Source organism: Vicia villosa, linkage group LG2, assembly GCF_029867415.1.
Source record: "Vicia villosa cultivar HV-30 ecotype Madison, WI linkage group LG2, Vvil1.0, whole genome shotgun sequence".
In the NCBI taxonomy this organism is placed as follows: domain Eukaryota; kingdom Viridiplantae; phylum Streptophyta; class Magnoliopsida; order Fabales; family Fabaceae; genus Vicia; species Vicia villosa.
This window is the reverse complement of record NC_081181.1, coordinates 97,926,858-97,998,946: the sequence shown is the minus strand read 5'-3', so window position 1 is coordinate 97,998,946 and position 72,089 is coordinate 97,926,858. Positions and strand designations below refer to the sequence as shown.

The 72,089-nt window shown below is 35.1% G+C and overlaps 5 protein-coding genes and 1 non-coding gene across 6 annotated transcripts; 4 read left to right on the top strand and 2 right to left on the bottom strand.

Moving 5' to 3' along the window:
- The first annotated feature begins 10,703 nt into the window (after nt 1–10,703).
- On the top strand, nt 10,704–15,420 carry LOC131651679 (vesicle transport v-SNARE 12-like). The gene is made up of 6 exons (XM_058921351.1): nt 10,704–10,915; nt 10,997–11,105; nt 12,644–12,702; nt 12,796–12,984; nt 14,724–14,894; nt 15,112–15,420. The coding sequence occupies exons 2-6, from the start codon at nt 11,009–11,011 to the stop codon at nt 15,262–15,264; spliced, it is 669 nt and encodes a 222-aa protein (XP_058777334.1). The 5' UTR covers nt 10,704–10,915; nt 10,997–11,008; the 3' UTR covers nt 15,265–15,420.
- A 10,811-nt stretch (nt 15,421–26,231) lies between these two features.
- Nucleotides 26,232–29,691, top strand: LOC131651677 (uncharacterized). The gene is made up of 5 exons (XM_058921349.1): nt 26,232–26,657; nt 28,644–28,743; nt 28,820–28,955; nt 29,218–29,304; nt 29,392–29,691. The coding sequence occupies exons 1-5, from the start codon at nt 26,330–26,332 to the stop codon at nt 29,527–29,529; spliced, it is 789 nt and encodes a 262-aa protein (XP_058777332.1). The 5' UTR covers nt 26,232–26,329; the 3' UTR covers nt 29,530–29,691.
- Nucleotides 29,692–30,122: 431 nt separating this feature from the next.
- On the bottom strand, nt 30,123–30,194 carry TRNAG-UCC (transfer RNA glycine (anticodon UCC)). The gene has a single exon. It is a non-coding gene; the product is annotated as a tRNA-Gly (tRNA).
- A 192-nt stretch (nt 30,195–30,386) lies between these two features.
- Nucleotides 30,387–31,752, bottom strand: LOC131651678 (transmembrane emp24 domain-containing protein p24delta7-like). The gene is made up of 3 exons (XM_058921350.1): nt 31,221–31,752; nt 30,853–30,929; nt 30,387–30,768 (listed from the first exon to the last, which is right to left on the bottom strand). Exons 1-3 carry the CDS (start codon nt 31,671–31,673, stop codon nt 30,624–30,626), a joined length of 675 nt encoding a protein of 224 aa, XP_058777333.1. The 5' UTR covers nt 31,674–31,752; the 3' UTR covers nt 30,387–30,623.
- Nucleotides 31,753–47,377: 15,625 nt separating this feature from the next.
- On the top strand, nt 47,378–48,385 carry LOC131649643 (uncharacterized). The gene has a single exon (XM_058919395.1). The coding sequence runs from the start codon at nt 47,378–47,380 to the stop codon at nt 48,383–48,385; it is 1,008 nt and encodes a 335-aa protein (XP_058775378.1).
- A 12,583-nt stretch (nt 48,386–60,968) lies between these two features.
- On the top strand, nt 60,969–62,188 carry LOC131646504 (transmembrane emp24 domain-containing protein p24delta8-like). The gene is made up of 4 exons (XM_058916529.1): nt 60,969–61,230; nt 61,338–61,553; nt 61,774–61,850; nt 61,942–62,188. The coding sequence occupies exons 1-4, from the start codon at nt 60,988–60,990 to the stop codon at nt 62,084–62,086; spliced, it is 681 nt and encodes a 226-aa protein (XP_058772512.1). The 5' UTR covers nt 60,969–60,987; the 3' UTR covers nt 62,087–62,188.
- The last annotated feature ends 9,901 nt before the right edge of the window (nt 62,189–72,089 follow it).

The following is a 72,089-nucleotide window of genomic DNA, read 5'->3' as shown; positions in this document are numbered from 1 at the left end:
ATATTTTTATGGGGATTTGAGTAGAATTCTAGAAAAGCTGTTAGCTCTCAACCATCAACTTCGTTCCATGTTGAATCGTTGACAGTTTGTTGATGCAGCAACGGACGTCAAGAATTTTTTGTCCAGTCAACTTTTTTTTTTTATAAAAACTCAATTTAGTATTTAAAAATATTCAAGTTCTTAGAAAAAAATTGGAATAATTTATTTTCAATTTAAATACGGTAATAAACATTAAGCTCCGTCAGTAATTTTTTATCTTCAAGGTAAAGATGCTAAATAATTAAAACATTAAATTTAGAAAAAAAATAAAATATTTACTAATTTTGACATTTGAATTTACAAATACCGTTTGTGGCCCTATCAAACAATAGAAAAATATTTACATAGACACAACCATAATAAAAATCTTACTAAAATATAATTAGAAATAAGAGTGAAAATTGGTCGGATCATGTATCTACTGTCTAATATGTCTATTAAGTTAAATATATTAGGTCACTAATCATAAAAAAACATTTTAAATTTAGACATATTTTAATAAATATGGATAAATTTATTATTTGATATTATTATTATATTTTATTTTGTATTTTATAATAAAATATAAAATAAAATTTAGTTATCTTAAATAACTTATGAAAATGAGTTGAAAAAACCTTATGAGCAACATCATAAAATGTTTTTATAAGTTCTTTTAAATAAATAATCTCGCAATACTTATGCTATTAGGTAAGCTCAGATAAATCAATGAAAAATATTTAGTTTAATTGTTCTTTTGATCTAGTCTATTTAAACATTAGTTGAATTATTTAAAATGATATATAGGCTTTTTAAGTAGGATAATGAGACCTTTGAAAAATGTCAGAGTCAAGCATAAAAATAAGTTTATGTTACTATAGATCAGACTTAGGCTTTAAGTTTTTTAGCAGGTCAAACTTAAGCTTGAAAAGGTTAACTCGCCCCAATCAATTCTCACCCCTATTAGAAAATTAGTTTTATTTTTTCATTTACTTATGATGAGGTGACATCTTTACTTTGTTTAATTAAGTTGTATATAAAGTCCTTTTTCTCATTTCTTATTGTTATGAATGAATATAACAAAATTATGCTTTCTCTTTTGCATTAAGTCCATGGCTTTCGATTCCACTATAATGGGGTAATCTCGTTATGTTTCAGCTTTGTTTATAAATTTCATTTCTTATTAATTTCTTTCAACAATTTCAATTTTTTCTGAATCAATTGTGTTTCATTCCTGAACCAAAATCCACAACGAGGCGACACGCATTGCTCTGGTGTGGTGATGTGGGTGAACCTGCAATGTTAGCACGCCAACATAAAAGTAAGTTTTTGAAAAATAAAGATGGATGAATTCTAAATCACAAAAATCATACATGTTTTGGCGCCAACGGTGGTATTTATAGGATGGTCTAAATCGGGCCTTCTAGACCTTAAGGGCTTAGGAGCAGCCCAAAACAATTGTCCCCAGGCTTGTTATGCCAAGATGTATAAGAAGCCTTTTGAAGCCAGATAGGGTATTTCCTTGTTCGTGACCTAGCATCAAATAGTGGAAAGGACCCGAGACAGTTTCATTAAATGCCTGTCTAATCATTGGGACGTTTCCTTGAACGTCCTACATGTGGCTCTAGTTGAATATGCTAGGGTGTGGCGCGTCTGTCTAGATCATTTGAGTGCACTTGAGTATGCTTGTATTTTTTTAGGCGTCATTTAAAATGTTGATTATTGATCTTCTAATTTCTCATGTTTTATGGTGTTAACTCCTCTTTCCTTTTTTTATATAAAACATCCTTTGATGTTTCTCACAACTTTTGTTTCCTTATGCATTTGCCTTTGTCATTTATGTACTTTTTCCTTATTTCGCTATCATTTTGGTGATTCTTGTTTCCAGTTTCCTTTCTTTTTGCTAGGACCTTTTATATTCTCGACCCTTCATTGTTCAAATAGCCCTATATGCTTCATCTTCTTCCTTAGGCGTAATTTCTTACCCTACCATTTTATCCCTTTATTGTTTTTCATGGATAACCTAGGAGGTGTGACTGCGAACATAAATGGAGATGGTGGGGTGAATCTACCATATAAACCATTTATGGTAACCCTAATATTCTTAATGACGAACCTTTAGAGGTCAATGGCCCTATCCCAAAATTTGTAGTTTTAAGTGATAGTCTTGAGACTGAGGGATGTTCCACTAAGAGCGGAAGTGACACTCATAGTCCTTACAGTGGGAATGAGGAAGGACACCCTGCACTCTGACTTATATGGAAGTGGTCGCTTGCATAGCTTCCTCCGTCAAAGATAAAAAAGAAATAGAGGTTGTCAATGCTTCCCAAAATGAGTTAAGAGCTTTTTACTTCACTAGAACCTTTAAAGCGGCGTATGGATGAGATCCTACCGCTTAGAATATTAGGGAACACCTCATCTTTAGGAATAACAATATATTTTCAGATTAGCATTCTATTTTACGCGATAGTTGGGAAACATGGCAAAATAGGGACACGTAGTTTTGGTACAGCCTCCCGATTCTGAACTTTATACTCGGGTTGACCCTAAGATGGTAAGGACCATTTATGTGTATAACTGTGTGGAGGACCTGGAAGAAGCCCATATAGAAGTGGGTTCGTCTTCTTATTGGGTGGTTTCCCATATTAATGAGGGTAAAAGAATTTGTAGTCATTACGATGAGTGTGTTATCTCCTTCTATGAATACCTTTTTATTCGTTTGAGATTTAGGTTACCCTTGAATGTGTTTGAAGAAGTATTGTTGAATCACATGGCATTAGCCCATTCCTAGCTTTATTTGTCTGCCATGAATTTTGGCAAAATGCTCCAACATTGGTGTGAATATAGGGAAATTGAGTCATCCATCAAACTTTTCTCTAACTTATTTCATGTGTCTCGTACTTTGAAGGATCATGTTCATGGTCAAGGAATCATTTTTATCAGCCAATCGAACAATATGTTCGGTGTTTATATGGATAATTGGAAAGGTCTAAAGGACCATTATATCTTGGTGAGGCTTCTACTATTGCTTGTAGTTTTGTTTCTTTTTCCCCTGGATGCAAGGAAGGGGTTAGGAAATATTAGTATTGGGACCATTTCAACTAGGATTCTCTCAAGTATGTTATGTCAATGATAAATTGACGGGCAAAGAGTTGATGAAAGAGGACCTAATGACCTCCTGAGAACACCTAGGTTTTAAAGAGGGAAAAGGTCATAGGGAGGTAGTGTTCATCAAGTAACAAAGACGACTCATCAATTCTCGAGTCAACTTGGACGCCTATAGTGCAAAAGATATGAGAGATTTATTTGGTGAGTAGGGGATTTATCTTATTTTCTGAGATATTTTAGTACATTCGTCAGTGTTTAATAATCTTTATATTTATTTGAAAAATCTATGGTGTCCCTCATAAGTCTTTATGAGAGGATGAAAGCAATGGAGGCTGCAATTGCTTCTCAGACCCTTCCCCCATTCATTAACTTATGGATCATTAGAGCCAGCTAACGAGCAACCATCTATAAGTGTTTTCGTCGAGCAGCCTTCAATTGTCACTGTCTCACAATATAACTACCCTCAATCGAGCCATTCTAACAAGGACGAAAGGAAGAGAAAGAAGTCGCATGATCATCCTCTCTCTTCAGTTGGTGATCAAACCAAGAGGAATTAGAATAAGAATCCGATTGAGGAAGGTCTTAGAAAAAAGGGTGAATTCTTCTGACTCCAGTGTTATCGGTTGAAGATCGACCATCATTTCCATAAGGGGGTTCGTGAGTCTTTCCTACTAAAAACTCTCTACTATTATTGGAAACTCTCAAGATCAATTCATGGGGAGAGGATTAGGTCATTTTGACTTGACCGAACCTCTATAAATCTTGGTGTTCCTCTTTTCCATTAACTTTTATTTTCTGTAATTTATTTTATGTATTTTATTTTCCGGTGCTTAGTTTTTGAAAAAAATTCTAAACTATTTTTATTTCCCAAATGTTGTCAAACCAAGTTTTTTCAAACCACACAATTCACCCCCCTCTTATGTATGAAGTCTCAAGTAAAAAATACAACTCCTCCAGGTTAGTTGCTTGCCGGTCGTCATTAGCGTTATTTACCCCTATGTCGGCGTGCCTCATCACTAGGTCTTTCAGTTTAAATTCTCATGGCCTGATGTGCTTGTTATATTTGGTTGTTACTGCTTGTTTGACGATCATGATCATGAGGGTTGTGATGCTCCTTTTTCCTTCCAAAAGATCAATCTCTTCTCTGATTGCTTTAGAAGTGTCTTCTTCTACTAGGGAGTGGTTCTGTAGGGCCAATATACGTGTGGAAGTTTGTCTTCCCAATTCCCTCTAACTGACGTAAATCTCTACTTTAGTCCTCTAAGGATTACTCAGTTTACTGCTTTTGCTTACCCGTTGGTTTAAGGATGTTCCCCTGATATGAAGTGTTGATTGACCTTTATATCCTTTGGGAGGTCTCTCAAATTCCTACCATGAATTGGGACTTGTTGTCTGTTTTGATGGCTTGCAGAACCTCATATTGTGCTAGGATGTTTCTCTTGAAAATTTTCAAAATATTTGTTGTTGTGATATTCGCCAATGCCTCTACGATACAAGGCATAGGAATTATAATAAGGAGCCATTTGGTGAAATAATCTATTTCAATTGTGATATTCGTCAATTCCTCTACGATACGATGCATTGAAAATTTCTATCCATTTGATGAAATAATCTATTTTCATAATCACGAACTTGAGTTGTCATAGGGCCTAGGGGAAAAGGTCCAGGATGTCCATTTCCCATTGTGAGAAAGGCCATGGTGATGGTAGCACGTGTAATTTGGACAGAGGCGCGTTATATACGCCTTCGTGTCATTGGTATAAGTTGCACCTTCTTTCTATTCTTTCATGTCTTTGAACATCATTGGCCAAAAGCATATAACTTTGAGAACCTTTTTTTTTTTGCCAATTCTTGTGTGCCTAAGTGTTGCCCTATGATTAATTCATGTACCTTGACTAAAGTGTGGATGGCTTCCTCTTTCTCCAACCACTTCAGCAGGAGGTTAACAGTTCATTCGATTAGAGAATAAGAGTTGGATCTTCTCTTCATGAGGGTGGATTTAGACGAATTGATGGAGAGAATTCCTTGTTTAGTATAACTTGTAACAGGTGCTATCTATGATGATCTTTCTTTGTTGTTTATCGACATTGCCACAATTTCAAACCTTCCATGATTGGATTTTACAAATTCTCTTGGATAAATGAATGCTTTACGTTGGATGATCTGGTGGTGGTCAGTTATATAGGACGTTTTCCATAGTATTCTCTTCTCTAGGGACATGCTTTATCTCAAACAATTTGAACATGGCTAAATTTTTTATGGCTAAGCGGACATGGCATCATAATACGAGTTCCTTTGTTTTGGTTTCTCCCATAATCTATGACACTACCACGTAGCAATCCATATTCAATTTGATACTTTCTTCTTCCATTTTAGACGTTGAGATGAGGCTTTATAGTACTACTTCATACTCGACTTGATTGTTGGTAGTCGAAAATTAAAATCGCATGGATACTTCGATGATTAATATGACTTTGTTTTCTAGAATAAGTCTGGATCCACTTCCCCGACTGTTGGATGATCCATCCGTGAATACTATCCAGGTGAGGGGCAGTTATGACTTTTCAAGGTCATCTTAGCTATAGAGTTTGCAAATTGTTGAGCTTTTAGTGCCTTCCTAGTTTCACAAGAGACGTCAGCCTCAAACATTTAAACAAACCAATTTGTCAATCTTTCGGCTAGATCTGGTAGGTGGAAGACTTATTTAAGTGCAATTATAGTGTAGACCAAAAGGTAACGTCGTAGTTTCCTTGATATCGTCACCATGCTAAGGCCTCCTTCTCTATGTTTTGATACCGTGTTTCTGGTTCGACCAAGAATTTTGAGATGAAATAAAGCAGGATTCACTAGGCATTTTGTAACACCCCTTTTCTAACCCCAAATATAACATATTATTCACAGAGTAAAGTATGCATACAATCAAAGAGGCGTCACATGTTATTTTCATCACAATGAAAACCTAGAACAAACATACCAACATGCACTAATCATATCGTAACACATTTTGAAAATATCATGCTTTCATAAATTATGCATATCGCACGCGGAAGAATTATAACTCAAACATTTCAATGAATATATCCCATACTATATTCATCTACCGAACTCAATTAACATATCCAATTATGCTAAACCAAATCAAATCTAGGCAACATAGCTGTCAACAACATATCTAAAGTATCGATTCAAAATATATACAAGATAGCAATATGCAAACATAAGCATAAGTCAAATAAAACCCCCCCAAGTGTTACATGATTAGAGCATATGACTCGCTGCCTAATCAAACAACAAACTCAGAAGCTCCTCGGCCAAATCCTCGGACAAGCTACTACTCGTCGGAATCTGCACGATGTCACGATGAACATCATTCAAACAGAAGGGTGAGAATTCAAATTATTATAGATAAACATAATAATGGGAAATACAAAACACAACAAGAATACATTTCAAAATTCATCACTCTTCTCAAAACATACATTCATACACCATATATCAATTATCACACAAAACAATCACATTGATACAAAAACAATCACATAGCACACAATGTGACTCGAATGTAATAAATGTGACTCAATGCATGTGGTACCATGTGAACCCAAAGTTTCACTGCTTTCCGATTCAATATCTAGAATCCAAGCCACGCTTCCGATCCGGACAAGATCAAAGCCACCATTGTGAACCCAAGTTTCACCGCTTCCGATTCTACCTCTGAATCCAAGCCAACATGTGAACCCAAAGTTTCACCACCTCTATTTCTGATCGAGGATCAAGGTCAACCATGTGAACCCATAGTTTCACCGCTTCTATTTCAAAGCCACCATGTATGCATGTGCAACAAGACTTACAATATATATATATATATATATGCAATTAAGATTATCACACAATCTTAACATACCTCATACCACAATAATTCACACAATTCGAATTATCCACCAAACGTTGCACAACATGCATATATCATCAATAAAGCATTCACATAGCATTTATCAATCACAATAACATATAGCATACAAGCCAATCAATGTCATTCTCAATAATTCTCCAAAAGCAACATATACATTTGCTAAATCTAAGCATCATGTATACATACAATTACCAAAACATATGCAATTAAGAATTATCCATATAATCTTAACATCCAAGCATATTACCAAAATTCAACTAATTGAATTATTCCACCATCGTACAAAACACATTTATCATACGACAATTACAACAGTGCATAACAATTAGCATTCATCGTTTCCAAATATCACAATTAGCACATGGTACAAAATACCAATACATGTTATCCACAATTAACATTAATCCATGACATACACTATCACATAATGATTAAGTCATCAAGTAACCATTCTCCACAATTGCATTTAAATAGCATACACTCACTCACACACCTCATGAATATCATACCACATAACATATCAACAAATGTTATTCATAATTCATCGATTCATAACTCACATATACGTAATTACATGTTATTCACACAACAACATCATAATTAATTCAATAAGTGCCAACCAATTCTATCCTATCACAAAGATAATAACATTGGCTTCATAATGCTTCAAACGGCGCATAAAAAGAAGTACGGATCAAAAGATATAACATAACACAGTTAATTCAACTTCTTAATAAAAGCATATTATAGTTAATTCATCACAAGGCATCATCATTGGCTCATACAGTTCAAATACATACAACTAATTGCATGTAGCATACAACATCATTATCAATTCATACCGATCAAACACATACAAAAAATATAAGTTATATTAAATTATTATCTAATAAGATAGGAATTTATTTTAGCTTTCCAATGGTCCAAACGGCGCATCAAACGGATACCCGAGTCAAAAGTTATTGAATTTATAAGTTTTTCAAAATGCTGTCAAAACCAGAAAATTTGCTGTTACGGAAATACGGTCAAAAACCAGAAAACTGTTGTTGCAAAAATACTGTCTGCTGTTGCGAAAATATTGTTTGCTGTTGCGAAAATACTACTGTCCGGCCCAATTTTTTCACCATAAAACCATGTTAATCCATCATTTTTCATGAAATAAATAGTTATACAACCTATATACATTATATAGCAACTATTAGGATCATAAAAACAAGATTCTAAGCTCCTTTAATTTTCACCAAAATTCCAAATCAACCATTTTCAAGTGAAACTTAAACATACATATATGCACTAAATCATGTTATATACACATACCCATTCATGGAATTCAATATAGAAACATCATAGCATATATAAATCATCAATTTCATAGATTGAAACATAGATTCATGTTAGGGTTTTCAAGAATATAACAAATCCCCAAATCCTAACTTCATGGTATCTAACCCATTCCAAACCATACATTTTCTAACTCAATCATCATTACCCACTTATATCTACTTATAATAACTTGGATTCACACCCTTACCTTTTGATTTTAATCCACCCTCTTCAAGAATCTACAATCCTCTCTTCTTTCTCTTCTATGCTCTCTTCTCCTCTACCTTCTATTCTTCTTACCAAAGTTATGAAAAATGAAAGAATGACCTAACTCTTTCCTACTATCTATTTTTTCTTAATGGGCTTAACCCACAAATCAATTTCATATTTTATTTCTACTACTTAGGCCCAATTAATCATATCTCTCTAATAACTTAATTAACTCATTAAACCCAATAAACACAATTATACACAAAATTAATTAATTCAATTAATTATTATATCTCATAACAATTAAATAATTATTTAACACACCAAGTAAAATAAAATAATATAATAAAATAAATACAGATAAAATCCTCTAATAACTCAATGTCTCATATTTCCGGTCTAATCTTAATTACTCAGAAAATTCCCAAAACGCTAAATATTAACTCATTAATATTTCTAATACTAAAAATATTAAAATTTTCGATTAAATATTGATCCGCTATCCTGAACTAATACCGACTAAATCGTCCCAAAATGCGAAAATTTCGATAAACATCAGAAATGACTAAATTAAGCAAATGATTATTAAAAACACCAAATAATATAATTACTAATATAATTAATAAAAATCGGGATGTTACACATTTGGTTCTCTAATAAGGACGATAATAACTTTCTCTTTTGAGACGGATAAGTAGAGGAATAGAGGTTCTCCTGACACGGGCCAAGATAGGACAAATGGAATGAATAAGGCCAACTTTATGGAGGTGAATGCTTGATGGCACTCAAGTTTCTATTCAAGCCAAACTTCTTTCTTCAATAACTTCTGAAAAGGGAGGGCATGTTGCGACAACTTTGAACTGAATCTATTTAGAGCTGTTAGCATCCTGTTTAGTTTCACCACTTCTTTCTTTGAAGAGAATACAATCATTTGCATAGCTACTTCACATTTTTCCAGGTTCACTTTTATCCTTTTTTTGTCAAATAAAAGCCTAGGAAATTTTTGGCTATCACCCCGAAAGTACATTTTTATGGATTCAGCCTTATATTGTATTGTCGAACACTTCAAGAGACTCATGCAAGATGTCGGTCGTTCAACTCTTCTTCGCTTAAATTTACTACCATTTCATACATGTATACCTCAAACGTTTCTCCTATTTCATCCTTAAAAACCTTTGTCATCATCCTTTGGTACGTAGCCCCAGCGTTCTTCAAGCTGAAGGACATCACGTTGTATTGGTAGTTTGCTTGTTCGGTCATGAAATCGGTTTTTCCTCTATCTGGCTCATACATCGATATTTGGTTGTAGTTAGAGTACACATCCATGAAGGGTAGAAGTTAGTATCTAGATAAGCTCTTGATCAAGTTAGTATCTAGATAAGCTATTGATCATGTTAGGGAGCGGATGTGAGTCTCTTAGGGTATTCCTTGTTCGTGGCGGTGTAGTCAACACACATTATCCACTTCCTAAAGGCTTTCTTGACCAACACCACATTGGACAAACACTCGGTATATTATAACCCAGAGATGAAATTAGCATCTAGCAACCCTTGGACAATTTTTATTGTTGCCTCCACCTTTCCTGAAGATTTTCGCCTTCACTTTTGCGATACGTTTTAGGTGTTGGGATCTATGTTCAACTAGTGGCATACCACACTAGGATCTATCTCCGACATATCACGAAGAGAATTGGCAAAAAGGCCAGTGTTATGTTTCAAATTGTTTACCAATGCTTCCGTTAGCGTAGCAGGTAGGACGTCGCTTATTCTTACAGATCTCAAAGGGTTGTCGTCCATGTAAATGGTCTCAAAGTCTCCATCTGGGTCCAGTCTCAAAGTCTTCAACATTTTTACACTTGGACCATTCTTTAAAACATTTCCTTTTTACTCTAACTACATTTTTTATACTTTCATTCTACTACCACGATTCTTTACCTCTAATATAAAATCTCTTGATTTTCTCAACGTCTCTTTAATTACTTTTCTAATCTCTTGAACCATCTTATTTCATATATTAGTTGCACTTCCGTGTGATTGTCCGAGCCCTCCTCCGAAGATCTTATGTCGAAAACTCTCTTATTTTCATCCTTCAAATGTATCCACTTTATTGGTAGAGCTCTCATATGTGATTTATTCTTCTAAATAAATGAATGGGGGTTAGGGACTATTAGAATATTGACCGCTGACTTGTACGACTTAACTTGACAAGCAACCGGCAACCGCCAAATCGACAACAACAAGACCAAACTCCAAACTATCTGAACTGCACCCGATCCTTTGGTGAAATCAGTACACTCCCTCTTCTCCTCCAGATCCCTCACTCTGTTATTCGATCCAACTCAAGGTAAAATCAATCACTCACTCATCAACGATTCTCCTTCATTTCCAATTTCTTCTAATTTTATCTTTTTCTACGGTTTCCCAGTAAATTAGCAAGATGAGTCAAGTCTTTGAAGGATACGAACGCCAATATTGCGAACTCTCTGCTAATCTCTCACGTAAATGCAGTTCCGCTTCTCTTCTTTCTGACAAAGGTACTTCCAATTCAAACTTCACTTATGAATTGTCCTATATCAACAGTGTTTTATTTGATCGTTTTAGTTTATTCTGTTACTGGTATTAGGTTTCTTATTGGATTTCGCCATTGTTACTAAATTGTGATTTACTCGTATCCAAACATAGCTTGGGATGGTCGATTTGATTAAGCCTAGTGGAGCCCATAAAATGGAATCTTCATTCTGCTCCTTTCCGTTCCTCTCTGTTCATTTCCACTCCATTTGATTTAACACTTTGGGTCTATGGGATTTGTTACAATTTTTTTTTTCTGGAGCCCATAAAATGGAAATTCATCATTTTAATGGGAGTTTTGAGCAACTTTGTGTTGGCATTTTGTCAACGATGAAGTGGTGTGCGAGCCAAGGAATGGATCACATGATCACGAAGCTGAAAAAGCAGAAGTGCTGAAGCTCCACCTAAGTAGGAAATAGGGAAGTGGCTAGAGGAAACATGCCTGGCAGCCGGATATTTGTTAGACCGAGCGCGTGCAGCTGTTTTGTTGATACTTGATAGGAATCTTGGTAGACGGAAGCAAGCCGGTCATAGTTTATCTATAAATACCAGTTGTACAGAATGATCAGACACATGCATCAATAATGCAACTCTTTTTTCCATTTGCAATTTACCTTTAATTGCAAGTCTGTACTATTTTACCATGGTTTCCTAGTTTAGCTAGCTTTGTTCACCTCAATTAACACTCTCATGGGTAGTTAAAGAACTCATAGTTGAGGCGACATAGTTCATTTCTCAATGAAATCATCTGAAGAAAAATAAATCATTGTTCATAGGAATTAGTCGATCTCTCAGCTACATTCAATTCACGTAAACAACAATGCTTTTTTTGTTTTATTTCTATGGGGAACAGATGCAAACTATGATATTCCGACAACACAAAGAGGAGGATTAGAGCTTTTGTTAGTTGTTACAACTAAATGGGGGAAAAGGGGAGGGGGGGAGGACCACTATTCTCTGCAATAACACACTGGTTTTATGACTGGAAGAGCACGTGGCTTTCTAGTCCCACTGCAACAACTTTAACTCTTCATCAAGGCTTCTCTTCACATAAAAGAAAACAAAATACTTACACATCATTGTTTACACATATAATAAATATATTCTTACTTTAAAATTATAAAAAATGCTTATGTGTATTATTTGTTATTTGACTTTTCAAAATTTTTTGAGAAAACACCAATTAATCCATTGTCATATCAACTAAACATACCAATGTGCTTATATTTGGCCAACTAACAATTGAAGAGTACTGCATGTTTGGTACCTATGGATTGACATAGGTAAGGACTAAGGTCATATGTTTCTTTTATTGACACTGTTTACTCATTGGAAATTAATTCTCAAAGAATTTTGCTGGAGAAGCTGGATGGTATTTACTGTGTCTTGTGTCAAATATTTTCACGAACATGTTTCTGTCACTGCGACATAACTATGTCAATACCATTTTTTTTTATATTAGATCCTGTTACTGATTTTTTGTTGTGATCAATACTGATTTCAGAAGAGAAGCTGCAAAAAATTTCTGAGATCAAAACTGGAATTGATGACGCAGATGTTCTGGTACAATGTTGAAGTGTTTCCTTACATCTCATGGCTTACTTTGATGCTTCTTAAGTTTTTAAATTCGATATTTTTTTGATTTCCCTCGCCTAGATTCGGAAGATGGACCTTGAGGCAAGAAGTCTGCAGCCAAGTGTAAAAGCAATGCTTCTTGCAAAGTTGAGGGAATATAAATCTGATCTAAACAACTTGAAAAAGGAGTTTAAAAGATTAACATCTCCCACTGCTGATCAGGCTGCCCGGGACGATTTGTTGGAGACCGGAAGGGCAGATGCATATTTGGTATATCTGGATCTCTGGAATATTTTAATTCATAGCATATATTTCTTGAAAATGAAACGAGGAAGCTTGTGGCTTTCTTGTCCCTGGTTAGAGTCTTACAGAGCCCCGAAATGGAAAAATAAAATTGTTTCTAGTTATAATTATTTTACATTTTATTTGTTTGTCAGATATGTTTTATTCCCTTCTATATCTCCTTAATGGAATCATGAGTGAATGTTTCTTCACCTGTTAATCAAACGAACTACCATAAATGCTCTTCATAGTGTGATATTTTAATGTAACTGAATGTTTCTTTTGTTACTAATATAGAAACTTGAGTAGAAGTAGCTTCCATAAATCTAGTAGTTGAAGTAGAAACCACAATATGGGCGTGAAAAGCATGAATAGTAGAATCATACACTTATTTGAAAGATAGAAACTTGGGTGGAGATTCAATGAGTCATATTTTGTAGAGTTTAAATTGTGAATCATCATTCCCTAACCTAAGAAATTTAGGAACTCATAGGAAGAAGAGATAATAGGGGAATTAGAGAAGATAGGAGATGGGTTCATGGTGATTCAGATGAACAACCTTCTTGCTCCTGCAAGGTTTGGCTTCCAAGAAAGGAATTTTCCGATCATTTCTCTAATTTCACATCAAAAGATCTAAGACTCTGTTAGAAACATCTAGTTATCGATGAGGGTCTGACATAGGTATAATTACGCCCACTTATGGGCATATTTATGTCTCGTTCCATACATGTGTGATGTTGTATTGAGTTTCAATCTTATATTCTTAACATAAAATCATGAATCTGGAAACATGAACAAACTCGTCATTGCAAGTTTGCGATGAACCCAATAGGCCAATGAGGTAAATGAACTACTCGGCTCAGATGAGCCAAAACCCAGTTCCAAGTTCCAACTGAGTGGAACCTAGTCATACCGTCCTTCACTCTTTAGTTATTGTGAACCTCATTGATTTTGACCTTGTTATGCTATTTGTGTGCTCAGTTTTGAACCTATCTGGTCTGGTGGGTTAACCACACGAATTTTGGCCATAAATGCGCCTAATGCTCATAATTGAATCTTCTATTTCATGCATCAAGCACAATTGTGCTCACTTTCGGGCATCTTTCACTCTCTATTCCTGTTATTCTCAAATTAGCTCCCATTTCTTTGAGTTATTCCGACAAACAAATATCTATTAAATTTAGATCATAAAAAATTCAAATGACATGAAAATTCGTCAGAAAAATTATGCAAACTACCCATGCAGTGGTAAGAGCTTTACTTTATAACATCGGGGGACAAAGTTCAAATCCCACCTGGGATAGTGGTAAAATGGCTATTAGGGATGGGTCACCAATGTTAATAAAATTTTCCTTTCCCCAATAGTTTTTTTTTTTTTTTATTAAAAAAGAACTAAACGAAGAGAAAACACAACTAAAATGATTATCATTACTTGCAAATAGGGTTGCAGATACTTGCAAATGCATATCTCTCGGTTTTGTTTAGCCTATCCGCATATCTTTTATTTTGAACTTAAGATTTTTGAAATCAATTGCACTTGTAATGATAATATTTCCTTTTCAAATGCATATCCAGTTCTCTGATTGTCCTATATCCCCGTATATATGTTGAATTTTGAAATTTGCAGTGTTTTTAAAATGGTAGACATTAAGGAAAGTAGTCGAGTAGATCCAAAGTTATTATTCTATTATGTAACATGTAGTGGTGAAATATGGATAATTTTGCAGGCATCTTCTGATCAGAGAGAAAGATTAACTATGTCAGTGGAGAGATTAAATGAGTCGAGTGATAGAATCAGGGAGAGCCACAGAACAGTGCTGGAGACCGAAGAACTCGGCGTCTCAATCCTCCAAGATTTACACCAGCAGCGCGAGACTCTCCTGAGCTCCCATAAAAGGGTACCGATACGTAAATGCTATTTTGTTTCAAATGGTGTTTTTGTATGTCAACTTTAGATAGTTCTTGTTCTCCTTCCTTTTGGTATAAAAGAATCACAAACAATCTCAATCGCGTCAGTTATCACCTTAGAATAAGATTGTTAGCATTCAATGTAACAAATACAATATAGAAGCTGTGATGATTAATGGTTGATGATAATTTTTGTATGGTTTGCAGCTTCATGGGGTGGATAATGCTATTGACAAGAGTAAGAAAGTTTTAACCACCATGTCACGGAGAATAACAAGAAACAAATGGATTGTTGGATCTTTGATTGGAGCTCTTGTTTTTGCAGTAGTTGTTATTCTGTTTTACAAGCTATCGCGTTAGGTAATATGCACAAGATACGACACAATTCAAGTGATCTCATATACACTGTATCATTGTATGTGTTTGGTTGTATATAGGTACCATATATGATGTTTGTCATATCCCTGCAATTGTTTCTCCATCGTTATTTTTTATGATTGGTGAAGTTTTCGATGATTTCTTGGTTTTCATGCTCTACATTTGTTTTGAAATGAATAAATGTTTACTTGATGCACGTATACTCATTTTATGACACGATGCAAGTAAATTTGATCATCTATATCTATACTCATTTTATGGAAGTGTGTGAATTTATTGAATTTCAAATCCCTGTGTTAATACTGCATTTTCACTTGTGGGAAAGATAAAAAAGAGAGGTGTTTATTGGTAGTTTCTAGGGTGAGGGCTTAATTAAATCCTTCACCTAGGAGCACAAAAATACACCATCAGGTCTTTTTAACAGTTCATGCATTTTCAGTTAACGTCTTCTATACCATGTTGCTTGTTCAGCCACTACCCTCGTAGAAATATCATTTATGCAAATTAACACTCATCATGAATTAACTCTTATACACAATATGGCGTAGAAATGAAACATCTAGTACATATGTGAAATCAGACATATCACATACCCAATCTTCTACCCTTTCAACATGGCAAATATTGGAGAAAAAAAAAGTGATAGTAAAAATTCAAATTACAAGCGGATAGAAAAATTTGATAAGTGTGGATAAAGAATAAAGACAACAAAAATAAGTAGCTTAAAACGACACAATAATATGTCAAGATTAAATACAAATAAATAACAAGACAACAAAAATAAGTAGTTTAAAACAACACAATAATACGTCAAGACTAAATACAAATAAATAAAAAGACAAGAACACAATAATTTGTTTATTCAATTCGATAAACAATCTATTATGAAAGGAGAAAGTACCTTTCCAATTCATTATACTTTTGAAAATTATTTACAAGAGATTATAAAAAAATAATCACGCAAATTTTAAAAAACAAAACCTATTTTCTGGCTAATTATTTATGAATCTCTTCAACTCTATATATGAATCACAAAAGTCTAAGATGTTCAGAAATGTTTCAAAATGCCCTTAGATACTTTTAAAGGTTTTCAAAATTCTAAAAATACAATATATAGATTTTTTACTCTTTTATCTCATTGTCATATTTCTTTTGTCTTCAGACTACATTTTAATTTTAAAGTTTAAAGGTTATATACATATTTCTTTTGTCTTCAGACTACATTTTAATTTTAAAGTTTAAAGGTTATATATATATATATATATATATATATATATATATATATATATATATATATATATATATATATATATATATATATATATATATATATATATATATATATATATATATGAGGAGGGTTATATTGACTCCAAGAGTAAGTTATAATAACTTACTCCACATCTTGACCATTAATTCTTTTCAATCTAATGGTTAAAAATAATAAGTCATAAATGTGGAAAGAGAAAACTATTTCTTATTATTTTTAACCATTAGATTGAAAAGAATTAATGGTCAAGATACGGAGTAAGTTATTATAACTTACTCTTGGAGTCAATATAACTCTCCTCATATATATATATATATATATATATATATATATATATATATATATATATATATATATATATATATATATATATATATATATATATATATATATATATATATATATATTAACGGCCGAAATACAATGGATCTTTAATGGATCCAAAACATTACAACTGTTAGAATAAAAAAATGTATAAATATCTTATAATATTTAGGGATGGTAATGGACAATGTACTATAGTACTCATTTCCAGATCAACGGTTAAATTTTTTTCCCGTACCCGAGACCTTAAATGCCTGAGCACCAACGTTTGTACTCGTACCCGTATCTTATGGGTACCTAAGTACTCATACTCGTGCCACAATTGAGGAAAAAAAAAACAAACTCATCGTGACGAGATGAAAATTGATCGTAGCGCGATCCATCTATCACACATCCCATTGTGGAGAGATGAAAAGACAATGGGTGCATATGTCTTAATTGTTGATATGTTTTGTCACATAATTTTGACGAAGAAGCAAAGTTTGAAGCTCTGAAACGAAGGTTATCATCATCGGAAGCCAAATTCTAACCAGAAATTCATGTACTGTTTCTTTATTTCTTCAGTTATGATTCTCATTAGTGTGATTAGCTAAATTTCTATTGATTAGGGCTTCTTAGATGAACCTCTATAATCCTGTTAGGTCATATGTTTGTGCAATGTATTATTTTCACTTTTGATTGATCAGTTTTGTTATTCGGTTACTTGTATGTTCATTGTTTTATATGTGTTGACGAATTCATATATCGATCTTAGAATTGTATTGATTACTGATCATAACTATATAAATCAAATCTAAATTAATTGTTCAACTTAATATTTGATTAATAAAAAAATTATAAGTTGTGACTTAAGGTGTAACACATCAAATATTGTTCGTTTTAGTTATCTAGCTAACCTAAGGAATTAGAGAGTTATAGGGTAGAATAGTGAGTTATACACCAATAAATTGAGTATAATGGCTAAGTTAAAACATTGTAATCGGTGAGAAATCAACTTAGGGAAAATAGACTCCAACATCAATAATGACACTAAGGATTTGAATCAAGACCTAATCGCCTTTAATGAAAGACAAGATACACTTGTAAGTTGTAAGTGAGAAGTAGAGGTGGGAATACGCCAGGCCGGCCTACATAGGCCTATAGCCTAGCCTACTTAAGACTAGGCCAGGTCAAGTCTATTTAATAAAGAGGCTAGGCTTAGGCTTTTTTAAAAGCTTATTTTATTAAATAGGCCAGACTTAGACTATTAAAAAGTCTATGAAGTGTTATAGGTCGGCCTATATTTTCATATATATTAGAGATATGCTAAATAGGTTGACCCATGTATGCATATATATTATAAAAAAAAAGGCTAAATAGGCTAGCCTATGTATGCATATATTAGAACAAAGGCTAAATATGTCGGCTTATATATGCATATATAGGCCGACCTATGAGGTTTTTTAAGTAATATGGATTAATTGAAAACTGGAATGAGATACAAACTTATAAATAAACGACCTATGAGGTTTCTTAAGTAATATGGATTAATTGAAAACTGGAATGAGATACAAACTTATAAATAAACTTTCAGGTTAGGTCAGACTTTTAAAAAGGTTAGGTCAGACCAAAATAAATGAGTCTATGATAGATCATAAGCCAAATTTATACCTTTTAAATTTATCGTAGAACACACTCAGGTCTTCTAAAGTCTAGCCTAGCCTAAACCTATTTCCACCCATAGTGAGAAGAAGTGTCTAATGAGATTGTTTGAAAATATATGTGCCCACTTTTTTATTCTAGCAAATCTAACCTATTATAAATGAATTTAATGAAATAGTTTTTGTGTTCCACAGGGACTTTCTTGAACCCTCGGACTTATAGGTCTGTTAGATGTAACAGGAACAGAATAGAAGCAAATAGAAGTTCTGGAAATGACTGTTTATTCCTTGTGAAATGCTGTAAAATAAATAGAGAATGAAAAACGAATGTGCTGTAACAAACTACAGCCCACTTCTAGCTAGAAATAAGGAAACAAACTTGACTAAATCAATTAACAAACTATCCTAAAAACTAGGACTCTTATTTGACTAAATACTTAACATTCCCTCCCTTGAACTAGACTGCATTTGCAGCTAGTTAACATGTGGTAGTTCACACACTCCAAGCCTCCTTCTTAGCTCCTGAAATAGCTCTAATTTGAGCGGTTTGGTGAAAATATCGGCTATTTGCTGCCTTGTACCACAGAACTGAAGATGTACAACTCCATCATTCACTAGCTCTCGTAAGAAATGGTAGCGCACATCAATATGCTTGCTCCTGCCGTGCATCACAGGATTCCTCGCCAACTTAATTGTTGAGCTATTGTCACAAAAGATGACAGTACTCTCGCTGCCCGTGTAGCCGATCTTTTTTAGCACCCTTTGCATCCATATTGCTTGACAACTACTTCCTGCAGCTGCAATGAATTCAGCTTCGGTTGTGCTTAGTGTTACGATCGGTTGTTTTCGAGAAGACCAAGTCACTGCTGCTCCACTAAGCATAAAAACATAGCCCGAGGTGCTTCTTCTATCTTCTACTGACCCGACATAATCGCTGTCAGTAAAACCAATCAACTCATGACTTCCTTCCCTTCTGTAAAGAATGCCAAACGTTGCTGTACCTTGCAAGTAACGTAGAATTCTCTTGGCTGCCGAATGATGAAGTTCTGTAGGCCTTGACATATACCTGCTTAATAAGCTTACTGCATACATTATATCCGGTCTCGTAGCGGTCAAGTACATCATGCTCCCAATCAGCTGCTTGAAGAACGAACTATCCATCTCAATACCATTTTCATCTTTGGAGATTTTGAATCCTGGAACCATTGGATTTTCAACGGAATTGCTATGCTCCATTCCAAAACGTCTCAACACTTCCATCACGTACTTCGACTGACTGATGAATATACCACCATCAAACTGAACTACCTCAATACCAAGAAAATACTTCATCTTACCCAAGTCCGTCATATCAAATTCCTTCATCATGGACTCTTTGAATTCAATCATCATATTCTCATCATCTCCGGTATAAATTAAATCATCAACATACAAGCTAATGATTAAATGTTTACCTTGTTTGTTGACTTTCGTAAACAAAGTTTGCTCGCTGTCCTCCTTCCCAAAACCTTCCTTTCGAAAATATGATTCAATCCGGCTGAAGCATGCTCGTGGTGCCTGCTTGAGTCCGTACAAAGCTTTGTTGAGCTTATACACCTTATGTTCCTCATTCTTTATTTCATAAACTCTTGGCTGCTCCACGTACACGTTCTCCGTTAACTTCCCGTGAAGGAAAGCTGATTTCACGTCCAGCTGAAACACACACCATCTTCTTTGTGCTGCAAGTGCTAAAATCATTCGAACCGTGTCCATGCGAGCTACGGGAGCATATACTTCTTCATAATCAACTCCATATTCCTGAGCATACCCTTTTGCGACCAAGCGAGCCTTGTGTTTATCCACTTCTCCGAGCTCATTCAATTTTGTTTTGTACACCCATTTGACTCCTATTCTTTTAGCTCCTATAGGCAGCTCAATGAGATCCCACGTTCCATTCTTCTCAATTGATCTCATTTCGGCATCCATGGTTGTTCTCCATTTCTCATCCTTTACTGCTTCGTCAAATGAAATTGGATCAGAATGAATGGCACTAGCAAACAAGGCTAAGTGAGTTTGTACCTCTTCCCCTTCATCTGAAAGACCCTTACCAGAGACAAAATCACTCAAATATGTTGGTGCTCTTCTAACTCGGGGTGTTATCGGAGGAGTCACTTCATTTTCTTCATTGCCATCACTGGATTCGCCCCTCACCGGAGAAGCTATGTTTTCTTCTTCACTACCATCGTCAGAATCCTCCACCTCTTCACCGTCGCCATCTTCCCATTCCAAATCAAACGTGTTATCTTCTTCAGATTTCTTCTCCCAATTCCACTGCCCATCTTCTTCAAAGACGACATCGCGGCTGATAATAATCCTCTTAGAGGTAGGATCATATAGTCGATATGCCTTTGATTCTGCACTTACACCAAAAAAGACACAACAACGACTCTTATCTTCAAGCTTTGTCCGCCGAGCATCCGGTACGTGAGCATATGCTATACAACCAAAGACTCTGAAGTGCGTAACTGAAGGTATCACCCCACACCAAGCTTCCTCTGGCGTCGTTTCCTTCACCGATGATGTTGGACATCTATTGAGAACATATAGTGCCCAGTTTACCACCTCTGCCCAAAATTTTCTTGGAACATTTTTCTCAACCAATAAGCTCCTCACCATATTCATCACGGTTCTATTTTTCCGCTCAGCGACTCCATTCTGCTGCGGTGTATATGCAGCAGTTAATTGCCTCTTGATTCCATTCGTTTACAATATTCCTTGAACTCATCTGATGTGAATTCACCTCCACGATCTGTTCTTAAACATTTAATGGACATGCCCGTTTCTTTTTCAACAAGAGCTTTAAACATCTTAAAGGTAGTGAATGCATCTGACTTATAAGCGAGAAAATACACCCACGCCTTCCTACTGTAGTCATCAATGAAGCAAATGAAATACCTTTTGTTTCCCTCTGAAAACGGAGAAATCGGGCCGCAAATATCAGCATGAACCAGCTCCAATTTTTCCGACGCTCTCCATGTACTTCTCCTTGGGATTACGTCTCGATGTTGTTTCCCTTTCAAGCAACTTGTGCACACAATTTCAGCCTCCGGGAAACTTGGCAAACCTCTCACCATGCTTTTTGATTGCAAAGTCTTCAACCCTTTGTAGCTGAGATGACCAAATCTTCGGTGCCAGAGGTGAGCCACGTCTTCGGTGTCGTCGGTTGTTGCTTGGAAACACTCTTCTTTGCTTTCACTTTTGATTGATTTAGTGCTCGAAAACAACACAAACATTCGATTTGCTGTCATGTTGGTTTGGAATACCAAACCCTTTGTGCGGTGATAAATCCGACACTCATTTGACTGCATTAGTACAACAAAACCCCTTTCTTGTAGCTGCCCAACACTGAGAAGATTATTCTTCAAACCGGGAACATAATAGACATCCCGTACAAGGTGGTTTACTCCTTTTATTGTCAATCGAACACTTCCTTTTCCGGAAACGTTCATGCTTGCATAATTCCCCAATCTAACCACCTTGTTGAACCCTTCTTCTAACTCACAAAAAAGTGAAGAATCACCACACATGTGATTGCTGCACCCAGAATCAATATACCACATAACATCTCGATCGTCTCCAAGCGTGTCGACATACGCCATTAGCACCATCTCTTCTGATTCCTCCAAACCAGCATAATTTGCTTGGCACTCGTATTGGAAGTGTCCAAGCTTATGACATTTGTAACACTCAATTGTTTCCTTACTCCTCGGTTGGCTGCCCCTGCCTCTGCCTTGTCCCCGACCTCCTCGAAAAGTAGCTCTTCCTCGCCCTCTTCCACCATAGCTTTCTTCATGAGTTACCTTCAAAGCATGTTCCTCTTCTCCACTTACTTTGAATTTTTGCTCATGAACAAGCAGAGAACTTTGCAAGGCATCCACAGATAGTTCATCTATGTCCTTGGCTTCCTCAATGGAACAAACAATATAGTTCCATTTCTCAGTGAGGGTTCTCAAAATCTTCTCAACGATCTTGACATCATCCACATCTTCTCCATAATTCCTCATGTCGTTTGCAACCGTCATTACTCGACCAAAATAATCAGTGATCGATTCACCTTGCTTCATTGCTAAGACCTCAAAGTCCCGCCGTAGACGATTGAGCTGAGCTCTCTTCACTCGAGCATTGCCTCGACACTTCAACTTCATGGAGTCCCAGAGCTTTTTAGATGTCTCCTTCTGCGTGACCGTCTTCAGAATTGACTTGTCAAGCGACTGAAACAAGTAATTCTTAGCCTTCAAATCCTTCAGCTTCATCTCCTCCAGGTTCTTTATTTGCTCTGCCGTCATTCCATCTCTACTCTTCGGCTCTGTGTAGCCTGATTCAACAGCAACCCAATACTCCTTGGATCGAAGGAGATTCTCCATGACCATGCTCCAATGATCGTAGTCGCCGTCGAACTTCGGAATGGAGGCTGCTGCAAAATTTGCTTCTGAACCCATCTCTTAGGTCACTGCTCTTGATACCAGAATGTTAGATGTAACAGGAACAGAATAGAAGCAAATAGAAGTTCTGGAAATGACTGTTTATTCCTTGTGAAATGCTGTAAAATAAATAGAGAATGAAAAACGAATGTGCTGTAACAAACTACAGCCCACTTCTAGCTAGAAATAAGGAAACAAACTTGACTAAATCAATTAACAAACTATCCTAAAAACTAGGACTCTTATTTGACTAAATACTTAACAAGGTCAACGTGTTTAACTTATTATGATTCTAAATATATGTTTACTAAATCAAGTCCAAGATGATCACGAAGTTTGGACGATGCCAAAACAAGTTGCGTTGCGGAAGTGAACATATATCAAGACAAGGCACGCCTCTTCGTTGGTGAGCTACCATCAAAATTCTTGAACAAGAATCTAACCACTTCTCACCAAATTCCTCTTTATTTTTCAATTTAAAACCATATTTCCTTCAAATCACTAATATTTAAATTTTTCCTTAAATAAAATTTTGGTGACACCTTAAAAGTTTATTTTAATTTTGAAATCCCAACGTGTAATTAAAAGGGAATTAGAATAAGAATGACTGGTAATGTTAATATTTGTATTTTTATACAATTTTTTTTTTCATTATCACGAGTTTGCTTCTAATGATCTAATTTCCTTTCAACCTCATTTTATTTATTTATGAAACATGTTTGAACTTTATATTTTATTAAGAGATATGATATTTTGACTCAATTTTAATAATAAATGGATGGCCAGTAGAATTTATTTACATATTTCATATCATTCAGTATTCACTGCATAATTAATAAATAATTTTAAATTGATTAATTTTTGTTCATAATAGTGACTAAAATTTTAAATTATTATTTATTTATAATAATGACTTAAGAAAGTATTTTATTGATTAAAATTAGCAAAATATTTATTTAATATGATATAAATTTTATTTAAATATATATGAAAATTTAAAATGAATTTTTTAATTATAAAAAAATAATGATAATATAAACTCAATTTTTTTAAAAGTCATAAAAAAAAACTAGTGAAATGGAGAAAGAATAAAAAATTTAATATTTAAAAATAAGAATTTTTTTATCTCAAATAAAGATAATTGTTAATTAAAATAAAATAAGTATTTTGTTAATAGTGACTCGTGAGTAGGGGTGGGAATAGGCCAAGCCGGCCTATAACGCCTATGGCCTAGCCTATATAAGGCCAGACTTATTTAATAAAAAGGACAGACTTAGGTTTTTTTAAAAGCATATTTAATAAAATAGACCAGACTTAGGCTATTAAAAAAAGCCTATGAAATCTTATAGGCCAACCTATATTTTCATGTATACTAAAAATAGGCTAAATAGATCGGCCTATATTTGCATGTATATTAGAACAAAGGCTAAATAGGTCGGCCTATATATGCATATATAAGACGACTTATAAGGTTTCTTAAATAATATGGATTAATTAAAAACCATAATAAAAAATAAGCTTTTAAATAGGCTTTCAGAGCAGGCCAAACTTTTAAAAAGGCCAAGCCAGACCAAAAAAAAGAGCCTATTATAGGCCACAGGCCAGACTTAGGCTTTTCAAGTTTATCATAGGCCAGATCCAGGCCTTATAAAGCCTAGCCTAGCCTATTTCCACCCCTACTCGTGAGAAAAAGAGAGAATCTAGCATATAAAATAAGAATTTTGTGCCTCAAATAAATATAATTATTAAATAAAATAAAATTGATATTTTGTTGATAATGACCCGTAAAAAAAAGAAAATTTTGACATTTAAAAAAAATTGTGTCTCAAATAAAGATAATTGTTAATTGTTAATTGAAATAAGTTGAGAAAGGATCAAATAGGAACTTGACACTTGGTAGCATTTGATTGAAGTAAGGTGAATTAATAGGGAGATTGAATTTTTATTATTTTAATTTTCAAATGTAAAAGAATTTAAGTGAAGGGTAAGGGTTTCAAAACTAAATTGGCCCAATATAAAACCGCAAAACCGAACTGGAATCGCAAAAAACCGCATTTAGTTCGGATATGTTTGGGTCATTTTTAACAAAACCGTGCGGTTCGGTTCGATTTGCAGTTTGTAATTTGCAAACCGAACCAAACTGCATTACGTTACAACCAACATTCACTTAGCCCACATCGAACCCAAACTCAAACCTATTATGCCTAAACTTTATGGTTACGAATGATTTTTCTTTCCTCACACTAAAGGTTTTAATTTAAGTCTTCTCAAATCTCGCCTAGCGGTATCGCGTCTTTTTCTCATCTTCTTTTTCAAGTACATATCACCTCTTCTTCTCTAGTCTTTCATCTCTTAAGTTCTTTCTTTTTCATCTTATTATTATTATTCTACTATTCTCTCTTCCAATTACGTTGTTAATGCTTCTCTTATTCTCTAATCTCTCATCTCTATTGCTCTTTCTTTTTCATCTTCTCTAATCTTTCCCTCATCTTTTTTTCTATTTCATTATAATATTTTCGATATTGTTTTATGCTACTATTTTATGTTTTTTGTTCCACTTTTATTTAATCTTGTTTTTGTATATTAAATGGAAAGTTGTTGTCGAAATATGATGAGTTTTGTTGTTATTTGATAACGCATAAATGACTAAATACAACGTTATATTGTCATCTATATGTGTATGTATAACTCAATAATTTTAAAAAAAAAAAAACGAACCAACTGAACAAACCCAAACCACATTAGTTTGATTTGGTTTGGTTCGGTTTTATTTCTAAAAGTCAACCGAACCAAACCGAACCACACACTTTTTTCTCTTGCGGCCCGAATGATGTGATTTTCGCCTAGTACTGATGCTGACATTAGTGAAGCCTCAAGTCTCTTGACTTCTATCAAATGAGTGCTTGATCTTGGTTATAAAAATGTGGATTTCGAATTGGATTCTAAAAATGTTGTGGATAGTGTGATCACTCAAAAACCAAACAACTCAGATTTCGGTGCTATTTCTCGCGAATATTATCAATTATTGACTAAATCATTTAGAATTTTTCATGTTGAATTCGTTAACAGACAAGTTAAAGAAATTGTTTATACTTTGGCAAGAGCGGCTGTATTTCTTACTAGTCTTCACATTTTTAGCAATGTTTCAACATGAATTCAAAATATTATTTCCGTAAAATAAATAAAAGATTCACGTGGTCCCACTCCTCTAGAGAAAAAAAAATCGCTTAAAGAGATTCATAATTCATTTAATTTATTTGATTCACAAATCCAATTTTCATTTTCTTTTTTTCCAACTTTTCTTCTTCTGCTTCCGTTCCGTTTCACAGTTCACATCAACCAACTTCATCTCAATGGATTCTCTTCCTTCGGTATCTCCCTCCATGGTTCTACCTCCAACTAATCCCTTCCGTCGCCATATCCGCCGCCTTTCTTTCCTATCTACCCATCTTCCTCCGAGACTCTTCTCTACACCTCACGGCCGAACGAGGAGAAACAACAAGTTGTCGTGCAAAGTTGGCGGCGGAGGAGACGACGGTGGAAACGAGGAGGTAGAGAAGGCGCTTCATATGGACGGGAAAATTCCTGGAAGCTCCGACGAGTTCCTGAAACGCGTTTCCTCCCGCGCTTATGATATGCGCAGGAACCTCCATCAGTCTATTGATTCTAGCAGCTATGACGGTATCTTTCCTCTTTCGTTTCACTTTTTCTTGTGATTCTGAGAGATTAATTGGACTTGAATTTTATGTTTCTATTCAGAAGTTGAACTTTATTATTTAAATTGAACGACAAAAGTTAAATTTCGGTCTCTTTGGATTGAATTATTTAAGCTTATCTAATAAATCTTACAGAAACACTTAGGACTTTTTGGATAAACTTCTTATTTGCAAGCATAATTGTTTATCAAAATAAGCATAAGTTATTTTTATGAATAAGCTTACATAAGCTTTTGAATAAACTTGCATAAGCTATTTTCATGAATAGGCTTGCATAAGCTATTTAGGAGAACTTATAAAAAGATACTCAAAAAAGTTTAGAAAATATATCATAAGCTGTTTTGTTTAAGATGACCAACAGTGTCACAACTTAATTTAGTAGATAAACTTCAAAAAGCCAAACAAGCCCCTATTACATGCTTAGAATATGTTATATGTCCATAAGCTATTTTCATAAATTCAACAAGAAATCTTAGAAAAACAGTTTATGGCTCTGTTATGAAAATAAGTTATACTTTATTTATCTCTTGATTTAGAAATATATCATACATAAGCATTTATATTAAAAGCGCTTAGTTAAGTTGCTTATCTAAAGAAGACCTAAGTTGACCAAGCTTCTCCCCAAAACAACCTTGCTTTGCATGTCTATACTGTTTTTTCTTCTCTATATCCCTATGACATGCTTGCCAATCCAAGTTGATTGAGAACTATACAAGTTGACAACTCTAAAGGTCTGTTTGGGAGTTGGTTTTAGGAGTTGCTAATGTATTATATTGTTTTTTAAACTTTAAAAAAATATCAATTACACGTCAAAATATAGACACAACCTTCCAAAGTCTTCCCCACCAAAACCCTCCAAAAACCAACTCTCCAACAAACCCTACCTAATTTTGCAACTTAGGTTCCAAATCGTTTGTGTGTTAATTTGGTTCGGGCAGACAGTTGAATGAGTCTATAATATATTGATTTTTTTTCTAAGACTTATATAAATTGAAAGTGGTTTACTATTTTTTGAAAAATCCCAAAATGCAATAGATGAATGATAAGACTTGGTAGTGTACAAGACATTAACATCATCTTTGCAACACTCAATTCACATTTGCATCTGACATCCCAACGTGAACCCATCTATTGAGTGTCAACCCAATAGCTTTAAGCATAAACTAATTCATGAACTGAAAAACAAGAGCAATTCCATTGTTGCAAGTGTGTAGTGAACCGAACAGGTCAACGAGGGGAATGAACCCTACTCACATGAGCTAAAGACTAGCTCTACCGAGTTGAATCTAGCTCCAAAGTGGGGGAGCCTTGTCCCTCTATCCTCAACTCAATCTTTGGTAATTTTACACCTTGTCATTTGTCAATTTGTCCATTGATTTTGAATTTATTATGCTCTGTATATGGGCTGAGTTGAGAATCTATTATGTGATTTGTGCTGCTATGTTCGATTATGCTGTTCTGGTTTGTCTGGGTGGGTCAGTCTAGCATAGTCGAGTTAGCCGGGTCATGCCAAGTCTTAAGTCATGTATCCATCTTAGTTTAAGTTATTTCTTTCAGAAAATTTTAAGTTTGTTATTATGCTTTGCTTTATCACTAAATTTGAATATCAAATATTACTATGCAAATATTATCTGATCAAATATATGAAATATTTCAGAATATTTTTTAATCTATGTTAGAATATTTTAGTTTATCTCCTAGGACCATTTCTAATCTTAAGAGTATAAAATTAGTTTCTCTTTTACTTAAATATTATCATGATTTGTTTTCTAAATTTTCAATTTTTTAGTTGATTTATAAATATCAACAACTTGTTTACATCAATACATAAATATATAAATGATGCCCCGCCCGAGATTGACAGAGTGTTTTAGTTACTTGTAATAATTGAAGGTTGTCCTTTTGTCAGTTTATTTTTCTAACTTATTGTTTCTTGTTTTCCTTTCATCAGTTTTAGACGACAACCCTTGGAGAGAAACTTCAAAGCCTGTGTATGTACTCACGCAAAAAGAAAACCAATTGTGCACGATGAAAACCCGGAGAAATATTAGGTGCGTTTCAATTCTATTTCTTTTCTCAAGTAACATTTGGAATTTTCAGTACTTGACTTTACTTTTTATGCAACAGCGAAGTTGAAAGAGAGCTTGGCTTATTGTTTTCTAAAGGAAGCAAATGGAGAGCCGCTATAGAAAATCAGTCAAAACAAGAAAGGGGTGGGACAAAATTTCCAATGCAAGTAGAAGATATTAGAGAGGGAGTGCTGGTATGAACTCTATTCAGACACTCGTACTCATTCAAAATTATGACTAAATTTTGGATATTTACTGTCATCCAAACATTTGTAATGTAATGTGAAATGCATCAGAATCAGAAAATTCAAATAACATTTATTGGTGTCTCTATTGTGTTTGAACATAATTGGTAAAATGAAACTATAAGTTTGTCTACCAATGGATTGTGATTTATGGTAATATTTGAGCCATTCACACAATTAAATCACTCACATTTTGACAATGCTGGTGCAGGTATTTGAAGATGAAAATGAGGCTGCAAAGTATTGTGACTTGCTGCAAGGAGGCTGCGAGGGTGTTGCTGAGATAGACGCCTCATCGGTACAAATAACCGAACAATTATCATTTCTCTCTGATCTCTATTGTTTGAAAATTTTAAACAGTAATATTTTCATGGTATCTTTGCAGATATTTGATCTTTGCAAGAAAATGAGGGCTCTTGCAGTTCTATTCCGCAGAGGGAGGACTCCTCCTGTTCCCGAAAACCTCAAGCTCAATCTGCGAGCTCGAAAACGGTCACTTGAAGACCAAGATGATTTGATATGAAATTCAACTCCCTTGTGATGGGAAAGAAGTGACTGTATGGTAAATAATTGTAGCACCCGAAACAGCCAAAAGGAACAAAAATGTGTATAACAAATTCATTCATCAGTATATAAAAAGAATATAGCATGTATATTGTTACTAAAATCTCTGAAAATTTGAAGCGCCTTAAAGCTAGGTTGAAGTAGCATTTTAGTTGGAATATCTTGAGCCATGATCAACACAATTGGACAGGTTTTTTTAGCAAAACAAAATTCATTCTGAGCAATAAGTGAAAGATCTCAACTCGAGTCTTGCCTCATCTTCCTCTTTCTTGTGTCTTACGTTTCGTTTCAGAAGTTATGATTCAAAAGTGAGGGTAAAGGTATTGGTCGAAGAGGGTAAAAAGTAAGAAAGAAGTGCAGTTTGCTTTGCTTGAGAACACAAACCTAGTGATGGTAAAGTTAACCAACCCAGAACTTCCTTAAATCAATAACATTCATATTTCAAATACCCATCAACTGCAACCCCAATTCATATATTTTTTTATTCAAAGATCGTACATTCAAAATGAGTCAAATAGTGCATTTTTTTCTTCAAAAATGTTAAAACAATGATGCGTTTGCCGGGAGTCGAACCCGGGTCTATTGCTTGGAAGGCAATTATCCTAACCGTTGGACTACAAACGCATTACATGTCACATTATTTATTGATTATTTTTCTAAAAAGTTAACGGTTTTCCTATCTACTCCTATAAGATACTAGTTTTCTAACGACATGCTGTGTTTTGATTTGGGATAAGAACCAGAAAGAGCATAATCACGATCACAGCACTAACAAATAACAGTTCAATTACAATTTACAATAGCATACGGGTTGTTATTTGTTGATTTCATTGTTTAAGATGTTTGATATTCAAAATTACATTATAACTTGATTAATCTTAGTTGAACTTGGGGACTAAATAATAGATAAATCCAATACAAATAGAATCAACAACATGAAAAAACTATTTCTCCATATGAGATATTCTCATACAAGCTATTTCATTATCTGCATCATGTAAATTCTCACAGCACATGAGAAAATAAAGGTGTATAATTAAGTAATAATACAAATTACAAGAGTTTATTTTTCTGAAAAAAAGTCTTCAAATGCCACAGTTGTAACCCTGCTACTGAGAAGCACACAAAAAATGACACAAATATCAACAAAAACATCCTATTATCGGTTATATAGTTGAGATCCAACATTTCTGTATTTCTGCAAAGAAAAAAAAAGTAAATTAAAAAAAAATTATATATTTATAAATTTAATTAAAAATCAACAAATAAAATTTATACATACCGTTCAAGAAGATAAGTCATCTCCTCCTTAATGGACAAGGCCATTTCATACATAATTTGTACTTCTTGTGCCATTCTCTATCACATGTTTACAAAAATCAAATCAATTATAATGTAATATTTTTATTTTTTCACTTTAATAAAAATTAAAAAACACATATGCGAATTTGGATTCTCTCATCAACACGACTTTTCTTTGCAATATCGAACCTAAAACATCAATAGTTAGTATTAAAACATGACTGAAACATGCGAGAAAAGACAAGAGAGGATCTAAATCCGATATAAATCAGCAACAGAGAGCTCAGTTAATAGCTGTGCAGAAATATTCAACCGCAGAGACAATAGTAAAATGATTGAGAAACTTACATCAACGTGACTTTTCTTTGCAATATTGAACCGATCTACGGCTTCCATTCCAACCCTAAACTCAAAATCAATAGAGAGTGTAACTTGAGGATCTTTAGTTGTATCCACAAAACATATTATATAGTCACCAGTTTGATAGGCCATGAATGCAAACTTCCCTGCTTGAATCCTCTCTGCAAGATGATACTTAGCCATACCTCCATGTGTAGAAACCTGAACAGTGATAGTATGGTTAGAGGGCAAAGGAAGAGCCTCATTGGGATTCACAATGGAGTAGTTTCCAACTACCATTGAATTCTTCTTTATTTCTTCAGAGAAACATCTTACGTTATTTCCTTTAGTTGATGGTAAATCAAATCTCATGGATTGAACTGAAGATGAAAAGAGTGCAATAGATATAAGAAGAAGAAAAAGTGAAAATGAATGTTTTGTGTTTGATACAAACATGTTCATGATTGGTAGTGAAATGAGAAGAAGAAAGTAGAGGAGTTAATCAAAACTCACACATACTTAGGTGGAAGGCGGTGATGAGTGTAATTAGAATTAATCTATATATTATCATGTGTTTGTCCCAAATTTGCTTGTTAATTATGTGATTGGTTTTCATTGGTTGTTGTTTTGAATATTTAAAGGGTATGCATGTTTTTGTAGCTTCTAAAGAACAAGTAAATGATTGGAGAAGGCTTAGACAATCAAAATAGATTTACATTATATTAAAATAAACCTCCAACCTCTATTATGAGTTATCACAATGGCTATCATGACAATGTTAAGTTCATCAATAAACAAAGTGAAGATGCCTAGATTCCACCTCTAATAGACAAGCTAAAATAACCTTTTGAGACTTTATTCCACCTCACACAAACAAGCCAAAATCCAAAATAACCTTTTGAGGCTTTATTAGAATTAGAGTTAAGATTCATCTTGGGATTTAGAAATTCAATTAATCCTAAATGATCTTAGGATGACAAGTAAAGTTGATCATGTAGAGTTGGGTTTCAGTAATTTTAGGAAGAAAGGCCGTTATGATTTTCTCTCTATCTCTTGCTATAAGTACTCTCATTCAACTTTTTTTTTTGCTGTCATTTGTTTATTTTTTCTCTAATCCAAAACAACTAAAGTTATCAAAGTCATGAGAGATAAAAGTCACTTAATCCATTTCCTATGTATAAGGAAAACAAGTCCTTACCACAAGGCTTCAATTTTTTGATGGCCCTCATAGTGTTAAAAAGTGTAATTGTACATTCAATATTAGATTCAATATTAGGATCTCTTATTCCACCCAATATTTTTCTAATGCACCATACAAAATTTCAAAAATGTCTCTGAAAATCGGAAATATATTTCCGGTGCGCACCCCCACACATATAATTCATTCGTTTTTGAGATTTACTCCATTTTAAAATAAAATTTATTCTGAAAATGCATTTCTGATATAAATCAGAAATAGATTTACAGATTCTAATAAACAATAACACTGAAATAGCAAGACAAAAGGACCCTTACGTAGAAGCCAGCGGAGCCAATACTTATCACTGTAAAGTGTGTATTCTTCAATATTTGCTTTAGTTTGTTTTAGGCCTTGAGTTGGACTTTAACTAGTTGGTCCAATATGAGTTTGTATATATTACATTTGTTTTGTAATTGTGAGTAGCGTGAATCATTTTTGTAACCGTTTTCAATTGAGTAAAAATTAGTTAAAATAATATTTGATGAAATTAGTTAAAATAATATGAGTTTGTATATATTATATGAAGAACAATATTTTATTGTTGAGTACACACCTCCAATTTTGTTGTGAAATTGATAAAATAATTAAAATTATTTCAAAAGAATTATTCAGAGTTCAATCACACCAAAAAATTTGATGTGTGAGACCAAGAAAATTGTTTACTCAATTTGATCAAATCGATCTACGTCTAGGGGAGAGAGCATCTATTCAATTCACTATACTTCAAAAGTTATTACAAGATATTACAATATGAGTTGCAAGAAAATAGTCTTTGGAGTTCCCAAGAACAACACTATTTTCTACCCAAGTATTTTCCAATATATCCAACTCTCAATATAAGAATCGTACAAATCAAAAGTGTTTAAAGTGTTTACCAATACCTTTGATAAACCCAAAGAGGATGTAAAATCTATAGAATATAATTTTATAGAATTTTACCATTTGATTCTTGCTAGGATTTCTAATTTATACAACTTGTTTATAACAAATGAGAGAAAAACCATATTTATAACTAATAAAATAATAATGGACCCAATATATGACCACCATTAACAAATGAGTCATCGGACAAGCCTGAAAATCGGTCATTACTAAAATATGTATTTTTTCCTTCTCTTTGTCTACGTGAGATTTTAAGACATACTTCAACAATATCCGCCATGAGTTGAAACCACGATAATATCAATTTATCTATCAACCATGTTGTTGCTCTCTACTATGTGGAAATAATTTTCAACAATCTTGACCAATACCAAGTCTTCCTTGAACCTTGACCTCGCCACTTGCATCCAATTCCTTCCAATCTCCTTTTTCTTCTTAGGTAATCTAACAAGCCCACAATCATGATTCTTTAACCGTCTTTGACTCCACCTAATTTTAAATGTCTATACACACCTTTGTTGAATTAGTATTGCTTGCATTTTTTATTTTCCATAACACAAAATCGTTGTCTCTTGAAAATTTCTTGATCTCCCATTTACATATGGTGCTCACTTGTAAACTTAACCCCTTTTCTCTATGGTGAGTGTAACTCAGTGGGAGAACTGACCTTTAAAATGTCGCGGTTAAGCAAGAGTCGCCATCGACTTTTATTTTGTCCAATTTCAGGAAAGGTAAAAAGAACAGAAAAATACCTTTTTTAGAAGAAACGGGTTCGGGGGGTAAGTTATGAAAATGGAAGGTGTAAGCACCCTTTTCATCCACAGTTCTCTGTGGGCTCTTAGTTTGCTTAGCTCGTTTTGTTTTGTTTGAAAAGCTTTAAAAAAAACATAGTGTGTGCGAGTGTGTTAGGTTCGGGTATGTTATCTTGTATTAGGTTAACGAGCGGTTTGTTTTTATCTTGCCATACAATCCTAATTACTAGCAGTTAATATATTTACAGAAAATAAATTGCGGGAAAGTAAAGGTTCATACGCTATTACAGGGCTTCGGGATGGGGGATTACAATTTGCCAAATGGGGATGGAACTAAAGAATTATTACAAACCCAAATGAAAATTAAAGTGGAAAATAAGAGAATAATATATACGGAATGTTAAGTATAAAATTGCAAATGTCCACGAGAGTCTCAAGTATAGAACCTCACAATCAAAACAAAATGTTAGTGGTAAAACACAAAATAATATATGACAAAATGGTAAAAATATGAACAAATATAAAATATAGATCAAAATTACCAAAAGAAATCATATTAAATTCTAAAAAAGGAAGTGAGCCAATTAAAATAGTTTTTTTTTTTTATTTTTGATAAAGAAAATAAAATCTAATTCTAAAGTCTAAATCTAATATATTTTTGGAGTTTTCAATATGATAAATAAAATATAAATTACATGTTTTTGCATTTTTATTATTTTTAGTTGTTAATCTAATAGATGACCTAAATTAAAATAAAGCTAAGTTAATCAACTATACGTAATTTAGATAACGAACTAACAAAGCTAAATTATTAACTAACTAATTCAAACTAATTAAAATAACAATATTAAATTAAATAGTTTAATCAAAATAAAGGACAAGATAAATAGGTTGGATGGTGCAAATAGTAAATTGTTGATTTAGATGAATAGATGGGGCTAAGGTTTATTTTAAAATTCAAACTATGCCTAAGGAAATTAATTAATAATAGTAAAAATCAAAAAATTAATAAAAGAAAGGAAAAAAAAATTAATAAAACGAGACAAGGGGCTTTGGCTAATATGCATAAGAATTTTCCTTATGCACCATGCATAAGCCTACCTAAGCCATTGGATCATGTTTTTAATCCAGTATTGAGTGGTGAGTATTGAGTATTGAGTAATAACAATTGATGTCTAGAATTTGATCCAATGATCCAATGATCCATAATAATCTATGCACGGTGCATAGATTTTTATCTATGCACAGTAACTGCACCCGAGACAAGGGGTTTCCACTTTCCACCTCCACATTATGTTTTCTACAACAACATAAATAGCCCCTTTGACTTTTTCAAAATCGACCTCATCCACTAACACCAAGACAAGTGGCATGAATTAAAGAGAAATAAATAAATATTGAACAACATATTAAAATCAAATTAAAATCAATAGAAAGAAGATCTCTCATCTCTCTCCTTTTGTCTCACACTTTTAGGCTTTGTTTGGCTATAAAGAGAAGATAAGAAGAGAGAAATAGGTGAGAGAGAGTATGACAAGAGGGAAAGATGAAAGAAATAGAAGAGATTTTAGGTATTGTTTGATTTAAGAGAAAGAGAAGAGAAATAGAAGAGAGAGAAGTGTTGATATTTGTACGAATACAAAAATACCCTTATAATTTTAGCTTAAATAAAATAATTTATTAGATTACATATTACTTGATTTAACTAACTAAATTAATTTTATTAATCCATTCAAAAAAATCCGCGTGATTAGTAATTCAAATAGTTTAAGGTAACATTTTTAATTACTAATTAAATTAACATATTCATATTTCTGATTTAATTTTAATTAACAAGTTCGTTTATATTATAATATAAAAAAATGGTTTAACAAGGTCAAAAATGGAAGCACACTTTTTTCACCTCATTTCTTCTCAAATTGAAGAGAATGGCAAACGGTGTGGGTCCCACACAAATTCAGACTCTCTCTTCCATTTCTTTTCGGTTCCAAACAGGAGAAGTAGTATCTCTCTCCCCTATTTCTCTCTCATGCATTTCTCTTTACAAACTTCTCTTATTCCAAACCCACTGTTACGGTCTTTTTGTTTGAGGAGAAATAAAGGCAAGAGAGATCGAAGAAAGAAGTATAGAAGAAATGCCTTATTTCTTCAATTTGGCACAACAGAGAGATAGAGTAGAAAGAGTAGAATAACGTGGGCCCCATGCTTTTTCTTTTCTTCTCATGCTTGCGAAGAAAGATGAGAGTTAAGCTTAATATAAAATTTTCCAAGTCTCTCCTTCTCTCTTCATATTTTCCAGTCATTCACAAAATAAATTAATATACAAAAGTGGTGGATCAATTATAATTTAATTTCAACTTCTTTTTTGTATTTATAAAAACACAAATTATTTTTCAATAATATTATTTAGTTAATTATTATTTACTTATTTTTTAATTAAATTAAAATAAAATATATATTCAACTTTTTAAAAATATTAAATTTGAGTATAATAAAATTATATGCTTTTAGCATAAGGATATTTTTATCTTTTTAAAAATTCAACACACTTCTTTCTCTTCTATTTCTCTTATCTTTCTTTTACACCAAACAATACATTAAATCTTCTCTATTTCTCATATATTTCTCTCTTTTCACACTCTTTCTCATCTGTTTCTCTCTTCACACTTTCTTCTCACCACCAAACACACCCTTACAGTAACAACAACAACAATCTTTGATTTTTCTATCTTCTCAAATTTCAACATAAAAAAAAACAAACAAAATACATGAATCAAACATCGAAAATAAAAGTGCATACCCGAACAAGTATGAGAAGGGCGGCTGTACAGTTGGTGTCGCATATTTTCCTCTTTCTTCATTCGGCACGATTTTTGTTGTGTTGTTGCCGGCTTGTGGAGGGAGTCCGGAGAGGGCGGTGGTGAATGGGCGTTGCTTGTTGATGTTATTGCCGAAACGGATTGGCTGAGTAACTGTTCCTTCTTTCTGCTTTGCTTTCAACTTCCTTTCTTTGGCTTTGGTCTTGATCTTTTGTATAGATCCTTTTGAAAAAATAAAGAACTTGATATTGTGTTGTAAATTTGTTCACTGTGTTATGGATCTATGAGTTAATTGGTGTTGAGTTGTTATTGATGTTGCCGGAGCCTGGTGCGTCCACGAATGCTATTTAAAAAAAGAGAAGAAACTTTAAGCCAAATCATACTTGTCTACTTGTTAGTTTTGTGATTGTGATGATTTTAGTTTAATGGAGGAAGAATAATTGGTAACAATTTAGAAATATAATATGTGGGATGGAAAAAAAAAGTTAATACGAAAGTTAAAACTTTTTAGAGAATTAGTCCCGGGAAGACAATTATTAGATGGTGTTTTGGTGGCTAATGAGATAGTGGATTTCGTTTCTAGAGAAAAGAAGGATTGTCTTCTTTTTAAGGTGGACTTCGAAAAGGCTTATGATAAAGTCAATTGGAATTATCTTAAGTATATGATGAGGAAGTTTGGTTTCGGGGAGGTTTGGATAAAGTGGATGGAGGCGTTGATTTTTACGAACAAAATGTCGGTTCTTGTCAATGGTAGCCCAACAAGGGAGTTTGTGGTTGAAAAGGGTCTTAGGAAAGGGGATCCTATCTCTCCTTTTCTCTTTGTTATTGTAGCGGAGGGGTTAAATCTTTTGGTGAAAAAAGCGGTGGAGAATGGGGAGTATGCAGTGTTAGAACAAGATTTGTTCTGATCAATTATCTTAGTTTTGATGATAACAATAATATGAATTTTGCTTAAGATAATATGGTACTCTAATCCAATGCAATTTCCTTTTCAGGAAATATATAAAGAGTATGCATAATTCAGCGCTCAGAAGCTTTGTCTCAAGGGTTCAGCATGCAACATCAGAACATGGTCTGGCAAGACATCAGAAGATGGTCGAAGCAGAATCAGAACATGGGTCTATGGAAGCATCAGAAGAACATGAGATCAGAAGCACTGAAGTTCTGATGGTATCACGCACAGAAGCACTTCAAGTTCAGAAGATCAGAAGATGCTTTGCACCAAGCTGTTTGACTCTGATGATATTCAAACGTTGTATTCACAAACATCAGATCAGAAGGAAGTACAAGTGGCAAGCTACGCTGACTGACAAAAGGAACGTTAAAAGCTATTAAAGGCAACGTCAGTAGACACAGCGTGAACAAGGCTCGAGGTAGTTGACAAAAGCGTATAACATTAAATGCGATGCTGTACGGAACACGCAAAGCATTAAATGCACTCAACGGTCATCTTCTCCAACGCCTATAAATATGAAGTTCTGATGAGAAGCAAGGTTAACGATTCTGAACAAAACAACTCATATTAACTTGCTGAAACTCTGTTCTATTCAAAGCTCAGAATCTTCATCTTCATCAAAGCTCACTACATTGCTGTTGTAATATATTAGTGAGATTAAGCTTAAACGTTAAGAGAAATATCACAGTTTGTGATTATAGCTTTTAAGAAGCAATTGTAATACTCTTAGAATTGATTACATTAAGTTGTAAGGAACTAGAGTGATCGTGTGGATCAGAATACTCTAGGAAGTCTTAGAGGTTATCTAAGCAGGTTGTAACTAGAGTGATCGTGTGGATCAGAATACTCTAGAAAGTCTTAGAGGGTATCTAAGCAGTTGTTCCTGGAGTGATCAGTGTGTGATCAGAAGACTCTGGAAGACTTAGTTGCTGACTAAGTGGAGAACTATTGTAATCCGTGCGATTAGTGGATTAAATCCTCAGTTGAGGTAAATCATCTCTGCGGGGGTGGACTGGAGTAGTTTAGTTAACAACGAACCAGGATAAAAATAACTGTGCAATTTATTTTTATCTGTCAAGTTTTTAAAGCTACACTTATTCAAACCCCCCCTTTCTAAGTGTTTTTCTATCCTTCAATTGGCATCAGAGCGCCGGTTCTAAGGTGCAAGCACTTAACCGTGTTTAGAAAAGATTCAAGAAGAGAAAAACGCTTCAGTAAAAGATGGCTGATGAAACTGCAAAGTCTACATCTACATCTGGCTCTGCTGAGCAACACAACGGTAACAATGGTTATACTAGACCGCCGGTATTTGATGGTGAAAACTTTGAATACTGGAAAGATAAACTGGAAAGTTACTTTCTTGGTCTAGATGGTGATCTATGGGATCTTCTGATGGATGGTTACAAACATCCAGTAAATGCCAGTGGCGTAAAGCTGACAAGGCAAGAAATGAGTGATGATCAGAAGAAGCTTTTCAGGAATCATCATAAATGCAGAACTGTTTTGCTGAATGCTATCTCTCATGCTGAGTATGAGAAGATATCTAACAGGGAAACGGCCTATGACATATATGAGTCCTTGAAAATGACTCATGAAGGAAATGCTCAAGTCAAGGAGACTAAAGCTCTCGCCCTAATCCAGAAGTATGAAGCCTTCAAGATGGAGGATGATGAAGACATTGAAAAGATGTTTTCAAGATTTCAAACTCTTACTGCTGGATTGAGAGTTCTTGACAAGGGATACACCAAGGCTGATCACGTAAAGAAGATCATCAGAAGCTTACCCAGAAGATGGGGTCCTATGGTAACTGCATTTAAGATTGCGAAGAATCTAAATGAAGTCTCTTTGGAAGAGCTGATCAGTGCCCTGAGGAGTCATGAAATTGAACTGGATGCAAACGAGCCTCAAAAGAAAGGTAAGTCTATTGCATTAAAATCCAATATCATGAAATGCACTAACGCTTTTCAGGCTAGAGAAGAAGATCCTGAAGAATCAGAATCTGAAGAAGAAGATGAACTGTCCTTGATCTCCAGAAGGCTAAATGAACTCTGGAAGAACAAGCAAAGGAAGTTCAGAGGCGTCAGAAGTTCAAAGAAATTTGAACGTGGAGAATCTTCTGATGACAGAAGATTTGACAAGAAGAAGGTCATGTGCTATGAATGCAATGAGCCTGGACACTTCAAGAATGAATGTCCAAAACTTCAGAAGGAAAATCCCAAGAAGAAGTTTCATAAGAAGAAAGGTCTTATGGCAACCTGGGATGAGTCAGAAGATGAGCAGGCTAACTGTGCGCTGATGGCGACAGAAGATGACGGATCAGAATCTACATCAGAATCAGATTCTGAAGAGGTATTTTCTGAACTTACTAGAGATGAGTTAGTTTCCGGTCTAACTGAACTTCTGGAATTCAAGTCTCAGATTAGTCTCAAATACAAAGAGCTGAAAAAGCTATTTGAATTTGAAACAAAGAAGCTTGAGTTGGAGAATTCTGAATTAAAAGAAAAAATTTTAAAATTATCCAATAATGTTGGATCTCCTTCTGATTCAGAAAAATCCACTCCTAGTCTAAACCATATTCTGAAAGAATATGATTTAAGTTTCAGGAAGTTCTTATCTAAAAGTATTGGCAGAAGTCAGCTAGCTTCTATGATATATGCTGTGTCTGGAAACAAAAGAGTCGACATTGGTTTTGAGGGTGAAACCCCATACAAACTTGAACCTGTTGATGAAATGAAATTTACATACAAGCCATTGTATGATCAGTTCAAGTATGGCCACTCCCATGATATTAGGCACACTTCACATGCTCAAAGTTTTCACATAACACACACCAAAAAGCATGTGACACAACCTAGGAAATATCATGAAACTCACATTAAGAATTATCATGTTGTTCCTCCTATTGCTTACAATGTTAAACCCAAGTTCAATCAGAACTTGAGAAAATCTAACAAGAAAGGACCCAAGAAAATGTGGGTACCTAAGGATAAGATTATTCCTATTGCAGATATCCTTGGCTGCAAAAAGGACAAAGCACAACATGTCGTGGTACCTGGACTCTGGATGCTCACGACACATGACAGGAAGAAGGTCTATGTTCCAAGACTTGGTGCTTAAGTCTGGAGGAGAAGTCAAGTTTGGAGGAGATCAGAAGGGCAAGATAATTGGCTCTGGAACTATAAAGTCTGGTAACTCTCCTTCCATTTCTAATGTACTTCTTGTAGAAGGATTAACACATAACCTCTTATCTATCAGTCAATTGAGTGACAATGGTTATGATATAATCTTTAATCAAAAGTCTTGCAAGGCTGTAAATCAGAAGGATGGCTCAATCCTATTTACAGGCAAGAGGAAGAACAACATTTATAAGACAGATCTGCAAGATCTTATGAGTCAGAAGGTGACTTGTCTTATGTCTGTTTCTGAAGAGCAGTGGGTCTGGCACATAAGATTAGGTCATGCTAGTTTGAGAAAGATTTCTCAGATTAACAAACTGGATCTTGTCAGAGGACTCCCTAATCTGAAATTTAAATCAGATGCTCTTTGTGAAGCATGTCAGAAGGGCAAGTTCTCCAAACCTGCATTCAAGTCCAAGAATGTTGTTTCTACCTCAAGGCCATTAGAACTCTTGCACATTGATCTGTTTGGCCCAGTCAAAACAGCATCTGTCAGAGGGAAGAAATATGGATTAGTCATCGTAGATGATTATAGCCGCTGGACGTGGGTAAAATTCTTGAAACACAAGGATGAGTCTCATTCAGTGTTCTTTGATTTCTGCATTCAGATTCAATCTGAAAAAGAGTGTAAAATCATAAAGGTCAGAAGTGATCATGGTGGTGAATTTGAGAACAGATCCTTTGAAGAATTCTTCAAAGAAAATGGTATTGCCCATGATTTCTCTTGTCCTAGAACTCCACAGCAAAATGGAGTTGTAGAACGAAAGAATAAGACTCTGCAAGAAATGGCCAGAACCATGATCAATGAAACCAATATGGCTAAGCATTTCTGGGCAGAAGCAATAAACACTGCATGCTATATTCAGAATAGAATCTCTATCAGACCTATTCTAAATAAGACTCCTTATGAATTGTGGAAGAATAAAAAGCCCAACATTTCATATTTCCATCCTTTTGGATGTGTATGCTTTATTCTGAACACTAAAGATCATCTTGGTAAGTTTGATTCCAAAGCACAAAAATGTTTCCTTCTTGGATATTATGAACGCTCAAAAGGCTACAGAGTATACAATACTGAAACATTGATTGTGGAAGAATCAATCAATATCAGGTTTGATGATAAGCTTGGTTCTGAAAAACCAAAGCAGTTTGATAATTTTGCAGATTGTGATATTGATATATCAGAAGTTGTTGAGCCAAGAAGCAACGCATCAGAAGAAGAGCTTCTCAGAAGCAAAGAATCTGAAGATCAAGTATCAGCTTCTTTGGAGAATCTAAGCATTTCTGAAGAACCATCTGTCAGAAGATCATCCAGACTCATCTCTGGTCATTCAGAAGATGTCATTCTTGGAAAGAAGGATGATCCAATCAGAACAAGAGCATTCCTTAAGAACAATGCAGACTGTCAATTAGGTCTTGTATCTTTGATCGAGCCAACTTCTGTTGATCATGCTCTAGAAGATCCAGACTGGATAATTGCTATGCAAGAAGAACTGAATCAGTTTTCAAGAAATGATGTTTGGGATCTTGTTCCTAGACCAGATGGATTCAATATAATAGGTACAAAATGGGTCTTCAGAAACAAGCCCAGAATGAGAAGATGAGAAGTTCTTATGTATGGGTATCTTCTGAAATGAAATTTTTTTTAAGAAGTTCTGATTGAAATCAATTAGAAATTGTGATTCAGTTATTACTAACGTTTCATTGTCTAAGTTGATTCAGAATCTCTTTAAAAGCAAAACAGCTGTAACTGGCTATCCAGATGGTAAACACGTGTTCACTATTCCTGGACAAGCGTGCGTGCAGTTGAGGGGACGTCTACTTAGGTAACTGTGCAAATCACGTCTTTTGTCATTATTATCTCTCCTCACGTCACGTAACATTAAATGTTTTTCATCATTTACTCTCTTTCAGTTTTCTTTTTATATTCTTCAAACGTTTCTTTTCCCTCTTATATTTCTCTCACTTTGCATTCAGTTTCTTTTTCGTTCTCTCTCTTTGTATTCATATCATAAACCCTAGCAGTTTCCAATATCTGCAACTTCATCATGAATCCATCGTCAAGCTCTGGGAATCAAGATCATGATCGGAAACAAAAGAGAAAGGCAACTGCTGAACCAGAAACCAAACCAAAAAGAGTAAGGATCACCTATGACCCTCTCAAAGTGAACCCGTTTGAAGCTATGATATCTGGAAATTACTCTAGACGTGTGTATCAACCCCTTGACGGTACCCCTCAATCACCTCCCTCTTCACAGACCTCCACCACCTCTTCCTCCTCATTCATCCTCTCGGAACCACCTTCTTCACCATCTGATATCTCCTCTCCTTCAACCCATCCATCAGATATTTCTTCATCTCTCTCACACCCTTTTCCCACCAGATTACCTAATCCCTATAGCGTTGTTTTTCCCGACTCCAGGTTCACTGTCAACCCTCCAACCCCTACCACTCAATCATTTCTGGAGCTTTTACATTCTGATGTAAATGGCTGGTTGGAGATTCTGGGTGCTGCTCACCTTAACCATCTGGATGAGTATGCTACAAGCAACCTTTGGGATACCTTTCGTCAGGATTTTCTGGTTAGGGCTACAGACATTCAGAGAAGGATCATGTCTGAAGCTCCTGGTATTCGTGGTCTTCGGTTGGAAGTTGGTGAAAGCAGCTATCACCATCTCATCAGGAACAGAAGTGTTCTTGAGAAGAAGATACCTGCAGATGAGTTGGAAGAAGAAAATCTCTGCAGAGACATCGTGGTGTGGAAACCATGGTTTCCTGTGCTGACTGGAGATTTTCAGTGGCTGTTTAACTGGTTCAGAATGAACCCTTCTGAAAAAGCACCTCACATGGTCTTTCCAGTAGTGGTTTATCCTGCTGAAGTTGCTGGTCCTACTCCTCCAACAAACCTAGCAGCTATTCTTCAAGCGTTGGAAGTTGGAACTTCTGAGCTGCCTGAACCAGAATATGCTAAGGCTACTTCTGAGTCAGACTCAGATGAGGAAATGGAAGATGCACAAGCTGAAGATCTCCCAGAAGATCACCCTGCTGAGATTGCTGTCCCTTTTGGCAGAAATTCAGGTGCCTCTTCTTCTGGTGAAACCTCAGCTCTGATGGAGACCTTGGAAGCTCTTCATCAGAATCAAGCTATGCTGGCTTCTCGTTTGGACGCGCAAGAAGTAGCCAATGCTGAGTTTCGCTCCTTCATGGCAAGGCAAGCTACAAGCACTGACGGGATTCATGATGTTCTGGCGCGGATTTTGCGTAGGCTAGGATCTTAGTCCTTTGGTCTGTGTAGTTTTCTTTCCTTGTTGCATCTGTTTTCCTGCATTCCTCTTTTGTAATCTTTCTTGTTGAAATCAATGAAAAGTTATTTGTGTTTCTTTCCTTTTGTCTCTTGCTTTGCATCTGAATCTCTTATGCTTTTTGATGTTATGACAAAAAGGGGGAGAAGATAAATGATAAATGATTTGATTTAATCAGTTGCTTTCTCTAACAAGAACTGCAAGTTCTATATGGTTTAAGTGTTTTGCAGGTATAAAGAAGTGAAGAGAATCTTCAAAGCAAACACAAGAAGCAAAACCATAAGAAGCGTTATTCTGTAAAAAGAATAAGCTCATGGAAACTGAAGCAAGCTGAGTGCTGCCAAGCTTCAGAAATCAGAAGCAAGAAAGAAGAATGAATCAGAAGCACTGATAATAGAATTTGATCCATATTTGTCTATTTGCTCTGACAAAATTCTATTTGCTCTGATACATTATTTTAGCCTATATGGCTCTGATACATATCATGTGTTCTAATATACATTTTATGTTCTGACTCGTTCATGCTGACTTTTGTCGTTTAGTTTTTGTTCTGTAACATTTCAGGATGTAGAGATGCTCTGATGATGCTCTAGTACATTCAACAATGTTCTGATACAAATCTAGCATGAAGTGATGTTGGTAGAAATTCAAAGCTCTGAAGCTATCAGAGGGAAGCAGAAATCAGAAGCTGTGAATGTTCTGAAGATCAAAGAAATTCAAGTTCTGAAGCTGTCCTAAATGGAAGCAGAAATCAGAAGCTGTGAATGTTCTGAAGATCAAAGAAATTCAAGTTCTGAAGCTGTCCTAGATGGAAGCAGGAATCAGAAGCTGTGAGTGTTCTAGGGATCTAAAGAAATTCTAGTTCTGAAGCTGTCCAATGGAAGCAGAAGTCAGAAGCTATGAATTCTCTGAAGACAGAAGCTTATGTGATCGTCTCTACCGAAATAATCAGGGAAGTCTTTTATTAAAGTTCTTCGAGTATTTATTTCAGGGGGAGATTATTTATCTCAGTTGTTAATCTCAGGGGGAGACATATTCATATGCTTATGCTATAGCTGTGTAATTTGTCTTTTGTCGTCTGCTCTTTCTGATCGCAAATTCATATCATTTATATATGTTTTTGTCATCATCAAAAAGGGGGAGATTGTTAGAACAAGATTTGTTCTGATCAATTATCTTAGTTTTGATGATAACAATAATATGAATTTTGCTTAAGATAATATGGTACTCTAATCCAATGCAATTTCCTTTTCAGGAAATATATAAAGAGTATGCATAATTCAGCGCTCAGAAGCTTTGTCTCAAGGGTTCAGCATGCAACATCAGAACATGGTCTGGCAAGACATCAGAAGATGGTCGAAGCCGAATCAGAACATGGGTCTATGGAAGCATCAGAAGAACATGAGATCAGAAGCACTGAAGTTCTGATGGTATCACGCACAGAAGCACTTCAAGGTCATAAGATCAGAAGATGCTTTGCACCAAGCTGTTTGACTTTGATGATATTCAAACGTTGTATTCACAAACATCAGATCAGAAGGAAGTACAAGTGGCAAGCTACGCTGACTGACAAAAGGAACGTTAAAAGCTATTAAAGGCAACGTCAGTAGACACAGCGTGAACAAGGCTCGAGGTAGTTGACAAAAGCGTATAACATTAAATGCGATGCTGTACGGAACACCCAAAGCATTAAATGCACTCAACGGTCATCTTCTCCAACGCCTATAAATATGAAGTTCTGATGAGAAGCAAGGTTAACGATTCTGAACAAAACAACTCATATTAACTTGCTGAAACTCTGTTCTATTCAAAGCTCAGAATCTTCATCTTCATCAAAGCTCACTACATTGCTGTTGTAATATATTAGTGAGATTAAGCTTAAACGTTAAGAGAAATATCACAGTTTGTGATTATAGCTTTTAAGAAGCAATTGTAATACTCTTAGAATTGATTACATTAAGTTGTAAGGAACTAGAGTGATCGTGTGGATCAGAATACTCTAGGAAGTCTTAGAGGTTATCTAAGCAGGTTGTAACTAGAGTGATCGTGTGGATCAGAATACTCTAGAAAGTCTTAGAGGGTATCTAAGCAGTTGTTCCTGGAGTGATCAGTGTGTGATCAGAAGACTCTGGAAGACTTAGTTGCTGACTAAGTGGAGAACCATTGTAATCCGTGCGATTAGTGGATTAAATCCTCAGTTGAGGTAAATCATCTCTGCGGGGGTGGACTGGAGTAGTTTAGTTAACAACGAACCAGGATAAAAATAACTGTGCAATTTATTTTTATCTGTCAAGTTTTTAAAGCTACACTTATTCAAACCCCCCCTTTCTAAGTGTTTTTCTATCCTTCATGCGGGGGTTAGAGTTTCTAACAATTGTTTTGTGGATGTCCTCCAATTCGCGGATGATAAGCTTTTGTTGGGGGATGGGAGTTGGAATCACCTTTGGTCCATTAAAGCGGTTCTAAGAGCTTTTGAGTTGGTGTCGGGTCTCGGGATTAATTTCTACAAGAGCAAACTTATTGGGTACAACATTAATTCTAATTTTTTGGAAGTGGCGGCGAATTTCCTAGCGTGTAGGATGGAACCGAAGGCTTTTTCTTTCCTTGGGATTAGAATTGGTATCAATCCTAGGAAGATTATCGAGTGGAGACCTTTGGTGGAGAGTATTAAGAAAAAATTAAAGTCGTGGAAAGGTAGGTGGCTAAGTTTTGGAGGGAGGTTAACGCTTTTGAAGTCGGTGCTCGGAAGTTTACCTATTTTCACTTTCTCTTTTTACAAGGCGCCAAAAAAGGTTATTAATATGATTAATAGTATTCAAAGCAATTTTCTTTGGGGAGGGGAGGAGGACAAAAGAGGATTCATTGGGTGGCGTGGGATATTGTTTGTAGGCCGTTAGATAAGGGCGGTCTTGGTTTAAGGAGATTGGAGGATTTCAACTTAGCGCTTCTATTAAAATGGAAGTGGAGGATTTTGGAGGGTTCCAATTCTTTATGGTTTGAGGTGCTTAGAGCGCGTTATAGGGATATCAAGATCCCGGTAATGGGGTATGGGGATATTAATAAGAAAGCTCCCATGTCGGTTTGGTGGTCGGATTTATTAGCAATAGATAGAAAGCTTCCGAATAATTTTTTGGGCGAAAATTTGTTCTTTCGTATTGGGAATGGCTTTACTACTTCCTTTTGGCATTCCGCTTGGTTGAAAGAAGGCCCTATTAAATTGTTGTTCCCTTCTTTGTTTTCTCTTTCCCGTTTGCAGGATGTTTCTATAGCAGGTATGGGCGGATGGAGCAATGGAGTATGGAATTGGAACGATTTCGGGCTTGCGAATATGCCCGCGGAAGCTGCTGGTACAACAACGCTCATGCTCGATTTTCTTCACCATTCAGATGGTCCGATTGATGGCAGCACCGGTGACAGCCCGGGGTGGAGATTGACGGACCAAAAGTGCTTTACGGTGTCTTCTTGTTACGAGGACATTAGTAAAAGGAAGATAGCTTTTGGACCCCCTAACCGGTATGATTGTGTTTTGGAGTTATTACGGATATGTGATGTTCCGTTAAAGTGTAGAGCTTTCGGTTGGCGGTGTTTTCGTGATAGGATCCCGACTAAAGACTCGCTCGTCCGTAAAGGTATTTCCTTTTCTCCCACGGATTTGTCTTGCTCTTTTTGTGGTATTAGTAGTGAATCTTCTCGCCTTTCCTTTCTTCTTTGTGGTATGGCGGATGAGGTGTGGAAGTATATCGCTTCGTGGATTGGTTTGGAGGATTATAAGGCGGAGTATTTTAAAGAGAGTTTCTGGATTTGGCACTCCTTTTGTTATAAGAAGAAAGTTAAAAGAGGTAAGCTCGGTAGTGTTTGGTTGGCTACTTTATGGACTTTGTGGTTGCATAGGAACAAGATTATTTTCAAGAATTTTAGTTCGAATTCTAGGGATGTTGGTTGGGATATCAAAGCTTTAGTATGGAGGTGGGCTTTTATTGGGAATATTACTCATGCCAATTTTAACTTTTATGAGTTTGAAAAAAACCCTTTGTTTTTCTTAAGTTAGGTTTCAATTGGTGGGTAATTTTCCCGCGATTCCGGCCGGCTTTTTGTAATCTCGTTGTGAACTTTTGTTCTATTAATATATATCTTGATTACAAAAAAAAAACTTTTTAGAGAAAAAAAACTATTCTTATTTCTTACGGTAAAAAGAGAAAATATTTTGACTATATGATAGAAATGTGTTTGAGAATTAGTAGTGAAATGTATGTATAGTACATGTAAAGGGTGAGAATAGGTGAAAAGTTATTATATAAATTTCAACAAAAACTATAGTTTCTTTTTTTAGAGAAAACCATCAGAAAAATCATCATATGGTAAAAACAACTTAAAAGATAAAAAATGCGCCTCATATGTTAATCATTGGCTAAAACATTATAAAATCATTTGAAAAATGGAGGCCTCAGGTGTCATCATTGGCCAAAATAGTTTTTTAAAAAAGAAAAGCTTTGAAAAAAAGTTTTAAAACAAGTATGAAATTGAGAAAACAGGTTTTTGGATAGAAGTGTGAATTACGGCCGACAAACTCTTTCCTCCCTGATTATCTATGAGGCCTCCTTTAAAAAATCTTTGTTTTGGCCAATGATGATACATTGAGGTCCTTTTATTTTTGCTATATACGATTTTTGGATAGAAGTGATTATTGATGAGAAACGTGAAGGTGGAGTGCTCTATTTATAGAGTGGAATTAGGTCAAGATCGATCCTAAAAAGGAAATGATCCAACCCAAAGGCCCATGGACCTTCCTTGAGGACCAAGATTAAGAACCTGGACGTACTTGTGTCCAGGTGCGTCCAGGTACAAAAAAGATTAAAAATAGTTAAAAAAAACATATAGAAATGCACCAAGTGGGATTCGTACCCGTGAAAAGCCACTTGAAAGTGTATGAAGCATAGGTAAACATTTTTTCTATTTATTAAAATATAACAATTTATGAGTAAACTATTATATTTTAAAAATAGACTTTAAATTGAATATTTATAAAAATAGGATATCAATGTAAATTAACCCTAAATTTTTATAAAACCCAATTTTTAAAATAGTTTCGAATTTTTGAAAAACGTGGGCAAGTTTTGGGGTATGACAGTGAGCGACACTTATTGTGAAATTGACAGAATAATTAAAACCATGTCAAAATGAATTATTCAAAGTTCAATTAAACCACAAAATTTGATATGTGAGATAAAGAAAAATGAAGACTACACAAATGAACTTATGAATGAAAATGCAAAAAAAATTAAAGTACAATAAAGTAAATGTGACACAAAGATATGTCTTGGTTCTCATTTTCAAGAAAGGGTAGTCCAGTCCCTCCATACCCCGTGAAGGATTTCTATTATGTTAGATCTTTGTAAATCCTCATACAAAGATTCTCCAACAATCTTCTAACGCAGACACACCAAATCTATGGTGGGCTTTGAATTCCCCACATTCAAAGGAATTTTTTTTAAACAAAAAACAGAAAGAGCACAATTTCCTATTTACAAACACTTGTAGAAAATACACATGTTTTCTTTACTGACAACGTCACCACTCACCTGGTGAATAATTTACAGCAGACAAATAAATTGAGTACAAACAATTTTGTATGCTTTCCAATATTCTGAAAAATATAATATTCTCTTTTCATTGAACAATTCAATAATATATAAACATTAAGTGCTCAATGGTTATGAAACTTTTTTGATGAAGGAAAATTATGCAGTAAAAGTTTTTAAGTCATTATGTGCGAACACTTAAAAAATCGTAAGAATTGTTTGAAAAATTATGTTGAAAAAGGTGAATTGAAATTTTAAAAGTCTTACTTTAAATACATCACAAGATGCCTCTTGGATGAGTAGCAATGCTTGGTAAATATTCATGATTAATTACAATGATTTGGAAAAGGTTTCATGAACATGTGCAATGAAGAGGTATTGTGATGTTTCAGATTTTTCACACAGTATCATGAAGCAATCAATTGCATACATGGAGCAATCGATTGTTTTATGGCCAACGTTCATAAATATTAAAAATTTGCACTAGAGCAACCGATTGTGGTGATGCATCAATTGATTGTCGGGATAAAACTTAGACCCCTCAGTCGGTAATCTCTTAGCATCAATCGGTTGATGCTTCTAAAATTTCATTTTTCACAAATAGAGAGCACAAGCAATCAATTGATGTAAAGGAACAATCGATTGGTTCCTTCGAAAACATGAAATTTTGCTTTTTAAAGACGTGCTTTGAATAGAAATCTTGCATGAATGTTTAAGAAACATAGATTGGTTTAGATGAAAATATTTGGAGCACCTAAAACTTATATACATATGAATTTTCATTGTACCTTAATCTTCATGATTCAATCTTTTGATTTTCAAAAAATGAAGAGTGTTTTTTCTCTACTTTTCCTTTATGGGAAATAGTAACTAGTGTTTTAGAGACACTTTGTAAGTGTTTAAAGTGATAAGTTTTTTTTTTTTTTGAAAATGCATGTATTTAATATATTAAAAATTTAAATAATTGACTTTATTAAATAATATTTTTTAATTGATATTCTTAAAGAGTACTCCGGAATACTCATTAACATTACCGTTCTTCTATAGACTACGAAGACAATTCATGTGGAATTTCAAGTTCAAATCCGACTCATCACAATTCGCTCCCTACAATGTTTAATTAAGTATTTTGTAGTATCAACCACTAGATCAATAATCAAAATAAAATTTTTTCTCGTAAAATATGACTAAAATTTGATTTTAAAAATGGTCAATGCATATTAATTCAATTCAAAGATAAAATTCAACAAAATATATTTTATTCAAGAATAGTAATCAACATTTTACAATAAAAAAATCTATTTAGTAAAATATAAATAAATATTTATTTTAAAAATATTTACATTGTCAATGGATACTAATTCAATTCAAAGATAAAATTCAACAAAATATCTTTTGTTTTAAAAGTTATTAACAAAATTTAAAATAAAAAGTAAAGACTAAAACTTTTCAATCATAAATTCTATAAATATATATATATATATATATATATATATATATATATATATATATATATATATATATATATATATATATATATATATATATATATATATATATATATATATATATATATATATATATATATATATGAGGATTATATTTATTGCAGAGTAAGTTATTATAACTTATTACAAATCTTGACCATTGATTCTTCTCAATGTAATGGTTAAAAATAATAAGTAATAGTTTTCTCTCTCTCCATATTTAATTACTTATTATTTTTAACCACAAGATTGAAAAGAATCAATGGTCTAGATTTGGAGTAAGTTATAATAACTTACTCCTGGAGTAAATATAACCCTCCTTTTATATATATATATATATATATATATATATATATATATATATATATATATATATATATATATATATATATATATATATATATATATATATATATATATATATATATATATATATATATATATATATATATATATATATTCCTGTAATACCCGATATCCTATTTATCCACTCTTTATTAATACTAAGGTGATTGGTATAAACTAAGATCGATAAGTATGATATCTACTTCTACTAATTGGCAATTATGCTAACAAAACCTATTAGTGGTGATAGAAGGGGTATTAAGGTATTTTCACTCTTAAATAAAACTTAGGGCATGTTTGGTTAATCCTCCTCTTCTTTCCAAAACCAGAATTCTGATTTAGTAGAGGAAGAAGAAGAAAAACGTGGAAAAGGGAGAGGAAGAGAAGGAAGCCTCCAAGCTTGGACCAAACTCAGCTCAACCTTGCATGCATCTGAATCTATTCAAGCCTGATTCTCTGAACATCTTCTGTTCTGCTCTCAACTCCATCATCATCTTCATCTTCTTCTAAGGTGAGTCCTAGATAGAAACCTTGGGCTTGCATGTTGGGGTTTCTAATTGGGGTTAGGGTTTGTGTGATGATTAATGAATCAATGAAGGTGATCATGTTACATTGCTTTAAATCCATGCTTGTTGGTGATTCTGATTATGGTGCATGTGTTAAATTCGTGGAACTGTTAGTAATGCAGGGGATGAACTCATAAGCACTTTGGGACTGGTTTAGAACTCCCAAAAACGCAGAAAAATGATTCTGGTTCAGTGTAACCGGTTACGGGTTTTGGTGTAACCGGTTACGCTGTTGAAAAACTGAGAATCTGGGCATTTTGCGTGACCGTAACCGGTTACGGTTCCTGGTGTAACCGGTTACACTGGGCGCAGAAGCAAAAATTCAGAAACTTAGGAAATTCATATCTCCTACCTCGTACGCCCGATTGACGCGTACCATATACCGTTAGAAAGCTAGTTAGATGTACTATCTAGGAAAATTAGCTTTGGTGTGAAAATGATATTTTTCGATATATCTGACGTACCTTCTGTTATGTGCGATATTGATAACATGTGATGCATATGTATTTTGGAATGTAATTTTCTCCTGTAATCTTGATGGCTGTATTGTATTGCTGCATATATATATATATTGTCATCTCTATGCCCCCTTCCACGCGGGAATGATCTGGTGTATACTCCGTGGATGGCCGCCAATGGGAATGATCTGGTGTATACTCATTGGTGGGAAGGGATAGCCGGGCATATTCACTGTTTTCAATGGGAATGATCTGGTGTATACTCATTGATCAGTGTGATATGTGGGTACTCGAGGGGAATGATCTGGTGTATACTCATCGTGTTACCTAAAGAAATGCTAGTACTTGGTGGGAATGATCTGGTGTATACTCACCATGTACTGAAAAAGGCATTTCCTCTGGCAGGAAAACATCGGATGTTGGTACGGTGAGATAGTGATACCATATCGGTAAGATCACTTGCTTATTCACCCCTAGTGATGCCACATAGGCAATATCAGTAGGGCCTCTCCGGTGGGTTGGTGCGATCATGGCGACGTGATTGTACTAGCAACTTACACTTGTGTGTTATTTGCGTGTTTAATAATATCTCATTGGTTAGCCATGGGACTTCCAGTGATGATATTGCCCCTATTGTGTATTTGTACCTAGCCGTGAGTAAGACCACGGGTCCACGGCGGATCCGTTTAATTGTATGTTCCCTTTAGATCCGAGCGAACTAATAGGATAGGCGGACTCACTGAGATTTAGTAATCTCATCCCATTCCAATTATATTTTTTTCAGGTGGTTCGGGACAAGCTCGTGGTAAGGGAAAGATGGACTAGTTCTCTTGATGACACATGGATGTTCCTTTAGTTCTTATCGTGCTTATCAGATCTTATGTATTTTGAGCATGTACTATTATGATGTACTTGTATTTTGGCCATGTCATATTCGGCTTTTGTATCATGTACTCCTACTTTCCGCTGCAAAACATTATGTATTTGTTGTCTTATGAACCATTTATAATACTTTATGCATATTATTCTAGACAAATATGTGTGGGGTGTTACAGTTGGTATCAGAGCAGGTCGATCCTCGACTTTGCTAAGACATATCATAATGCAGTACAATTCTGCCTCATATGTGTATAATCAGTAAGATCCCTCTTGTCTTAATTGTGGTATTGAGCCTGATCAACTTGATTCCATGCGTAGGACAGACAGGGAGATGGCTGAGCAACGCAGAGGTCCCGGAAGGCCCAGAACTAGGCATGTGGAGCCCGAGCAAGAAGCCGGAGGTGCAGGTGTGCCTTGGCAGCAGATGATGCAGCAAATGATGCAGCAGAACCAGATGATGGCTCAAATGATGCAAGGCATGCAGGGGCAACAACCTCCTACTCAAGCTCCCGTTCCTCAAGCTGCAGCTGGACCTGATTTTCGTGCCTTCTTCAGGATGGATCCTCCAGAGTTTGTTGGCGGACTTGATTCACTCCTGGCTCACGACTGGCTAGCTGGAATGGAGAGGGTGTTTCAGGCTATCCAGTGTACGGAAGAAGAGAAGGTGATCTTTGCTACTCAGAAGATGAAGGGACCAGCTCTTAGGTGGTGGAACACTGCATCCACTTATTTCACCACCCAAGGGATTCCTAAGGATTGGCAGCACTTCAAAGTGGCATTCTTGGAGAAGTATTTCCCTAATAGTGTGAGGACCCAAAAGGAGAGAGAATTTCAGAACTTCAAGCAAGGTGACATGACTGTTTCAGAATATGCAGAGAAGTTCGAGGACTTGGCAGATTATTCCAGGCAGGCTGTTTATGCTCCAGATGAATTATGGAAGATCGATCAGTTTATGATGGGATTGAGGGCCGACATTGCTCATAGTGTTTCCCAAAGAGAATTCACTACTTATGCTGAATGTCTAAGGCAGTGTTATGTTGCTGAAAACAGTTTGAAGAGGGTTCAAGAAGAGAGGAACCAGAACAGGACTAATTTCAGAGAGCGAGGGAGATCTACTCAACACTTGAGGCCCCGTAACCCTCCACCAAAGAAGAAGCAAGCTTATGGTGACCAATCGACTCAACCGCCTCATTGTCGTAGGTGTGGAAGGAAGCATACTGGAGATTGCCAGCTCGGTTCTGTGACTTGTTTTAGATGTGGTGAGCAGGGCCACATAGCTCCACGCTGTCCACAAGGGAAGACTCCTGAAAAGACTGCAGGCCGCGTCTACACTTTGGATTCTAGAAAGGCCAAAGGGAACAACAATCTTATTGCGGGTACGTGTTACGTTAACAATCAACCTTTATGTGTATTAGTTGATTGTGGAGCCACTCATTCTTTTATCTCCACCGAGTGCGTCTACCGACTTGGTTTGGAGATTATTCCGTTACCTGAACCCATGATTATTTCTTCGGCAACGGATGATACCGTGGAAGCTCGGCTAATCTGTAAAGATTGTTCAGTCTCTTTTAATGGTCGCAAGTACCCAATTGATTTAATTTGTGTACCCCTCAAGAAGCTTGATGTCATTCTAGGGATGGATTGGTTGTCTCATAACTCGGTGTACATTGGTTGCAAAGAGAAGGCCATATTCATTCCTGCTGAAGAGACTTCTTCTGATGATGCAATTACCAAGTTGATAGAAGGTACAATCAGCACGGTTAATTATCTCTTTTCTCAAGAAAGATCCTTCCTTTTAGTTCTTTCCAAGGAGCCTTCTGTGAGGATCGAGTTGTCGGAGATTCCGGTGGTGTGCGAATTTCCTGATGTTTTCCCTGAGGATATCACTTCTCTTCCTCCAGAAAGAGAAGCGGAATTCTCAATCGATCTTGTTCCTGGGACAGCCCCAGTTTCCATCACTCCATATAGGATGTCTCCTATTGAACTCAGAGAATTGAAGCGCCAATTGGAAGAACTTCTTGCTAAGCATTTTATCCAACCCAGTGTTTCTCCATGGGGAGCTCCTGTTCTTTTGGTGAAGAAGAAAGACGGAAGTATGCGCTTGTGCATTGATTACCGTCAGCTGAACAAAGTTACCATAAAGAACAAATATCCTCTACCGCGGATTGATGACCTCCTAGATCAGTTGAAAGGAGCCAGTGTGTTCTCGAAGATTGATCTTAGGTCAGGATACCATCAAATCCGAGTGAAGAGTTCTGATGTACCCAAGACCGCATTCAGGACCCGATATGGTCATTACGAGTTTTTAGTTATGCCTTTTGGTGTGACCAATGCTCCGGCAGTTTTCATGGATTACATGAACCGAATCTTTCAGCCATATCTGGATCAGTTTGTAGTGATCTTCATTGATGACATTCTTGTGTATTCTCGTACTCCTGAAGATCATGAGGAACACTTGCGGATCGTGTTGTCTACTCTTCGAGAGAAACAGTTGTATGCCAAATTCAGTAAGTGTGAGTTTTGGCTATCCGAAGTAAGTTTTCTTGGTCACGTTATCTCAGGGGGAGGCGTAGCAGTAGATCCTTCTAAAGTAGAAGCAGTAGTGAATTGGGATAGACCAAAGAGTGTGACTGAAGTCAGAAGCTTCTTAGGTTTGGCAGGTTACTACCGGAGGTTTATTATGGGGTTTGCTAAGTTAGCCTTACCATTGACAAAGCTTACACGTAAGGAGGTTGCTTTTGAATGGGATTCCGAGTGTGAGCAGAGTTTCCAGAAACTTAAGAAGAAGTTGACTACCGCACCAGTGTTAGTGATTCCGGATCCAAACCGATCTTATGAAGTGTTCTGTGACGCTTCTAAGAAAGGTTTAGGAGGAGTATTGATGCAAGATGGTCAGGTGGTAGCTTATGCGTCTCGACAGTTGAGATCTCATGAAGAGAATTACCCGACCCATGATCTTGAGCTTGCTGCAATAGTCTTTGCACTCAAGGTGTGGCGACACTACCTATATGGCGTCCACTTTGAGATGTTCAGTGATCATAAAAGTTTGAGATATCTCTTTGACCAGAAAGAGCTGAATATGCGACAAAGGAGATGGATGGAGTACCTCAAAGATTACGATTTTGAATTGAAGTATCATCCAGGAAAGGCTAACAAAGTGGCAGATGCATTAAGTAGGAAGGAATTTCGAGTCGCTGAGTTGATGATGTTGGAGCATGACTTAATGGAAAAGTTTAGAGACCTCGACCTCCAGTTTGATTGGGCACCCAATGGTGTGTTGATCAGTAATTTGAGCATTCAGAATGAATTGCGAGAGAGAATTCGGATATCCCAAGGGTATGATGAGCAATTGCAAGCAAGCAGAGATATGCCTGATTTTGTGAGAGCACCTGATGGGGTAATCTTGTTTCAGCAACGGATGTGTGTACCGAATGATTCGGAGTTAAAGCGTTTGATTCTGGATGAAGCACACAAGAGCAGGTTTTCTATTCACCCTGGGTCGACCAAAATGTATCAAGACTTGAAAAAGGATTTTTGGTGGCCAGGTATGAAGAAGGAGATTGCTGAATATGTAGCTCAGTGTCCCATCTGTCAACAAGTTAAGATTGAGCACCAGAGACCAGGAGGAATGTTACAGCCACTGGAGATACCAACATGGAAATGGGATTCTATCTCTATGGATTTCATCGTGGGATTACCTCGTGCTCGAGGCGGACATGATTCTATATGGGTAATAGTGGATAGGTTGACCAAATCTGCTCACTTTTTACCTGTAAAGACCACGCACAAGGTGATTCATCTCGCAAGACTTTTCATAGCGGAGGTTGTCCGATTGCATGGCGTGCCATCCAGTATAGTGTCCGATCGGGATCCAAAATTCACTTCGAGATTTTGGAAGGTGTTTCATAAGGAATTGGGGACTAGACTGGATATGAGCACGTCTAACCATCCTCAGTCCGATGGGCAGACGGAGAGGACGATCCAGACGATTGAAGATATGCTGAGAGCTTGTATTTTAGAAGAAGGTGGGAGTTGGAAAGATCATCTGCCATTGATAGAGTTCGCATACAATAACAGTTACCATGCTAGTTTGGGTATGGCTCCTTATGAAGCTTTATATGGGAGAAAATGTCGATCACCGCTATGTTGGGCCGAAGTAGGGGAGAAGAGTATTCTTGGACCGGAGATTATACAAGAAACTACCGAGAAGGTTAAGATGATCCAAGATAACCTTAAGAAAGCCCAAGACCGACAGAAGAATTATGCGGACAAGCGGAGGAGACCGTTAGAATTTGAAGTTGGTGACCATGTGTATTTGAAAGTCACTCCGAGATTGAGGTTGGGAGGACCGTTCAAAACCCGGAAGCTCAGTCCAAGGTATGTGGGACCATATCAGATTTTGAGCAGAGTAGGTGAGGTGGCTTATCAGTTGGCACTACCGCCCTCACTATCCGGGCTGCACGATGTATTCCACGTATCTCAGCTCCGAAAGTTCGTACCAGATACCTTTCATCCTATCCTTCCGGATTTTGTTGAAGTAGAACCAGGTCTTTCCTATGATCCTCAACCTTACCGGATCCTGGAGCGTGCAAGCAAGTCTCTACGGAATAAGGAGATACCTATCGTGAAAGTGATGTGGGATGAGACGCGTCCTGAGGAAGCTACGTGGGAGCTTGAATCAGAGATGCGGGAGTCCTATCCTCACTTGTTTTGGTGAGTTTTCTTTGAATTCGAGGACGAATTCTATTTAAGGGGGGGAGAATGTAATACCCGATATCCTATTTATCCACTCTTTATTAATACTAAGGTGATTGGTATAAACTAAGATCGATAAGTATGATATCTACTTCTACTAATTGGCAATTATGCTAACAAAACCTATTAGTGGTGATAGAAGGGGTATTAAGGTATTTTCACTCTTAAATAAAACTTAGGGCATGTTTGGTTAATCCTCCTCTTCTTTCCAAAACCAGAATTCTGATTTAGTAGAGGAAGAAGAAGAAAAACGTGGAAAAGGGAGAGGAAGAGAAGGAAGCCTCCAAGCTTGGACCAAACTCAGCTCAACCTTGCATGCATCTGAATCTATTCAAGCCTGATTCTCTGAACATCTTCTGTTCTGCTCTCAACTCCATCATCATCTTCATCTTCTTCTAAGGTGAGTCCTAGATAGAAACCTTGGGCTTGCATGTTGGGGTTTCTAATTGGGGTTAGGGTTTGTGTGATGATTAATGAATCAATGAAGGTGATCATGTTACATTGCTTTAAATCCATGCTTGTTGGTGATTCTGATTATGGTGCATGTGTTAAATTCGTGGAACTGTTAGTAATGCAGGGGATGAACTCATAAGCACTTTGGGACTGGTTTAGAACTCCCAAAAACGCAGAAAAATGATTCTGGTTCAGTGTAACCGGTTACGGGTTTTGGTGTACCCGGTTACGCTGTTGAAAAACTGAGAATCTGGGCATTTTGCGTGACCGTAACCGGTTACGGTTCCTGGTGTAACCGGTTACACTGGGCGCAGAAGCAAAAATTCAGAAACTTAGGAAATTCATATCTCCTACCTCGTACGCCCGATTGACGCGTACCATATACCGTTAGAAAGCTAGTTAGATGTACTATCTAGGAAAATTAGCTTTGGTGTGAAAATGATATTTTTCGATATATCTGACGTACCTTCTGTTATGTGCGATATTGATAACATGTGATGCATATGTATTTTGGAATGTAATTTTCTCCTGTAATCTTGATGGCTGTATTGTATTGCTGCATATATATATATATTGTCATCTCTATGCCCCCTTCCACGCGGGAATGATCTGGTGTATACTCCGTGGATGGCCGCCAATGGGAATGATCTGGTGTATACTCATTGGTGGGAAGGGATAGCCGGGCATATTCACTGTTTTCAATGGGAATGATCTGGTGTATACTCATTGATCAGTGTGATATGTGGGTACTCGAGGGGAATGATCTGGTGTATACTCATCGTGTTACCTAAAGAAATGCTAGTACTTGGTGGGAATGATCTGGTGTATACTCACCATGTACTGAAAAAGGCATTTCCTCTGGCAGGAAAACATCGGATGTTGGTACGGTGAGATAGTGATACCATATCGGTAAGATCACTTGCTTATTCACCCCTAGTGATGCCACATAGGCAATATCAGTAGGGCCTCTCCGGTGGGTTGGTGCGATCATGGCGACGTGATTGTACTAGCAACTTACACTTGTGTGTTATTTGCGTGTTTAATAATATCTCATTGGTTAGCCATGGGACTTCCAGTGATGATATTGCCCCTATTGTGTATTTGTACCTAGCCGTGAGTAAGACCACGGGTCCACGGCGGATCCGTTTAATTGTATGTTCCCTTTAGATCCGAGCGAACTAATAGGATAGGCGGACTCACTGAGATTTAGTAATCTCATCCCATTCCAATTATATTTTTTTCAGGTGGTTCGGGACAAGCTCGTGGTAAGGGAAAGATGGACTAGTTCTCTTGATGACACATGGATGTTCCTTTAGTTCTTATCGTGCTTATCAGATCTTATGTATTTTGAGCATGTACTATTATGATGTACTTGTATTTTGGCCATGTCATATTCGGCTTTTGTATCATGTACTCCTACTTTCCGCTGCAAAACATTATGTATTTGTTGTCTTATGAACCATTTATAATACTTTATGCATATTATTCTAGACAAATATGTGTGGGGTGTTACAATTCCAAAGAAATTTTAATAAAATAATGAATTATAAGTACTATTGCACACAAATATAGAAAAGAAATACTAATAAAGAAAGAATATCAAATTACTTTTATATCATTCAAAATATATATTTACATTATTGGAGTTTAAATGAGTCTCTTTATTACTTTTTATAAGACCAAGTCTATATATGCTTCTTTTTAATAATATTTTATTATAATACCCAATTAATAAAAATATTTAGTGTAACTAATATGTTAATTTGTATATAATTATTAAATTTAATGGAGATGTAATCATAGTATATAATTTGTTAAAAAAATTTATACTGTCTTCCAATAAAATATATTATTATGTAATATCATATAAATAATTTAAAATTTTAATTTAATCTTAATATGATACACGATTATCATTGATTGACCGTATAAAATTAATTTATACGGTATATATCTTTTTTTTCTCATAATTATTACTAAATTGTCATTTAATAATAAAATAATATTTTCATATTCAAAGACCAAATAGCAATATATATTAATAAATATTAACAAAAATGTAAGTTTGCAAAGGGTTTTATATTTAGAGATATGATTCTTTCACTTTCTTCTCATTTCATTATCAACCATGAATATGTTTGTACTAAACACACAACAATCCAATTTTATTTTTCTTCTTCTTGTATCTGTTGCACTATTTTCATATTCAGTTCAACCCATGAGATTTGAATTTGATTTAGCACATGATAAAGTAGGAAGATGCTTCTCCGAAGAGATAGAAAAGATCAATTCAATGGTAATCGGCAACTACTCAATCGTGAATTCCAACAAGGATAAACCATTACCCCCAAACTACACTATGAATGTTCAGGTATATTGAATTATTTATTCACACACCATTTTGTAATTTGTATCAATCAATTGGATTATTGGATTATAGTATTATACTATATGTTTTAAAAAATTTATGTTGTTTAGGTTTATCCACCCCAAGGTACTGTCGCGTATCATGTTGCAGAGCGTGTTCAAGCTGGACAGTTTGCATTTACGGCATACCAAAAAGGTCGGTATGCAATATGTTTTATGGATACAAGTGTTGATCGCGAAGTAACATTCCGTGTTGATTTTGAGTGGAAAACTGGAGTTCCAACGGCATCAGGTCACCACAAGATTGCAAAGAAAAGTGATCTTGATGTAAGTTTCTTTAAAAATTATGCAATAAAAATAAAAAATTATTCTGATATTTTTTTAAGAAGTCTATTTAAAATTTCACCATTTCGTACATTCAAACTCTGCACCATTGTAATTTGATGTCACGACATAGTTACAAACTGAACTCAGGCTAATCAGAATAAATCATTCTGAATTTTAAATTGAACGTGTTTTAATTTTAAATGTTTCTAACATCTCACAGTGGCTAGCATTGGAGGTACAAACTATGCATGATACTGCCTTGGCCATTAAAGAGGAGATGACTTATCTTCTTGAACGGTATGAATATGAATGTACATTTGTTTGTATTTTTAATTCAATTTTTAGATATATGGTTATTATTCTATTTTTTTCTTTTTCTTTTTTGCAGAAATACAGAAATGATTCAACTCAATTGGATAACTGATAATCGACTATTTCTGTTGAATTTTGTTTCATTTTTTGTATGTTTATTGGTAGCAGGATTACAAGTATGGCATTTGAAGACCTTTTTTGAGAAAAAGAAAATCATATAAGTTTTTGTGTTATTGCTTAATTATACAACTTAGTTTTCCTATGTGTTGTGCAAAATAAACTTATGTCAATTTATAGGGTACACATGAAACAACTTGTATTAGTTTGACACCTTTTTTAATGGAGAAGTAGTTTCATGGAAAAATATATGATGGGTATTATTGATATTTTGTATTTTTTTAATGGCGAATATAATATTCACTACTATAAATGTAGATTTCGTAATAAACTTTTATATTAGTCAAAGTATCTACCGCGATAAAATCTATTCAATTAGGCGTCATTCTTTAATCTTAGGTTTCAAAACATATTTTACCGTGGTTAAAGATAACAGTTATGGTAAAATTAAATAACATTTCACTATAGTCAGGTTTTCCAATCGTGGGAAAATGTTTCTCAAGGACGCGCTTCGAATCCCAGCTCCTACAATTTAATTTTTCATTCATTTTTAAATTATTTTTGTGTTGTAATATTTTCATTCATTTTTACTATCTTGAAAATTTTGGCGTTGAAGATCAATGTTAAGGTTCTAGCATACCGTTTACTTGAAAAAGTGAAACTTGACATTAATCTTCAAACCAAAAATTTTAATACACAGTTTTAGTATCTTCAAAGTCTCACTAAACCTTGAAAGTCAGAACACAACAAGAAATGGTGTTTTCTAGTTTGTGAACGTGTAGAAATTATGTTTTGGAAAAAAATGAATGAACATGTAGAGTTTGTGAATGGAAGATGAAATTTGGAGAAACAATGAGTTAGGTTTAGAGAAAATGAGTTACGTTTGATCATGTTATGCTTATTATTATTATTATCATTATTATTATTATTATTATTATTATTATTATTATTATTATTATTATTGCAAATAATAGGTGTTTAAAGACAAGACACAAAAAGACGTTTGACCATGTTATGCATCTTGCTTCCTTTAGAGTAATGAATTAGGTGCACACTAATTTTGTATGTTGGTTGTTTTATTGTTTGATATATATATATATATATATATATATATATATATATATATATATATATATATATATATATATATATATATATATATATATATATATATATATATATATATATAATTTATGTCATTTTTTGGTCATTTTGGTTTTGACGTAATAATATATAGTTTTAGCTCATAATATTTTCCATTTGGTTTTGGTTCACAAATGTTATGTTGATATTTCTGTATTTCAGTTTAGGTTCATAAAAATATAGGTTATAATAAGATTTATGTAAAATTAAAGAATTTATATTTAACAAAAAGTATTTCACCGTGGGTAGGGGTGGCAAAACGGGTCAGGTCCGCCGGGTCGGCTCGTTTGACCCGCCATTTTGGGCGGGCTGGGCTGAGGTTTTCGGCTCGGTACCTTAAGTTGGCCCGCCCCGCCTAACTCGCTTAAAAAAGCGGGCCGAGGCGGGGCGGGGCAGGTTTTGCCCGCGGGCTTTTTATTAAAAAAATTATTTTTTATTTAGAATTAAAACAACTTTAACTATAAAAATAACACTCTTCTCTTATAATTATGTTGATTGAATTGTATTCTAAATTATTATACATACAAATTGAATTATAATTGTAACGTTCTTTCTGTAATTTTTTAATACATGTGTTGATTGGAAAAGCTTGAAAGAAAAGAATAGTTATATAACATGCATAATTATTAAGTTGTTAATACATTAGCTCATATGTTTTCTTTAGAAATAGATGTTGATTTTAAGAAAAGGAGGGATTTGATGAGTCTATAAGTGTGACAAATTTTAGATTTAACTATTAAGGAATCGGTCAATATAAAAGTCTATATGAAGTAATTTGTGAGAAAGTTAGGTGTTGATATTTTATGAACTACTATTTTATGCACCGTAATGTATTATGCAGTGTAATTGTTATCAATGTCTATCTTATGTAAATTCTTAATTGGGTTTTTTAGAAGTTAGTCTTTAAAGTGGATTAGAGTGATATGTATTCTTTATTTACTTATTTTGATACGTTTTTTTTATTATGGTTAAGTTTATTTCGTTATTTTTTTGTTATAATTGATCTTTATTTGTTTTATTTTTTGAAGTGTTTGGACTTAAGACATGTTGAAGTTCTATTGTGCGTTGTTAAAAAAATATTTTATCGACCTTTTTGGTAATAATTAATTTTTTTGTAAATTATGTGGTAAATCAAATTGTAAAATAAAAAAATAAATGTAATTTAGCGGGCCGGCCCGCCAACCCGCCGACTCGTTAGTAAACGGGGCGGGCATGACTTTTGAGCTCATACACCTAAGTAGGCCCGCCCCGCCCCACCCCGCTTTTGGACGGGCTTAAATGGGGCGGGCCTAAACGGGGCGGGCCGCCCACTTTGCCACCCCTAACCGTGGGTGGTTCTTCCAGGCCCAGCTGTGGGGAAACGTAATCCCACCTTATCTATCACCTCGGTTAGAAGCAACAACCATGGTGTAAAAGTAGTGATGCACGACATTTAAAAAACGTCAAAATGATGTTATTGGGTATCAAATTCATGGTCTTTTTTCACTATAATTAGATATTTCAACTATGAAGTAAAATTACACTCTATCTAATTTTCACCTCGGCCCACTAATCCGTGATGAAACGTTGTGCACTTTCTATCATACTCTTTGTTACCACAGACCATCAACCATGGTGAAATTCTTCTTCCAACTGTGGTGATAAATACTCTGTGTAATAGTTATTAATAATAAAAAGAGGATAAAATCGCCAAACAAAGTACATACAATGGCTATAAAAGATATAAGGCGTGTCGAACTGAAAACACTAACAAAACAAAAAGTAACTAAATATACAAAAGCTTAATCCAATAAAACAATACAAGAGCAGCTCCCGATAATTTTTTATAGATAAAATATAGTTAGGAAAAAGCAACGAAAGGAGAAATAACCAAGTAAAAAACTCCAACCCAACAAAGAGACTTCGACCAATTTCTAAACCATAAGAACCACCAATAATAAAAAATAAAGACCTCTAGAAAAACACAAAGAACAGTCTAATTCATAAAATATGTCACAGACTCTCAAACCGTTATCGGTTGAGACTGTGGATAAGGTTCTCAATTCAAACAGAGAAAGTACAAAAGTTATCTGCAAACTTTACAAAAATAACCACTATGGACACACTTGCATCTGGAGTAGCCATTAGAGTTGTTTTGTCTCAGGAAGGTCATCTCATCGCCTTCTTCGGCAAAAATATGTGTCCTCAAATGCAAGTAGCTTCTGTTTATGTGCGAGAGATGTATGATGGTACAAAAGCTGTCAAAAATGTTGTTTGTGTCTCATTGAACAACACTTTCATATTTACACATATGAAAAGAGTCTTGGAAACTTGATGCTCCAAAAAATACAAACATTAGAACAACAAAATCGAGCTTCCAAATTAAAAGGGTTTGATTTTGAAATTTTTTAAAACACTGGTTGGTCGAATCGGTAGTTAGTGCTTTAAGTAGAAGATTTTCAAATGAAGATTACTTATTGTTAACTATATTCTCACCAGTTTTAGGTCTCCTCATCCATTTCAAACACAATTATGTATCAAACATTGAAGGATAAAATATAGTTGAACAAAAGGAACAAAGTGACACCGAACAAAAGTTGAACAAATTCTCAAAGGAACTATTGTATTACAAAGATAAACATTTTGTAGTTGATCTCTAAGAGGTTTACATGACATTTCTTGATAAGCACACTTACCCCAATTGCATGTCATTCTTGTGTAAAGGACAACATAGATTTATCGTCATATTCTTTTTCCTAAGACAATTTCTTTGTAGACCCCCTATGGAGAGAATCCCTGCCGAAAACCCCAAAATACCCCTACTTCGGAGATGCATCTCCGAAGTATTTTTTTCCAGATTTTCCCAGAACTCGGAGATGCATCTCCTAAAACACCCTTTTTGTGATGTTCTCGGAGATGCATCTCCGAAACACTTAAATTTCAAATTTAACGTTGATTTTTAACTGTCAGGTATTTTTTCGGAGATGCATCTCCTAAAAAAGCTTTTCATATACATTTTCCCTCCTTCACTATTTCATCATGTTCATCCAAACCAAAACATAAAACCTCCCCAAAACCTCCATCATTCTCAATCAAATACTCTGGAGAAAAATTGCTTGATTTGGTTCGAAGTGAAGCTAGTAGACTTGGATTTGGCATTGTTATATTAAGGTACGACAATGGAAGTAGTAGACGGAAAGCTTTTGTCGTGTTGAATTGCGAGAGGGGTGGGAAGTATGTACCAACTAACCGGGTGTTAAAGCACGATGACACAGGATCGAGAAAGTGTGTGTGTCCGTTTAAGTTGCGTGTGACTCGTAGGATTGATGCCTTGGAAAGCAAGTTACACGGACATCCAATTGCTTGTCGGTTGTCCCACGAAGAGAAGGTAGTTATTTCCGAATTATCGACAATCAAAATGGCGTCGAGAAACATACTTGCCGATTTGAAGCAAAAAAATGGATAGTGTATCAAATATCAAGCAAGTATACAATGAACGGCACAATATTAAAGTCATGAAAATGGGCCCGAGGTCAGAAATGCAACACCTTTTGAAACTTTTGGGTGATAACCAATACGTTTCAAGCTTCCGAATGTGTGAGGACAAAGTTACGGTGCGTGACCATCAAGTTGTTCAGCATATTTCCAACCGTTCTTGTAATGGATTCGACGTACAAGACCAACAAGTATAGGCTTCCGCTTCTAGAAATTGTCGGTGTGACCTCCACGGACAAGACATATTCGGTTGAATTTGCTTTTTTGGAATGTGAGAAAGAAGATAATTTTACACGAGCTTTAGGAATATGTAAGTCTTTGTTGGTTGATCAAAAGAATATGCCAAGTGTCATTATTACCGACCGAGATAATGCTTTGATGAATGCATTCGATACCGTCTTCCCGACATCGACCGCCTTAATTTGTCGGTATCACATAACGTGCAATGTGGGAAGTAAGCTCAAACTTGCGGTCGGCACGAAATAAAGAAAGGATGACAACGGTAACATCATCAAAGTCGGTGTTGTGGTGGAGAAGATTATATAATATACGTATATTTAATGTTGTCATTATTTATGTTATGCTCAATACATGTGCTTGTATTGCTTCAATTGATGCAAAATGTCAAAACAGACTGCACACATCAAAAATTCAATTTTCTCTTCTGTCTCTGCTAAATTCGGAATTACATTTCCAAAAATTTAATGCTTCAGGGCTGTTTTCAGAAGTGCATTTTCGAAACATTCACTGAAAGCAAGATAAGGTTTGTTGGGTCATTATTGCTCCAATAAGTCTATAAATAATAGGAAATGCATTTTCATCAACCACAACCCACAAACAACAATGACACAAACCTACCCCACCTAGCTTTTGTCTACTTCACCAGCGGTTACCCGATGCCGTTCCAATTTCGCTTCTCACGCAATACGCCATTCGCGGAATTAATAACATCGCTTAACTCTCTTTTGCAATACCCGGAAAATTGGAAGGTTGTCAAGCTTGAGTACCTCTCGCCTTCACTTAACGACGAGGGAGACGTTCAGTTCACCCCATTTGAAGTCAAGAACGAAGAAGATTTAGCGGTTTTGTGGACAACTTTCGATTGATTTTCTTCGAAGGGTCCGATCGAATTGGATGCAAAACTTCAAAGATCGGGAGCCGACGTTATCAAAATGTTGACTCATCCTCAACTACCCGTGTTTAACTATATGTAACTTTAATTTCATGTTATGTGATGTTTGTAATTCTGATGCTTTATAATAAATCGAAGCGTTTTTCATTTGTTTTATGACTTCCGAATCAGACAAGATTTCGGAAATATATCTCCGAAATATTTCAAGGGGGTGAATTCGGAAGTGCGTCTCCGAATTATTCCAAGGGGGTGAATTCGGAAGTGCATCTCCGAAGTCACTTTTTTTCTGAAAAACAAAACTTTATTTCGGATGTACATCTCCGAAATAACCTTTTTTTGTGGTGTTTTCAAAGATGCATCTCCGAAACCATCTTTTTTTCATAAAAAATTGACTTCGGAGATGCATTTCTGAAATATAGGAGCAATTTGAGAATTTCGCCGCGGGTGACCAAGAAGGATGTGGTCTATAAAGAAATTGTCTTTTCTTAATATGGCCTATATCAAGATGTAAAGAACTTTGTCAAATACTATTGTATATGGAGAAATGATAGTTATACACTAAAAGATACATTTTACACCATATTTTTATACTATTTTATTATTTTATTATATTTAATTATTATTTTTTACTTTTTTTAAATACAAAGAAGCACATCGTTGTTGTATTTTATAGGGTATAGGTATACGATGTTAGATTTTTGAGTGTAGGAATAGCACTCCTCATTGTATATGTCATCAGAAAAATATCAAACACAAAAGAACGACTTGTAAATGCAAGCTTCTCAAGCATAGTGTGTTTTGATGAAGACAATATGGACATCAAGCTTTTATAAAGGATGTGCAAAAAGAATTTCAAGTATCAAGCAAAAATACATCATTTCAAAGTCTTGAAGAAATTGTGAAGATTCAAGAATCAAGCTAAAGTATCAAAGGTATAAACAATACTCACTTTGACATATAATTGTTCACAAATATATTTCCATGCATATCATAAACATACTACAAAGTGTCATCCTTCAAAAATTCATTTAAAACCTTTTTCTAAGTTAAAATTCAAAATAAAGGTTTTAGGAACCGGGTTGTCCCTATGGGGGAACCGGTTCACAGCATTCTCAGTTTTCAGCATTCTGTGTTTTACTATGGGGAACCGGGTTGTCCCTAGGCAGGAACCGGTTCCTCAGTTCAAAATTTGAATTTTTCTGCTGTAACGTTCAGCAGGAACCGGGTTGTCCCAGGCAGGAACCGGTTCCTACTGAACCAGTGTGTTTTTTCATTGCATGATCTTATTCAAACGAATCCATTTTCTTACCACTTGATCATTGCATTGTTTCATGGAAAAATAACCATTCAAAGAGGTGTTTGACACATTATAAATACTACATATTTCAAAATCATTATTCACCTTCTTCATTAACAATTCATACTCATAAATTTCATTATTTCCAAGTGTCCACAAACCAGAATTTTTATATGAAACTTTCTACACACATTTTCATAGAGAATTCATTTAAAGTTTCATGCATACATTATTGTGAACACTTATATTCATTTTGAGAATTGTTTATTTGAAGAAGAAGATCAATCCAAGATTGATAGTGCTATACAAACTTCATCTAAATCTCTTGTAAAAATTCAAAGAAAATTATCTCCTTACTATCCAGGATTGTTGGAAGTAAGTGGTGTGTTTGAAGAGGATTGTTCTTCATTCACATTAGTGTTGATTGATCTTAAAGGTGTTAAGAACCTTTGATCACCCTATAGGTTAGATAGTAGGCATAGGCTTGTACAATAATTCTAACTATAGTGAAATCTCTTTCGTGTTTGAAAGGGGACTGGAGTACTCTCGGATTGTGAGGGGAACCAGTATATATCGTTGCGTTCTTTACTTTTCCGCACTTTATTGCATTCATCACCATTACCAAAGAAAAGAAAAGAACCTTACAAAAACCTTCAAACACTTAACCAAAAATAAGTACAAGTATTCTCATAAGACCGATTAAATTTTTGAAAACCTAATTCACCCCCCCTCTTAGGCGCAATCTTATACTTACATTTGGCATCAGAGCAAGTTATAGGTAACTTGTTCCTAAAGATCCAGAATGGCTTCCGCAAATCAAAGACCGGTTTTCAAAGATGGTGGTTCTAACAACAAGCCTCCATTGTTTTGTGGTGAATATTTTGACTTTTGGAAAATCCAAATGAAGGCTCATCTAGAAGCACAAGGAGAAGAAGTTTGGGAGGCTGTCCTACAAGGTCCTCATGTTCCTACAACGGTCGTTAATGGTGTTGGATCGGAGAAACCTAAAGCATCATGGGATGATAATGATAGAAAAAGGGTTCTTGCTGACAAAAAGGCGATCAGTCTTCTTCATGGTGCTCTTAGTATGGATGAATTCTTCCGAATATCAACATGTACAACATCAAAGGAAATTTGGGATACTCTTGTAGAAACTCATGAAGGTACCGCTGAAGTTAAAAGATCAAGGTTGAATACTTTAAGCCAAGAGTACGAACTGTTTAGAATGAAGCCCGGAGAAACTATTCTCGATTTGCAAAAACGATTCGTACATTTGACAAATCACTTGAAGGCACTTGGTAAGACTCTTACTACCGAAGAACTTAATCTTAAAGTGCTCAGATCTTTGACAAGGGAGTGGCAACCAAAAGTGACGGCGATATCCGAGAAGAAGAATTTATCAAAACTTACTTCCGCAACACTATTTGGAAAACTTCAAGAATATGAGACAGAACTTGGAAGATTGGAAAAGCATGAGAACTTAGAGAAGAAATCCAAAGGCATTGCATTAAAAGTAGATTCAATAGAAAGCAAAATGAAAGATGCATCGGATGAAGATGAAAACTTCTTGCTTCTTGTAAAAAGGTTAGGCAAATTTTTTGGTAATAAAAATAATATTGATAATACTAACTATGTCAAAAGAAAGAAATTCTCAAAGCATAAAGATAAAGAAGCATCCACTTCATCACAAGAAGTTACATGCTATGAATGTGGGAAACAAGGACACATAAAGCCGGAATGTCCAAAGCTTTCGAAGAAGAATGGATTCAAAGGCAAAAGGGAGTTCAAAAATAAAAAGGCCTACATAGCATGGGAAGATAATGAAGTAAGTTCCTCATCGGACTCCGATAGTGACGAAAGTGCAAACCTAGCACTAATGGCATCACACCACTCCGACGATGAAGAAGGCGAGGTTAGTTATGATGATTCTCTTTTTGATAATGGTGCACAAGGTGCAATAGAAGAATTATTAAAAGAATGCAAAATTCTCTATAAAACTATCTCATCTCAAAAGAAAATAATATCATCGTTAGAAGAGAAGGTTAAGATAATTGAAGTAGAACATAAAGATGACAAAGAAAAAATGATTAGTGTTCAAGAAGATAATGTTGCATGCAAGAATTGTGAATCACTTTCCTTCCAAATTGTCCAATTAAAACGTGTTTTAGAAAGATATGAAAAAGGGCAAATTGGATTGGAAAATGTTCTTAGCACACAAAGATACTCCAATGATAAGAGCGGACTTGGTTTCTCTAAATTTGATAAACCAACATCCAACAAGACTATCTTTGTCAAGGCTAGTAACCAACCAATTAAAGAGAAAGTGATCAAGCCTAAAGTAATGCAACATTATCCTAAAAGGAAGAACTTTGTTAAGAAGAAATCTTATCCTCCTAGATATAGAAGTAACTTTGAACCTACTTGTTTTTATTGTGGTATTATTGGTCACACACCCAATGCTTGTTATGTAAGGAACTTTAGTGTTCCTAGTGGACATTATGTATGGGTGAAGAAAGGAACTAACTATGATGGACCCAAAGCCATTTGGGTACCTAACAAAACTTAATTTGTTTTGTAGGTATGCTTGAAGACCACTTCAAACCTATGGTATCTAGATAGTGGTTGTTCAAAGCATATGACGGGTGACTTAAACCAATTTTCAGATCTAAAGTTAAAGGCCAAGGGTTTTGTCACTTATGGAGACAACAATAAGGGAAGAATTCTTGGCAAAGGCAAAGTTGGTGCACCACCTTTCACATCCATTGAAGATGTTCTTTATGTTGAAGGACTAAAGCATAATCTTCTAAGCATTAGCCAACTTTGTGACAAAGGCTTCAAGATCAAATTCACTAAGGAAGAATGCTTGATCATCGATGAAGTCACCAATGAGGTAAAACTCAAAGGTACAAGAATTAATAACATTTTTATGATTTCTTTAAATGATTTATCTTTGAAAGTAAAATGTCTTTTGGTAAACAATAATGAATCATGGTTATGGCATAAAAGAGCAGCCCATATTCATATGGACCATTTAAATAAGTTAACCAAACATGATCTTGTT

Excerpts from the sequence above, each read along its gene's own strand:
- LOC131651679 (XM_058921351.1), top strand. The coding sequence starts at position 11,009 with ATGAGTCAAGTCTTTGAAGGATACGAACGCCAATATTGCGAACTCTCT. Across the intron at positions 11,106-12,643 it reads TTCTCTTCTTTCTGACAAAG|AAGAGAAGCTGCAAAAAATT; the intron begins GTACTTCCAATT and ends TACTGATTTCAG. Across the intron at positions 12,985-14,723 it reads GAAGGGCAGATGCATATTTG|GCATCTTCTGATCAGAGAGA; the intron begins GTATATCTGGAT and ends ATAATTTTGCAG.
- LOC131651677 (XM_058921349.1), top strand. The coding sequence starts at position 26,330 with ATGGATTCTCTTCCTTCGGTATCTCCCTCCATGGTTCTACCTCCAACT. Across the intron at positions 28,956-29,217 it reads ATATTAGAGAGGGAGTGCTG|GTATTTGAAGATGAAAATGA; the intron begins GTATGAACTCTA and ends ATGCTGGTGCAG. Across the intron at positions 29,305-29,391 it reads CTGAGATAGACGCCTCATCG|ATATTTGATCTTTGCAAGAA; the intron begins GTACAAATAACC and ends GTATCTTTGCAG.
- LOC131651678 (XM_058921350.1), bottom strand. The coding sequence starts at position 31,673 with ATGAACATGTTTGTATCAAACACAAAACATTCATTTTCACTTTTTCTT. Across the intron at positions 30,930-31,220 it reads CAAAGAAAAGTCACGTTGAT|AGAATGGCACAAGAAGTACA; the intron begins GTAAGTTTCTCA and ends AACATGTGATAG. Across the intron at positions 30,769-30,852 it reads ATGACTTATCTTCTTGAACG|AAATACAGAAATGTTGGATC; the intron begins GTATGTATAAAT and ends TTTTCTTTGCAG.
- LOC131649643 (XM_058919395.1), top strand. The coding sequence starts at position 47,378 with ATGGGGTATGGGGATATTAATAAGAAAGCTCCCATGTCGGTTTGGTGG.
- LOC131646504 (XM_058916529.1), top strand. The coding sequence starts at position 60,988 with ATGAATATGTTTGTACTAAACACACAACAATCCAATTTTATTTTTCTT. Across the intron at positions 61,231-61,337 it reads ACTACACTATGAATGTTCAG|GTTTATCCACCCCAAGGTAC; the intron begins GTATATTGAATT and ends TATGTTGTTTAG. Across the intron at positions 61,554-61,773 it reads CAAAGAAAAGTGATCTTGAT|TGGCTAGCATTGGAGGTACA; the intron begins GTAAGTTTCTTT and ends AACATCTCACAG.